Source organism: Convolutriloba macropyga, chromosome 15 (genome assembly GCF_964194025.1).
Source record: "Convolutriloba macropyga chromosome 15, txConMacr16.3, whole genome shotgun sequence".
In the NCBI taxonomy this organism is placed as follows: Eukaryota; Metazoa; Xenacoelomorpha; order Acoela; family Convolutidae; genus Convolutriloba; species Convolutriloba macropyga.
The window spans coordinates 26,390,877-26,451,911 of record NC_134482.1 but is presented as its reverse complement, the minus strand read 5'-3'; the positions used below and the strand labels follow the sequence as shown (position 1 = coordinate 26,451,911).

Below are 61,035 nucleotides of genomic sequence, written 5' to 3'. Positions count from 1 at the left end.
AGCACCCCGGGAAAGTGGCCAAAAAGTAATGCCAAAATCGTGGCACGTTGCGAAATTTTTTTGAATTCGAAAATTTCACTCGAAAATTTTTGAAAAGTTGGTTTTGACTTGGGAATCAACTTCCAAGTGTTATCCAAGTCTTGGTTAAGACTTGCCAGACTTGTAAGACTTGTATTTAGACTTGCCCAGTACTGGAAACCTAAATAAGACTTGGATTTAGACTTGCCTAGTACTGATATAGACTTGGAGTTCGGTCCGGGCATCCTATAGACGGTTATGTGACTAGGTCACCTAATGTGAAATTTAGGATAAATCCCTTCTTCTATCTGTTCTGAAGAATAGGCTGTTTTTTGCGTGGTAGCTCTCATCATGATCAGAGCAAAAATGTCAAACTTGACATCTGTGAAGTGAAAATTAATGTCTTTATGTTTTGACCAATTGAAATTATTAGCTATATAAAAAACACTTGAATTCCAATGTCAGGTATATAAAACTGTTGCAATGGGAGTGCATAAATAGTAGTGAATAGATAAAAAAAAACTGAAGTGAAAAAAAGAACCTCTGATTTAGATCAAGAACACTTAAAGTCTCTCCATGAACACTTAAAGTCTCTCCATGAATTTAGATCAAGAACACTTAAAGTCTCTCCATAACAAGCCTCCATACCTAATTTTGTGAGAATAGTAAAATTTCTTAGTGGAATATGCTGATATTCTTTTCTTTTTAGTACTCAAAAACATTTAATTGACAATAATTAACTTGGTTAACATAACGGTGGTTATTATTACAACAGATCAACAGTTTATGAATCTCATTTCATCAGCGTTTTTTTTCCACATGTAAAATGTTTGTTTTTATTCTCCCCATTTTGGTCAGGTAAGAATAAAACTGATTTTCTTAACATTCTGTTAACATTCTCTAATATTCTTTTCTTAACAGTCTTTCTTTTTGTAAAATTGTTTGGGATTACAAAGTCATACCATGAAATCACTGCACTTGCGAAAAAACAGTTTCTTAAGTAGTGAATTTTAATTGGAGTCCAAAATGAAACTTTCTCGAGCGTTTGTTTTGGTGTTATTTCTGTTATAGTGATTGTATTAATATTTCTATAGAGTGTTTCTTAGGCAATAATGTGTTCACCAAAGGATAATGCTTGGATGACTTCTGCAGGAATTGCAATCTAACTTGTTCGTCATTTTTTTATTATCCAACGAAACCTGCATTCAAAATGCATTATCTAAATTTCACAGTCTGAAATTAAAAATGCGAAAAGACTTTTTTCAAAAGACATGCAATAATTTTGTTGTAACAATTTATATAGGAAGCTTGACCGTTTAGTCCTGAAGTAATAATACTCCTGTTAACACCAATAACACGGCTTGACTATATTCTTTCCTCTCAGACCTCATGTTCAGTGTCAATTGCTATTAAAAACTTTGATACACCGAAAAAATTCCCCCAACCTTTTTTATATCAAAAATTTCAATTGATTTAATTCCGAGTTCCATCAAAAATTGCAAACTGTTATTGAGTCACAACAACTTAGTGCGCGTTAACTGTGAACGTTTTGTTTTTCATTGTGCATTGCATGTTTACGCGTGTTCCTGTTTATCTTTTGTGTGTCTCTATTTCATTCTTGTGTGTTTTCAAACACATGTTGCCATTGTTAAAAGAGTGCAAAAACTTCATTTCCACGTTCATGGCTTCATAGCAAAACTTATATGGTTTATTATAACTAATAGATGCTTATAGTTATAACAGATATGTCCCATATATGGAAAATGACAATAGTAAACCATGGTGTCAAAGTGTTATAATGTTGATTTGAATCATTCATAAATTCCTTCAAATTGGAATTTGAAAAGTTGGATTAAAAAATTGGCTTTCTCTCTACCTCGACCACTAACGACTTAGTTTAAATATAATTATTTTTTGTTAAATATTTACACTTTTCTTTTTCGTAATGTCTGAATATGTTCTTGGCAGCAAGTCAGACTTTTTCTATTGATATCTGAAAACTTAATTTGGTTACCGACGTTTGTAAGATTGGTGGAGAATTTTGAATCCAGCTTCTGGTCGCAAACTATATAAAGTTGGAAAAGGAACACGAAGTGATCAAGATTTACCCAATGGGGTACGATGATAGAGAGGAAGAGTATTACCATAAACAGTATGAAGGGCAGAAGAATGAGTTATTCGAGCACGATGAATCTCAGGGGACCAGCCACCATCAGAAATATAACCCAAATGAAGAAGAACTTTGCTGCGGCTGGGAGAATTTCAAGTAAAGTGTTCAATTTTTTATTTTAGTCAACAAGATTTCATTTTTTAAATTGTGTTTAATTTTTTAATACCCAATTACATGGTTTTCAACAATCCCTTAATTGTCAAGAAATTGACAGGAAAGGTCATTGTGGTCTACCTGGTTGAGATGTTTATTTTTACCCGGTATAGATTTAGGTTTAGATCTTCACAAGACTTTTGTCTCGTTAATCACATCAAATGGTTATTTGCTATTGTAGAAATCAGTTTATCACCCAACTCATGAGACGGCTCAATATTTTGATTGGAAACTCCCACGCCAGTCCTTTTTAACCACAAGGAATTAGCCAAACGTCTGCTTGTGTTTGTTCAATGAAAAATCTGTGTGGATCATATTTTCATCTCCGGTCAAAATTTCAAAGTTCAAATTTCAACCTTGTACTCCAAATATGTACCTGGTGAGTTCACGAGGATAATAAATGTCAAATTTATAAAATATCGTGCAAACGCTCAAAATTGCCTAAATTGTTACTTTACAGGGCCAAGCAAAATTTAACGGGCAATTCAGTACTAAAGGTTCTCAACTTCTTCAAACTTTCAGGCCTCTCAGCAGAGACTAAGCGCTATTTTCAAAATCTAGTCTTAAGTGTGAACTCGACAAGAAAAACTTTCAACAATTGTTAGATCAAAAAATTTACCCTGAAAATGCGAGTTTGCCTTGCGGTTGAGAACTGCAACAGCCAAGAGCTCTTCAATTCTTTGACAAGTTGGTCCAATCCATGAACTTGAGGTTTTGCATAAAAATATCCTTCCTATATATTAAACGTGTGAGCTCTAAAATGGGAAAAAATTACTGCATGTTTAAGGGGCTTCTGGAAGCGCGTGTTTAAGAGCCGCTTTGAGCACCATTGTTAAATGAACATTTTGAGAGAGGTCAGTGACCTAAAAGGCTCAAAGTAGAGGGGCGAGAACCGAGCCTGGGACAAAATACTGTTAGTCCGGTGCAGTTACCACGAGGCTAAGTGGGCTTAAAATTATGCTCGCCCAAAGGGAGGTTTTACTGTCTTGGGTACTATGTGTTACTTAAATGCTCACGAATTAAATTTGAAGTTCTTATTGTTGACGTGTGTTTTTCTGCATACTTTTAGCTCGTCAGATTTTGCGCTATTCTAGAACGCTCTTAGTTTTCAATTGAGTTTTTCACGATTTACTGGTTGATTTTTGTGTGATCTCAAAAGCTCTCAATCTGAAATATTTTTACTGATACAATAAGAGATTTTGAGAAACCGTGGTGTTTAGTCATTATAGCGCAGTTGGTAAGATGGGGAACTGCTGCTCTGAGGGTAGAATGTTCGAACCCGTGTCGGGTACCTTCCTTTTTGTACACATAAAAATTTCTAATCTACACCATGCCACCTGTTGTTCGAGAGCACTTCTTGCAAAGATGGGTCGTTTTATGTTCCTGTGTGTGTGTTTGGTGGATGAAAAAAGTAAATTAGTCCAAATATTGAACACGTGAGCTCTGAAATGGGGCAAAATTTTTGCATGTATAGAGGGCCTCTAAAAACGCGTGTTTAGAAGCCGCATTGAGCTGCATGGTTAAGCAAACACATCGAGAGAGGTCGCTGACCTAAAAGGCTCAAAATAGATGGTTGAGAACAGAGCCTGGGAGAAAATATTGTTAATCAGGTGCAGTTAACACGAGACTGAGTGGGCTTAAAAGTATGCTCGCCCAAAGGGAGGTTTTACTGTCTTGGGTACTACGTGTTACTTAAATGCTCACAAAGTAAGTTTGAACTTCTTATTGTTGATGTGTGCTTTTCTGCAAATTTTTAGCTTGACAGATTTTGCGCTATTCTAGAACACTCTTAGTTTTCAACTAAGTTTTTCACGCTTTACATTTTGATTTTTGAGTGATCTCCAATGCTCTCAATCGAAATTGTTTATTGAAAAAAATAAAAGCGATTGTGAGAAAGGGTTGCTTGTAGTATTTATAGCGCAGTTGAAAAGATGGAGGACTACTATTCTGAGGGTGGAGGGTTCGAACGCGTGCCGGGTACCTTCCCGTTTGTAGACATGAAAATTTCTAATGACCACCATGCAACGCGAGTTGGTTTATTTTCCCGTGTGTGTGTGTGTGTTTGGGGAGTGAAAATGGCATTTGTTTTCTTTGTAGCAATTCTTCTTTCCATTCGCTTGGTGTTTTCTTTATTTTTTTATTTCAAATCTTTGAACCATGGTTTTTCGTAAACCGCTTGGATTTTCAAGTTAGGATTGTTGCACCTAAACGATTTTTAGAGCATTCAATTTTCTTTTCTTTTTTCTTTTTTTCTCTCTCTTTCTTTCTCTCTCTCTCTCTCTCTCTCTCTCTCTCTGTTTCTCTCTCTCGCACTGTGTGTGTTTTTGTTTGTGTGTATGTGTGTGTGATTGTGTGTGTGGTGTGTTTCGTCTTCTTTCTTCTCTTTTTCCCTATTTTGTTCTTCTCAAATTCAACGATCAAGAAAACCAGTTGAGCAAATAGTCACCCCACGAAACGAGAGACAAAAACAGAATACACCAAGAGCTTAAAGCAGACTGAATTGGAAACATAAAACATTTTTTCTGTCCTCCATAGGATAACAACAGGTTGAGTCTTATTTTATAGCTGTTGATTTGCGGTTCTATTACCCCATAAAATCGCTATGAAAATAAGTTTTGAGCAGTTTTAGTCGTATTGTCATCTGCCTTTATTATATTAAACATCAGTCGCAATTGAGCACAATTGTTAACATTGCTCCTATCGTAACATATTTGAGGGGTCCTTAATCAAGCAACCTAGCGCATAATAAATGCGTTTTGAGACGCGCTTTGCCATCATATTTATGCTCCTATTATGCACATTTTTTGCGCTCATTAAGCAAGTGGTATAGCAAAAACAAGCGAGTCAAAAATGCCCTTGAACAGTAATTTGCTGTAGAAAGAGCAAAGGACAAACAGAATCGGTGCGAAACAGAAACCTTAATTTTGTTTTAAATCTCTTATTCGTGTAGATGATTTTCTTGTTATGGTTTTGCGGGCCTGCTAGTTCTAAGATTAAACGTTTGTTTTTCTCGGTTTCCTCACCTTTAAAAATTGTTGCTTTTGAGACTTGAAAAAGATATTCGTGAAAAAAAAGCAATAAAAACATGATATGCAAGAGTTAGTGAGTTCGTAGCATTCTTCTGTCGGTGTTTCCATAATTATACGCTTTTGTTCAAGGACTGCTACCTTTTTACATTCAGCAATGATGAAAAACGAGTTGAAAAAACAAAAATTGAGGAAAGAATTTAGCGATGCAAACAAACTGTTGGAAAAAAGGAGATCAAATTCAAGGACGACGATAAGTTTTGATAAACTCGTTTATTCGCATCACTGTAAAACAAATGTGATTAAAATCTTGAATGAAAGAGAGAAATCAAAAGCGCATAGTAAGCACGTAAAGCGGATCAAGAAAAAAAGAAAACATTATCGGAGCCTAAGCTCAATCTAAGTTATGCCCTTATTCTGTTTTTGCTTCCTGTTTGATTTTTAGGGATATGCAATTACTTTGGGGCTATTGGTGATGATAAAGAGTCTAATATCAGTTCTCCGGTGAGATCTTTCCTATGATGTTAGTTTTTACGCCTCTAAATGGCTGTTCTTTCTTTTTTCAAGGACTCCTTTTATACGAAATCACGAATTTTCTCTAGCTTTAAAGACCTTGTTTTACTACCCCTCCAATTCACAGAAACCAGGGGAGCAACAAAATTCTTGCCTAAAATGAACAAAAAAAGAATATCCTTGCGGCTATTAGGAATACAGCTTACAATTCTTTAATTGACTGGAATGATTCCACGTTCAACATTACTTGAACAAACCCCTCTGATCACGTTTTTAAACAACTGCAGGAATTTTATTTTGAGCTAGTTTAAATCGTAGAACTCATTGTTACACCACAAATTAAAAAACCAAATTTATTCGTTTGAAATTGAGATACAAGAGAGACTTCACAATTTGCAATCCAATTTAATTTGGTCTAATCAAAAAAGCAGAAAACAGAACTCTAATCAAAACAAAACCCCAATTGAGAATTCTCAAATACAAAAAGGTGATTATTATTCAGAATACAAGGGAGAAGACAAACAAGCAACCCCATTTTTGATTCAGATTAGTACAAAAATGAAAATGGACAGATCTGAAGCAAGCAAACAAATCTTTCAGGCTGTTTGTATCTAAAAGACCATCAGTTGAACAAAAGTATTGCAAAACAGTGTGGGCGTATTATCCGCATACTCCCCATGAATACAAACTTATCATAGATAAATTGTTGATCTGTTAAATTGTTAAGCACTTCCAATGCTAAACGGCGATTCCATTTAGACGCATTAGTTTAGCAGAAACATATCGACTCTAATAGTCAGATTGAAACATAGTAATTCCTTAAAGTAGACACTTTTCCGGACAATTGTTTTCCAGTACTGTTAAGAACAGACGGATGGATGGGCGGCGTACTGGATCGCATGGGTTAACTCTGAGTGCAGAGAAGGCAAAGAAATACTAAGTTAGAATACTGTATGACATTCCAACAGATTTCAATTTCGTATCTGATTGCGTTATAATCAATAAAAATGGAATGGACTAAATGTTCTTACGCTGCACAACCTACCAGAAAACTGCAAATCAGGACCATGAAATGATCTTAAGCAAATCAATCATGAATATGATACGTCATCTGGGCATTTTCTTCTCCGCCAAATAATACAAGAGCAATAACAGTTAACGTTGTTGTGAATTTTACATCACACTAATGGAAAATTTGGTGTGCTTTATCCGACTATCAAAATTTTTCAACCAACGATCACATTTGTTTTGAGCATTGAGAACCGCGTTTATTACTACCACGAGGAATAAACGAGGTTGTTACGAGATTTATTCTTTTATGATAAAGTTTACGTTGCTGGAATGATAGACTAATTTCCCAAAATAGAAAATATTTCAAATCAGGAATCTAAGCTGAGTAAAACAGACGAGATTTTATTCAACGTCCTCTTTCGGATACATGCTTCAAAACAAAGTCCAAAAAGTCTGCAGTTGTTTTCATGAAAATTTTGTAAAAGCTTGCAAAATTAATTCTTAAACATCAAAGGACAACTTAGACTCCAAAATTTACAATATCGCCAAGTGTAGAATAGACTTGAGGCAAAAACAAGACTCAACAATATATCGGAGAAACAGGAGAATGAAAAGAAACTGATAAGCTTATACGAAGAACTTAAACAATTTCTGAATGTGGACAAGCAGTCATTTATAGTTATCTCAAATTTTTGATTTTGTAAAGGTGCTTAGAACCTCTTAAAGCTCTATTGAATATGATTTGAGTTTATTGATGACAGTTTGGTGTTGGAATTCTAATTTACACAGTTACTCGAATTCTAAAAGACTTACTTTTTGGCGGAATTCTGTCTTGTTGGTGTTCTATGACAATGGGTATTCTATGACAATGGATGTTCTTTGACGACATTTTTTTACTATTTCGAAAAAAAATCAAATCTGAACTGTGACATTTTTTTTGGAAAATATAGGTATCAGTAGTCACCTAGAGAAGGCCATGACATTTGTTTTTGGTTTCAGACGTTACCGCAGATGATCGCCCTAGATCTCAGACGTTACCTAAGAAGTCCCGTTCCCCATTTAAAAAAACATTGATTCAAAAGCTGGTATTTTTCTTACAATAGCTTGAGCAAAGAAGCAACTGTTAGTTTTCTGAAAGTTCTGGCAATATGTCAAATTTAGGACAAAAAAAATTACTGATTCTTTTGCAACTTTTCGATAAAAAAGAGATGATAACAGTTAAAACTCAGGCGCATCAAAACAAAAATCGAGTGTCGTTTTATCCTGTTAGAAAAAGGACACGCTTGCTAATAAAAAAGCTGCGAAAAAGTTTTGATAGAAAAGTTTTACCTCTTCAGAATCAGATCTTAAAGTTTGTTGGAATCTTTTTCAACTTTTCGCTTTTTCTTTCTAGATGAATAGCTGCACTTTTATTGGAAAGAAAAGCCCTTTGCTAGTTTAAAACAGCAGCAATGAATTCATTAAGAAAAAAAAGTTTTTTGCTGCTTTTGCTAAGTCATTGAGAAGTGAAAGCTACATGAGCCAGAATATTTAAAAGTTGTTCAACAGAAAATATCTCACTACAAACAAGTTTCTTTGCAAGCTACCTAATTTGTGTTCAGCAGCTCGTGTTGCCTGAACGCGTCGCCTTTTTCCTAATTACAATTTACTTGAAGCTTTTTTTCTTTTTTCTTTGCCTCAGACACAATTGGTTAGGGTATCGTCCACTTGAAAAAAAAATATCTGGAATTTAATTGTGAGCAGCTAAAAAAAGCAAAAGTCCTTGGTCTAATGTAACAATTATTTAGTCGTCCTAAATTTTTTGGTCAAAAATTCATAAACAAACTAGCAATTATTTGAGTCTGTTGAGAAAAAAAACGGTCTACGTTCACACGTTCGAGATTTTTCCGTTTTCTCAAACAAAAAATCATAAAGCTAGATTTAGTTTCAATTATAGTGTAACTGTTTTTGGAGGGATTTCATTTGGGTAAAAGTATCAAACAAAAATACATTATTAGGTCTTTTTGTTGAATTGGTGTTGGGCATCTCAACCCCATTTCTTCAAAAAAGTTGCGCCGCGAAGAAATTTTCAAGCCGTTTTTACCTATCTCTAATTAAAAAAGAAATCAAAAAAGAGAAAGAGATCAAAACAACAAGATGACAAAGAAAAACACTCAGAGCTGCCAAATCGCACTGAACATTTTCAAGATGTCAGAATTGAAGCTCAAGAATCAGCTTGACCTTCTGCTAACCGCAATTTCACAGAGAAAAAGTTTTAGAACGCTGACTCTTCTAATCAACAACATCAAAAAAACAAAGGAAGAACTGAGAAAAGCCACTGAAAAAGTTTTCATCGATAAACCTCTGCCAAGCACAGTTTCATCAATAACAGAAAGACAGTCCAACCTTCTCCCGAAATTGCAGATCTTCGAACTTGAAATCAATAGCTTGGATGACGACGGACAACTCAGCCAGTCGTCCACACGATTACGAGATGACATTAGCGTCAGTTCGAAGTGCAGCTAACGCCTGCTTGAGTCCAACAGATCATCGCCAACAAGAGCCGAGAAGTCAACACAGGCGGTTCAGGACAACAATATTGCTCTAATTCAACCTCCATCATTACCTCCCAGGACAAAACCTTCCCTCTTTTTGCCAACAAACAGCAATACACAACCACTGTTATCAAAATTTCTGAGAACTAGTCAAACCGTCTCAGCAAAAACGGCCAGAGCGAACCAACAACTGGATACATCCACAAATCCGCTCGTCTTTGACACAATTCAAGCTGACGGACTGAAAAGTTGACGGACTGAAATCAACGTTGAGCCTAACATAACTCAACAACAGAAAACTCCCGCTGAGGATACGTACCTGCAGACGTATCAATTTGTTAATGAAATTGGTATTCAGAACAAACCTTACAATCAGTTTCCTGTACATAACAATATAGATAACATGTCAACTTTTACAGCTATCTCCCCTAGTGCCATTCAGCAGGTAACAAGCGCCATATGAACAACCGCAGGACCCCTTTTTAGTAATTCAAGCTCAACAAACTGATCAAGTACTTTTGAAAAACCGTGAAACACAGATCGGTTAAGAAAGTTCTACTGCACAGAACCAATCGGAATTGCAAGTTGTTTCTACTACAAGAGATAATATAAGTGGTAAACAAACAGTGCCAGCAGTTGTCAGACCAAAAACGAAAATACATAAACCGCGAGTTAACTCAGTAGAACTTGACATCCATGTACAAAGTCTCAAAGAGCAATTGTGTCAAATTCAAACTCAGAATGTACAGCAAACCGCAATGAGTACCGAAAAGATTCACAATTATAAGTGTCCTCCTGTTATTATGGCAAAAACTACGATTTCTTCAAAAGTAAGGAACAGTCATTCCACATTACCGATGTCCAAATCTCCAATGAATACTCAAATAAACCCTGGTACTTCGCAAAACACAATGACGTCAAATGAAAAGAGGAACAATATATATGATGCAAATGGAGAGCTGTTACACCATCCTTTTAGCATCGTGAACTCAGTCGCAACGAGGAATATTGCGCACAATACAGAAGATCAGATAGCTGGAAGTTCACAGTCATGGCAAAATTTACACCAGCAACAGCTCCTCGGCAACAACTTAGTTCGGAATGAGATTGAGAATAACATCGAGCCAAATCATTTTGTACAACAATACAGGACAAATACAATTAATGTTTGTAATTCTGCATCGGTGAACCAGTTGCTAGGTCTACCAAAATCAGAAAAAAAAGGTACACAGATCATTTACAATTGAACCACAGACCTCCTGCCACAACAATTTATAACAACAGCAACAACTATCAAATTGAATTTTCCCAATTGCTTGGCCCAACGGTTCCAATGTTTTATGATAACAGAAACCCAAATCCTTCTCATTTTCCACAATTACCGCAATATTTGCCACAACCAGTTCCAAAAATTCTAGGCAAACTCTACATTGCCAACAACGTTGTAAGTAACAAGCAAGCCATAAAACTACCACCTCTGTCACTGCCGCTCTTCAATTGCAACCCCACGCGATACCATGAATGGATTAACAATTTCTTTTCTATGGTTCATAATAATACTGGTATAACTGACACACATCGGATCACGTATCCCAAAACTCAGTCTCTGGAAAAGCAAAAGAAATCATTAAGTCGTACTCCTGTAACCCAGCGTATAATGAAACAGCTCTAAATGAACTGATGAACCATTTTGGAGATCCAAGTGTTGTAGTGACCGCCTTTATAAATCAACTCGAGTCATGGCACACCACTGATTCAAATAATAAAAAATCATTTGTCGCATTCTCAAATTTTTTAAAGCGCTTATTCAAACTTTCGAATACCTTGGATTCCAGGCAGACCTTCAGTGTTCCACATTGCTCAAAAAAGCGAAAGAAAAAGTGCCCTACAATATTTTGTTGAAATGGACTCAACATAGGCTAACAACAACAGCTGAACCAGCGTCACTCCGTTCTTTTCAACAATTTTTAGAACTTCATGCTCAAATTACCGATACCATCAATCGCGAGCGAACCTTTACGTCATTTAGACAACAACAAAACAACATAGACTACTTCAAACCTCACTATAAACCGTCATCACAAATAAAAAACCATAACTTATTTGGCAAAGACAATTCTAACGCTGTTTCGCAACCTGCAATTAAACCACAAATAACCACTTCTAATAGGGAGTGGTCATCCTCCGTAACTATCTCAAACAACACAAAAACTAACGGAAAACAGCAAAACAACCAACATTGCCCCAATTGCAATAATAACCGTTTTTTGGCAACTTGTCCCGAGTACCAAAAGCAATCACCACACGATCGATATAAAATCGTTATCAAAAACAAATTGTGCATGAATTGTTTGAACAATAATCACCTCAGACAAAATTGTTCTTCACAAATGAACTGCCAGTCCTGCAACGGCCGACATCATTCTACTCTACACGACCTTCAAAACAAGTGAAACGACAGCCAGCAGCATTCTCCACAGGATCTGCTCCATTTGGTCCTACACAGCACTCATCAAATGAAATGTCACCTAGCCAAAACAAACAACAGCACTGTCGCTATGGACAATCTTTTGGTAAAACGAAAGAGTCAAATACTCAGAGAAGTACCCTCGATTCTTCTTCAAATAATCAAAGCTTCTGCGTAAATGAAAAGCCGTCTCCTCCGAGAGACTGGCTTGAACAACTACAGTTGATGCCGCTGCTTTTTTCAATGGCCACAAAGCCTTTGATACGTATGCACTCATTGATCATGGGACCCAGTTCACATTCTTGCTCGACACCATAATAAACTTCTTAGCACTTCCTTGCGAAGCGCAAAAATCTACACTCTAATACGTGAATACCCAGAACGAAATGCTACTCTCAAAGATAAAAGCGCCAGTCATTATTACTCCATATAAATCATTGAAACAAAGCTTTGAGAAATCTCGTGCTTACAGCACGCCAGCAATGAACGTCACACCAGCCAACATATTTGATTTGAATTAAATATGTGACACATTTAAAAATCTCCGCAACATCCATTTCCATCAGGTTGCTGGTGGCAAAATTGGAGCCCTCTTAGGTGTAAACACTTTCGCTTACACTCATCCAATCGAAGTAATACCCGGAAACATAAATCAACCGTTTGGGGTGTGAGAACAAAACTCGGATGGACATTAGCTGGGGAGTATGAAACTTCTCTCAATCCTTCAGAATCGACATTTAACCATCATTCAACAACAGCCAAACCACTCATTTGTCATTTTTCAAGACAGCAGACGGAAGTACCACATTTAAGCGAATAAGTTGAGCAATTCTGGAAAATTGAAAGTGAAGGAACCCAAGAAAAGAGTTCTGTTCTTTCAGATGAAGACAATGATGCCTTAAAAGTCTTTCAGAAAACTATCCGACATAAATCTAAGAGATATGAAATTGGTTTTCCCTGCAAGAACGCCTTGCCTTTTGGAGAACAATTATTACTCTGCTCTTAATCAGCTGCAGTGCTTGGAGAAAAGACTAGGTAATACTCCAATGCTGAAAGAAAAATACGATCAAACGCTTTCAACAGACTTAATCAAAAATTACATAAAATCAGTTGAAATGACAGAACCTGAACCTTAAAAAATTTGGTACCTGGCTCATCATCCTGTTCAAAATCCAAACAAACCGGGAAATATTCGACGGGTGGCAAATACCGCTTCAAAGTATCGAGGACAGTCGAACAGCAACCTTCTAACAGGACCAGATCTCTTGAAGAGCTTACTTGGCATACTGCTACGTTTTCGTGAGCATCCATTTGCAATACTTGCAGATATTGAAAGTATGTTCATGCAAATTGCTGTCAAACAAGAAGATCAACCAGCACTTCGCTTTCTCTGGTCAAAAAACATTTTTATAATGCAATATCAGTTCAGTGATTTTTGGGGCAACTTGTTTGCCTTCAATGGCCATGTTTGTCCTAAATCAATGTGCTAAAGACAATGCAGAAAAGTTTCCCAAAGCTTTTGCAGCAATAACGAAACAATTTTACATGGACGACTACGTTCATTTGCTGCCCACTATCACTGAATCCAAAGACACTGTAATACAAGTCAAAGAATGCCTCCAACGAGGAGGTTTCAAATTGTCCAAGTTCTTATCTAATTGTCCTGAAGTGCTAGAACGAATTCCATGTGAAGGCTTAGACGATTCAAAATATTTCACTCGCGTATTAGGACAAAAAGGGAATTTCGTTGATGATAAATTTTTTATAAAACCAATGGAAGAATTTCCAAGGAATGCAGCAATGTATACCCAAAGAAAACTTCTGTCTTGTTGCGTCGATTTTCGACCCCATCGGTATTGCGTCATCAGTGACTATACGCTTCAAGGTTGTAAGGCAACAAATTTGGCAACTGGGTTTAAAATGCGACATACCACTACCAGAGAAATTACATAAAACACTGCAAAGAAAACTGAACGGCTATTTCGGATCACCACCCATTGAACACTCGCGAGCACTCAATTTACTTGCAAGTTCACACGAAAATGAGCATCAGTTGCACGTCTTTGTTGATGCGTCTACTTGTGCTATGGCAGCAGTAACTTACCTACGGAGTTATGACAATAACACCAAACAAACAGAAACCAGCTTTATGATCAGTAAATACAACGTAACTCCTTTAAAATTGTTGAGCATTCCAAAACTTGAGCTTGAGGCCGCAAAAATCGGGATGCGACTACTCAAAACAGTTCAAAAAGAGACAACACTCAAGATACACGATACACATTTTTGGACGGACGGTCGAGTTGTTCTTGATTGGATTGTTTCTAAGAAGAAACAGAAACTGTTTTTTGCCAACAGAATCCGAGAAATACACGAATCTTCAAAATCCACTCAATGGCTTTATATACCAACAAATCAAAATCCTGCAGACCATGGAACACGTGGCCTAGAACCAGAAAAATTGTGTTCTGAATGGTTACAGGCTCTTGATTTCCTAAAGAAACATTACTCCGACTTAAACTCCGCACACAAAACTGTTTCTGTTCACACAACGAGTACATCAAAAACGAATGAACCAGTCATTGACCCAACCCGTTTTCGATCTTGTACAAAACTGCTGTTAACACTCGCAACTATTTACAACCTTCTCTTCAGAACTAAAAAAGAACGAAATAATAAAGAGCAGTACACTGCAGACGACATCATCCAAGCACACAGTCACTTAATTCGAATTTCACAGGAAAACCTTTTTCCATTCAGCTATTCACTCGCTAAGAAGAGGACGTAAACTAGACTCTAAATGCAAGATTCGATCCCTAAGTCCGTACGTAGACAAAAACGGAATACTTAGATCACAAGGCCGACTACAATTTGCTCCTGAAGAATCACAATTAGCTAAATTACCAATAATTCTTCATGCCAAAGACTCAATAACACGCCTGTATCTTGTGCATGCGCATCGAAATTGTATACACCAAGGTTACTAAGCCGTCAAAATTTTTGTTCAACAGCGATACGTCGTTATCGGCCTCACGAAAACATTGTTAAGCATCCGAATTCGATGTTTTCTGTGCCGCCGTTTTGATGCCCAAAATATTCAGCCGTTAATGGCTCCACTACCCGTGTGCAGGTTTCCTGATACTCTCTCGCAATTCCCTTTTGTTATTAAAGGAATTAATTTTTTCGGACCATTCTATATTGGAGACACCAAAGACAAAGCTCACCAAGTACTACGGCCTCATTTTCACATGCATGGTCACACGTGCTGCTCATCTTGAGTCATGCCTTGATTTAGACACGGACACTTTTCTCAACGCCCTCCAACGTTTTGCATCACTAAGGTGTCATCCAAAACTTATTCTAAGTGACAACGGCAAGACATTTGTCGGGGCAAACGAAGAATTGAAGCGATGCGTCCGTAGTCTCGACAATCAACGCATTGCCTCTGAACTTCTTATAAAGAACACAGTTTGGAAATTTAACCCACCATACGGGCCACATTTTGGTGGTGCGTGGGAAAGGTTGATCCAAAATGCCAAACGGATCATTTTGATCATTCTAGGGAGCAAGAGGCTTACATCAGATGTCTTCCACTCCATCATGGTTGAGACCGAAAGCATGCTCAACTCTCGACCACTTACACATGTGGCCGACGTACCAGGCAATGAAGAACTCATCACTCCAAATCATTTTCTGGTGCAGAGACCATACAATTCACTGCCACCAGGAGACTTTTCATCAACCATGCCAGTATCCTTCAAGTCGTGGAAAAACGTGCAGCAGCTTTTGAATCACGTCTGGAGACGCCTAGTTAAAGAATACCTTCCCACTTTAACGAAGCGAAGCAAAGGGTCCGAACAGGGTGATTCGTTGAAAGTCAATGATCTGGTGTGGATCCTCAAAGACCTCACTCCCCGTTGGATATGGCCTCTGGGACGAATTGTCGAAACATTGCCTGGAAAAGATGGATCTGTACGCGTTGTCAAGGTTAAAACGGCTTACGGTACGTACGTCCGCCCCGTTGCCGGTCTCGCACGTGTTTTGGCCTTTTAGCCGTTTTTTTGCTCACTTTTTTTCTCGGAACGGATATCTAGGCAACGCGAGCTAACCTCTGGTCTCCTGGTTACATCATTCACCCCTTCTTTGGTTTAATTTATGGGTTTCCTGTCCCCGGAGCCTCTTGATGATGCATCAATTCAAGATGGCAAAAGCCAAGATTAGAAAAGTTGAAACTCTTCCCGCCAAAAAAGTGAACTTGACTGCGTCCAAATAATACGTGTAAAACAGTAACTCTCCGATAAAAGAGACTGAACTTAACATTATCTTACTGATTTTACATTACTAGAAACGTGTTCTCTACACATAGAGTACATAGTTTTTTGGTGATTTTCTGTGCGAATTTTGTTTTTGCAATCCTTCTGATAAACATGTTTTTCTTGCTCGGAAGCCTTCTCAAGAAGCTTGTTCGAAAAGCCTTTTCACTAGTTTAGAAAATTGGTTTAAAGAGGGCAATATTACGTCGATTGCCTTTAAAGATAGTAAAAGAGACACAAATAGGAGGAGAATGTCATAAATCAAAAACTTTTTGTTACGTTCCCATTTTCCTCATGATTTTCTTTTTGAACGAATAAATTGTAGATGAAGTGACAGTAGCAATTATAAAAAAGATTACAAAAATCAAAATTAACTTTCAAAATTTGTTTCATTAGATATTAGGCTGGGTTTTCCGTTTGATCTCTGAAAAGGCCGCATGTTTCAAAAATTACTATAACTCTAAGTTTCAAGATAGACAAAGACGTGGAGAAATGTCATAAAGCTGGAGTTTTGACAAATCGTTTTCGCCAAACAAATCTTGTTTGTGCTTCATATACTTTCAACAAATTCTCAGTAAATGTTCTCATTATTTTTAATCGGAGACCATTTTTTTGAAAGGTTATTTCCTTTGGCACCTCTTTACTAAGAAAAAAGCGCGTGTGTATCTGTTTTTCAATAAAGTTTTTTTGAAGTGTTGTAAGCGAGAAAAACATAACTAACATTAATAAAGCAATAACAACGCTCTAATGGTATTTTTCTCTTTAATATGACTTTGTTGGATCCAAAAATTAGCTCGTAACCTAATTAGACAAACTTACTTTTGAAAAATTGAACCGCCAAAAACATACCGACTCCTCCCATGGGAAATTATCTTTGAGCGACAACAACCTAACTTCGCATGCAGCAAGTGCTAACGGTGCTTCACATTTTGTGACAACTACCGTGACCGAGGAATTTTTACAAGTCTGTCCATTAGCCCTTGTTGATGATGCATCAATTCAAGATGGCAAAAGCCAAGATTAGAAAAGTTGAAACTCTTCCCGCCAAAAAAGTGGGAAATTGACTTCGTCCAAATAACACGTGTAAAACAGTAACTCTCCGATAAAAGAGACTGAACTTAACAATATCTTACTGAATTTACATTACTAGAAACGTGTTCTCTACACATAGAGTACACCCAACAACTGGGAAAATTCATAGGCAACCTGAACATGAAACTTGAAGTAAAATTGACATTGGGAACTGCAGATTATTTGCAATGTTAACAGCAAGCTCAATTTTATTCAAAAGATTAACCAAAAGTTTTACAGAGAAAACTTTGGGAGGAGCAACATTGATTCAAATCAGGGGCGATAACGGTCATTCAATTTTCCTTATATTCTGATAGTCTTCAATGACTGATTGTGTTAAACTCATTACCATTAAGCGTTTTTTTAGATATTGTAAATCTTTGGTAAAACCCATTTCATCCGTAATCTGAAAAAAAAACTAGCCGGTTTACTTTTGATGAAAAAAGTTTGCTTTTCATCGCCTTGTATCTCACAAGATACTAATTACAGTTCAATGCTTGCTTCGATTACAAGTCGTGGCCAAGAGATGTCCTTTTTTGCAGTCTTTACCTTTCCGATATTCTTAAGCGAAATACGCTATTGCCTAATTAATGAATGTTTCAGTCTGCAGACGATACGAAATTTTTGAAGGTCAATAAGTCAGACGAATTCAGGACATCCAGGAGCTTTTTGTAAGAGATGTTTTGACGGCTATGTATGCAGTAACGTAATGAGCAGTCAGAATTGGGAGATAGTGAATATATTGAGGCTTTTAGGTCACCGTTTCGTGCGACTTAGCCATTATTTAGTTTACTGTGACATGACTATGCTTTAAAAAACTATGATAGGATTATATACTGTAGGCAACAGAGATCATTTCACAATACCATGAGAAAAATCTTAATCTATATGAAACGATATTTTGTTTCTAAATGTGAAGGAAAAGCATCGACGGTGGTAGTAAAACAACTTCATTTATCGAGTTCCAATCTAAAACAATTATTTAATACAACCAGAACATAGGCCTGGCTAATCACCGCATACCCACCCCTCATGATCGAAAAAACTCGTTTTTGATCAGATAGAACCAGAGGTTGAGAAAAGTTTCAAGTACAGATGCTATCCCTCAAGAAAGAGTGTTCGAAACGGCTCTTTCAGTTGAACAGTTTTTTTTACCATGGTGGAGGCTATTAAGGTGGTTGGAGCCATTTTGATGTCAGGGTAAGAACACATTACAAAAAATTGAAATGAAACCAACTGGGCGTGCCAAATTCAAATCAAAGTTTTATAGTGGGACGTGTTCTAATAAATTTGAGTAGATGGTTGTGAAAAAATTAAAAATTTAGTGATCTGGGATAAAAATAAAAAGTTTCAATTTTGCCTTCTCCACATACACCTCAACTGTTTTTGTTGACTTAATATCCAGACCTAAATTTAGGATTTTTGATTGCACTGGAACGAAGTTTGAAGCCATTGTTGTAAGTTGTGTGTATTTCTATGCAAAATTCTTGCTTGACCGTTTTTGAGCTTTTGTTCCCGAACATATTTTGATGTCTCAATTGACTTTTTAACGCTTGTGTTCTTCATTTTTGAGTGAGATCAATTTCTCTCACCCCGAAGTGAAGTTTGTCGAAGTGAAGTTACATTAAAGCGATTGTAGCATGGGAAATGACAAGGTTTTGATAGGCAAATAATAAAGGAGTTTGTCGAGGACTCTGTTGTGTTGGAACCCCACCCTGCGGTCGGAGGTTTTTGGACTCGTAAAAAGAATCTAGGCTAGAACCCCCTAAATTATATTTCCCCCCCCTGTTGTTCGCGAGAGTTTTGTCCGACGTTTGTGGGTTTGTTTTTATTTTCTGTGCAGCGTCTATTATTGCGCAAAGGTGAAAACGTAAGCAAAATTTGGACAGTGATTTGACATTCAGCGGAAGTTTTGTCACTTTATTCATATGTATAGCTAGCGATCTGTTCTGGATAATCTAGCATAAGTTTTAATAAACTCTCTTTGCGATAACAACAGTTTATTAACTTACCGATGTTACGACATACTGAAGTGGTCGCAAAACACTGCTTTGGGAGTCAAATATATTTTCCGCCACTCTTTTCTCGCCCCTGTTCTTGCTATATGAAGAGTGGCGGAAAAAACATAGTCTAAACATCTGCAGTGTGGCATAAGTTATGCAACTGTTGTAATTGCAACAAAAGTTGATTAAATAGATTACCACTCGGTTGTTACGCGCCCTCTCAAAGTTAATCACAAAGTCAAAAATTGTTACATTGTTGATGGCGCCCAGGTTGAGGTGCCAGACCGAAAGCCGATATGACCCTCCCAGACGGAAAGTCTCTGTGTCCAGACGGTCATGTGCGTTCATCAGACTTTTCGTGCATTCATGTCCAGACTTTAGCGCGTTGTTCCGTGTTTCAGACTATATAAATTTTAACGCACGACACCCCCGTCGTGCGTTCTTCTGGGTCTGGACATATCGACTTTCCCTCTGGGACCTCAACCTGGGTGATAACATGGATGTAGTTATATTCATGCTTACTACTTCAGACCTTGCTCAGACTGGGTGGATTTGGTGAACCTATTAGCTGTGTTGTGTCTTGGAGTGGGACTGGTGTGTACAGTGACTGCCAGTGCAGTGTCGAGGGAGGAGCCAGACCTGAACAGGTACTCCACTGCCAGGGATGCAGAGAGGGCCAGAAAGGAATACGCTTTACGGGTGGAAAAGTTGGATCTAGGTAATTGTGTTCCCTCAACCAGGTCAAATAAGACCATGTCTGATTGTCACTTTTACACCTTTGCAATTATTCAATTGAGATTTAAATTAAAGGCTTAGTTACGTACGCTAATCAGTCAAAGCATTTAAAGATCTTAGTTATCTAACCAGATCTTTCTATACTATGTCTGTATCGGATAATCATCTCTCGCTCATTGGGTGAGAAAGTTGTTGTTATGAGTACCTGGCTGAACTGTTCTTTTCTTTAATTCCTCTTCTTTAATGAGGTAGAAAATAATTTTTGGTATACGCATGACTCAAAAAGCAATCAATCGACTTTCTATATGAGCTGAATTGAGGTTGAATGGTTGCTTTGTAATAAAACTCTTTGTTAAAACTTGTAACGCTGCCTTGCAATTTGCATAGCCGCTGTGCTCATCATCAGAACCATTAGACATCAATCGAGAGTCAACCAGGCAACTCTCAGGCTGGTCCCTCGAAATAGAATTTCTTCCATCGCTCAACATAGCGAGTCGTTTCAGAGTTATATATGTCAAAGTAAATCTGAAATGGATGTAAAAAACAATATCATTTAAAAAAGCATGCATTAATTTGTTGACGTCAAAGAAATGAGTTACCTTGCAACTGGCCGTAAAAGCCAAAAATATTATGAACAATTTTTCTTTTTGCTGCATCATTTTTCTGCGTCATAGTTCTTGCAGAGGCATGACTAAACATTTTTAGTCTGATTGATTAATTGTTTCGACCCCACTTTTAGTGGGGGGAGGAACTATATACTGAACTGGGTTTTTTTGTTCAGTCAATTTTGGCCGATCGATATATTCATGGTAGAGAGTTGTGAGTGGTATCATTAGAAAGCCCGTACAGCGTAGAATATGGAATTAAAAAGATTTTTTTGAATTTGGTATTTTACAGGGAGTTACAGAAGTTTAAACTTTGAGAAAAGTAGAGTGAATTCCGTTGTTTTTGTTCACATTTTCCAAAATTTTTGACCAAATTTTTGTTAGTTTTGCTAACATATCTTCAAATTGTTCACGGTAGTGGGATTGACCTTATCTTAAAAGATAGATGGGGGTTGCTGAGTTGTTCGATCTGAGCATTTTGGCTAAAATTTATGCAAAATTTTTCAAAACTCAAGACTTTTTTTGTCAAAAATGGGAACAAATATGCATTTTTGGCCCGCTTTCAGTGAGTTTGCTGAAAGTGGACATCTTAAAAGTGTATTTTATTGCTCTGACCAATTGAAAATTTTTCGTAAAACTTAGTGGATTTCTTATGTTTTGCATTCATTTTTATAATACTTTTTGTATTCCAATGACATAGTCACTGCAATCAGTGATTGGAATGGCTTATTAGGAGGTATATTTGAAACAGACAATGCGTTCAGTTGTTACCTAATGTCTCTTATAACTTTGAATTAATTTGTTTTAAGAAAATGTAGGCGAATTTTTGAACTTTGCCACCATTTTCTCTTATTTCTCTCAGCTTCGGCGTAGTCTCACTAAAAACAAGCAAAAACCCATTTACTATTAGTCAATAAATTAATGTCTGTAGCGGTTTTATGATTAACTAATGGATTCTTGGTTTTGACACTACGAGTTTCGATTTTTTTTGGTATCATTACTGATTTTTTGAGTTCATTTTGTTTCGTTGTCGAATTGTTACGTTGTTGACAGATCCAGTTAAAGATATGTACTGTTACGTTGTTGACAGATCCAGTTGAAGATATGTACAGTTGTGATAACGAACGGGGTTAAAAAAGGCGTATCCGAATATGTTATTTTTTTATTGAATAGTTTGCGCTTTTGGGCTGAGACATTATTTTTTGCAAATTTATTGATTTTTTTGCGTAAATTTGTCTTTTTTTGGTTGTTATACGACATATACCTGATAATAATTGCTCTATGTTGCTTCCCCAGGACATATAACAACCTATTTTAACCTTTCAGTTTACAGCTATTTATTTTAGTAACTTTCAAGCTAACTTTTAAAAAAAAAGACATTTGTCAACTGTTTCCTTTCTGCTTTGATTTTTGTCACAATGGACCTCAATATCACTAATAAGAAGTCTCTATTTTTTTGTTGACTCAAACATTATTTCCGTGGTTGGTTATATGTTTTGACTGATTGCTTAGGAAGATTAGTTTCATAAGAAATTTTCGAGATTTCTCTACTGTATATTTTTTGATTTTTTTGTTGTCATTTCTATGTAGTCCTTTTATAGGGAAAACCCCATTGACTTTCAAATGAGATCCAAGTGATGTTTCACAGCTCTTGCATAAAACACCTTATAAAAGTAGCACCTTGAACACTGTGGTTTAAAATTGTTTGTGAAGTTTTGGCTTCTGCTTGTTTATGTTATTTTATCGTCTCGTGACTTAGTCTCATAAATGACAGGACCAATTGGCTTTCTGAGGTGTTGCATCTTAATTGACATCTTTTTGTTGAAATCTTATGTCTGAAAAAAATGTCTTTTATATATTAGAATAAAAATTGCATTTTTAGGCTTCGCTTTTTTTAAACTGTGTTTTGGTCGAGTTGTAGCTGAGCCTTTGTAAAGACAGGTCACAACCCGTATCTAGTGACCTATAATTAAAATAATAATGATTTTAGTGCCAATCAACTGTTTTTCGGATTTGTTACTAATGTTTCTACAAAATTTTATAACAATTGAGAATTTTATATATTTGTACATTTTAAATGACTTTTTCTTTTAAAATTTTTACGCTAATAGTAGGTCCCATTGACTTTGGAATATTGAGAAACTGAACATTTTCATTGTCCTTAGTAACATTTTTTTGGTTTCAACCGTTTTAACGGTTTCACTGCCATTTCGTGCAAAGCTTTGTTTTGACGGTATTTGTCCTTCTTCTTGTAGTTGTATGACGTACACTGGATAATGACAGGTCTCAATTGCTTCATGTGCAGATATAAATAAATTTTTTAGTGATTTCACTTATTGACTAATGATGATAATCATTTTTGAAATCAATTGTTTTCAAAAATATAAACGTATTTTTGAACTTCGCGCCTTTTTGCTCTGTTTGTCGACCTGTTACCCAGTTGCATTGAAAACAGGTCCCATATCTTTTGTATTGAAGTAAAGGTTAAATTTTTTGTTTAGGTTTCATCTGATGGAAGGTTGATTTTGTTATAATTTTTTTAAATGTAGACACCAAGTTTTGGTCAAAATTATTGTTTGCTATTTAATTTTTTTTATAGTCTTTTCCAGTAGTCCTATTGACAACAAGTTTTATCGGCCTTCTAGCGTGGCCTTATTGTATTCCATTATGGCTTATTGAGTGATATGTGTGGTTCTGAAACTTTTCTATCGGTTCATCATTTGGTAGCCAATTAATTCAAGAATGTGGATGTGCGGGGTCGGAACAGTATATGCGTACGCACAGTACCGAGCCTCCTTGTTAAAGGTTCTCTGCAATTGGCTACCCATATCTAACTTCTAAGTAGAATCTTACGCAAAGGAGTTCTGAAATCCAAGAAATTTGTTCCTTAGCTTTTTTTATTTTGAATGCATTTTTCTTCCCCTATTATCTTTGGTTCCTCGATAAATTGCAAGTTTCATGTATGCTTCCACGTATTTGCCTGCCCTTTAAGTTCTTCCTCCAATAACTTCAGTCCGAAGCACAAATGATGATTTTTGGTACATCGCATTTCATCCTCTTTGAGTTTACACGCAAAGACCACCTCCATCAACCTTTCGTTTCAAACTAGAATTCATGGAACAAGAGAACATTAGATAGACTTTTTCTGACGCTTTCGTTGCATATCATTATTTTCACTTTTCACTTTATTTTTCTATTCCATCAAAATTTTTTTATAAACTGATTCAGCTTAAACCACTCGATTTTTTGCCAACGATTTATTTCAGCCGCGAGACATTGTACTAAAGAGCATAGATGCAAATATGCAATAACAAAACAAGTGTCACGCACAAAATTAGATTTGTTGACGCAGCCTGTGCCTGAGTTTGCTGATGATGTTTTGGACAAAAACAATTTTGAATTAGTAATTGTTTTTTTTTTCAACAATAAAACGAAATCGCGCGTGAGGTGGTGAAAATAAGAAACAATTGATGCAGACCAGAATTCGTCATGGTTAGACGATACATACGAAAAATTGTCCATAATTAAAATTATATCGAATTAGCCAGAACTACCACAAAACGATTCGAAAAACGCGTGTTTGTTTCGACCCTAAGAAACTATTCAAAGTTTCTTAACCGTGATCCAAAAGTGCACCGATTCGAAACTGAGCAACAATGATGAGACCATGTGATCCAGACAAAATTTTGCCATGATCAGATAACCCGCATTTTTTCGAAAACGTGCAATTTATGATACGTAATAGACAATGAAAGAATGTGCCACTGTGATTCAACAATCAATACAGCGCGAAACTACTCGGCTATGATGAGACAAAAATTTGGCTGAAAAGACAAGATGCACTATTTCAAAACTTTAACTGATTTTGTTACTCTACTTGAAACAAAACAAGTTTTTTGTCTCTTGCTTAATGTTTTAAGTGTGGTTTGAGCTAATGTACAGCTCTTGCTGATGATGTATCTGAGCTATTTTTCAGTTTATTAAGATTTTTCGATTAAATCGAAACTAATATCGAAACCATTTATTTCCACCTGGAGGTTGGTGGCAGAGTAAATCAGCACTGAATCAGCATAGAGACGTTCTGTTTTTTAGGATGGTCAGTACTCTGTTCATGTCCCAATTTACGTGGGCCAGTCTTGATTTTGGAGTAAAATTTACTTCATGAAAAATAATATGCTCAGCTTAACTCCCGTCAACAAGGTTTGATTTATACGCGATTCGAACTTCGGCGTGGGTACTTGTAGCATTTAATTTGCGTAGCAAGTCGTAACCACTAAGCTAAATGGGCTTTGAGATAATTGCCTACAAGCTAGCTTATATATAGGTTGCGTGTATGCTACTATAGTCATTAATAGTTATGAGCTACAAAAGTATGACATTACTCTGCTCCGACTTATTTTTGGAATATGTGTAATTTTCAGACTGTACAGGATAAGTTTAGCCTGGGCTAACTCCATGGCCCTAATATAATCATAATGAAGAAGATGTGCACATAAAAAAACTTAAAATTTTCTTGAGATGCTGTGTTTCAGTACTGAATTAATTTTTTACACTTGAAATGTGCTGGTTCAGCACTGAAATGCTCTGAGACTCAAGTCCGGGCAACAAATAAAAAATCTTGACGAGAAAAAGGCAAAATTCAGTGATTAGACAGAATTATGCGTGAAAAAAAACCTTCAAGATTTATTGGTTGAGAATCATCCGAATTATTGAAAATCGTATGCGAATCTATAGGGTTCTTTGTAATCATAGCAGGTTATATATACTTTGTAGGACTTTCTGTAATCATACGTGACTCAGTCGTTATCATTCAGAAGAACGAAAGCATGTGTCTTGTTCAATTTGCAAGAGGTATTAGGGGTTGAAATTAGAATTCAGATTTAAACATACCCGGCAGATTGCCGGAAAATAGCCGCCGTTGATTCCAATAGGCATGATTGGGATTGAACGAATAGAATATATTGAAAAAAAAAGATTTTTGTACAAAAATATTTTTTAAGTCCGATTTATTTTGATGGCATTTCGTAGTTGAACATACTTCTGTTTCTTAGAGAGAGGCTACAGGGGCTACTATCAACACCAATAAGCATTAGAGGTGGTAACTAAGACTTATAGGAACGACGTTCAAATAGCGGGCATCTAAAATTGGGCATTATGGGTTTATCCCGTTTCTATTTCTGACTTCATTTTTTTATACCGACTTTGTTCATTTTGAATTGCTTTGCTTACTAACTGATGTTCAAATTCACTTTTAGCAGAATGAGAGAAGAGAGAAACTAGCCTAGAGAAGTCAAAAAGATGTCGAACACAAAATGTCGAAAAAGCGGCAAAATGGTAAAGCGAAAAAAAGTTTGACGAAGTAAAAAAACATAGCAGGACAAGTCCTGACGTACAATTCAAAGAATTTTCATTGAATAAACCGAAAAACTAGGACTAGAATGGACTATGAGTGAATTGAGAAAACTATTTTTAAAAAAATCAGAACAAAAAAATAAGAAAAAAACAGAAAATCAATGTCAAAATGCCGCATGTGAACGAAAAAACAACTAGCGAGAAATGAAAATTTAATTCAAAAAAAAACTAGGCCTAGAATGAGCTGTGAATGGATTGGGAAAACCATTTAGAAAAAATCTGATCCAAAAAATCGAAAAAACAGTAAACATCAAAGTGAAATTGCCGCATGTGAACAAAAAACCACTACTGAGAAACCGAATTTTTGTTCAAAAACCGTTTCCTCACTCTACTTTAAAATTAGAACGAAAAAAATTCACGCCGCAAAACCACTCGCTTTTTCGCTCCATTTCCTGTTTCGGCGTGACCAAAATCACTAAACCAATTTGACTTCAAAAATCATTAAAATGTGTGAACAGATCTTAAAAAAAAGACAGCGCCCCAATACAATTCAAATTCTTTGAATTGTAAAAAAAATACGAGCGCAATAATAGCCGGCTGAGAAGATGAGGGCGGCTATTAATAATGAACTAATACAGAACTCCTGTTCGTGAGTGAGTGCACTCAAGTATGTTATTCCCATGATTGACTTTTAAACTCACAAGAAAGAGAGAAACAAGTGACGTCACGCACGCAGCTTAAGCTGTATAGTGCTGAAATTTGGCAAAAATGGATTATAACTTCTTGGTGCAAGATGAAATGCACTCACCTAAAAAATATCCAGTGAAAAGAATGAAAAATAAATGACTAGCAGACCAATTGATCAGTACAAGACAAAGAAAATCAAAAATTTCAAGATTTTTGGGCATAAACTGGTTCAACATTTCAGAGACAAACAAATGCAACAGCTAAAAATATTTAAAATTTTAAAACAGTCTGCAAAAATTACCGAAATTTATTATAAAATAAATGCATCTAAAACTTAAAAAATATCAAGCAATTAGCAAATTGTACCATAAAGTGTTGTCCCATATAGTATAGGATTAAAATAAAATATGAACGCGCTCCATCAACTAGAACTTTACGAAAATCAAGAAATTTGAGAAAAATGGAAAAATTTCTTAATTACAGGCTCAAGAACTCAATTGACCACTTCGCCTTTTATTCGGGGCAAAAAAGTAAGGAAAAACCTTGCGTGTACAACAGGCAACCAGAGGTAGGCAAAAACGACAGGTCAAATCAAAGAGTTTTAATTTAGCATGAAAGAGCAAAGATTTAAAGATTTGACTGTTCATGTGTTCAGAGCTAACATTAGGCTAATATCCATGCAAACTCAGCAAGTTTTTATGGATCATTTAAACCAAAAGAAAAAACTGAAGGAAAATTTCATCATAAATACAAAAAATTACCAAAAAAACATTTTTAAGAAATTTGAAAAAAGCTGCAAACCTTAATGCTAGTTTGTCTTTTTTTCATATCTATGTCTCCAAATCATTTTTTCTACTGGCAATCTGAAGAACAACTAATTTGAAAGCTAGCAGGTTGGAGATGATGGATACAATACAAATTATTTCAATGGTATAAAAACACTATGAAGTATTAGCCTCGCTGCGGCTTAGCGGCAAAAAAATTATATAATATCGACTGCATGCTACGTTACAAACAGAATAGGCTTGCGTCATTTTACCGCCATAACTTTTGGTCGACATGTAGCTTCATCCAGAAAACGTATGATTCCTATCTTGTTTGTTTTCAGTTCTTCTCTTTGGCATGTTATTCGTGGCTGCAGGGGGTATCCTTACAACCATCCTAATGCTCCACGGCTGGATCAGACAAAAAGATTCTTCCGACAAAAATGAGAACAGCCAGATATCTGGCCAGAAATCATCAGGAATCACTACTTCCAGTCACAAAAAGAGACGAAACCTCTTAAACAGTTTCAGCCCATCGGATCGTGAGGACGATTTGCAAATGTACGAGCCAAAAATATCAGATTTGAGGCAACAGGAAATATCGTCATTTTATCACCAAGATTCCCAATTTACATCGTCAGATCAAACGAAATACTTGAATGGTCATTCGACAGCTCAACAATTTAATTATGGCTCGATAAAATAAAGATTTTTGTATCTCTGTGATTCGATGAATAATTTGCCAAATAGTATTGTAAATAATATTATAGTATTTAAAATTTTTGTTAATTAAATCTGTGATGACTAGTTCAAAGCACGTGCTTATGGAATTGCTAGCCCAGGTTGAGGTGCCAGATCGAAGCCGGATATGTCCAGACAGCCCCGGACGGAAAATGCCTATGTCCAGACTATCGTGCGTTCAAAACTTTTAGTGCGTTCTTGGTGCGTCCGAAGTCAAATATGTCCAAACCATCCCAGACCAAAAGCGTACACGTCCAGATTTTGGTGCGTTCTTGTCCAGACCATCGTGTGCTCCAAAGCAATTCGTGCGTTCCAACACCAAAGTTTTGGTGCGTCTATGTCCAGACCATCGTGCGTTCATGTCCGGACTTCATGCGCTCACCAGAGCCAGAAAAAAATTACATCCTATGGTGAAGTGCTATTACTCCTCGAAGATGGAGGCAGATGGTTTTTTTAAAAATTAATTATTCTCATCGGGTCAACTTGTTCAAGTTGAAACAAATTAAGTCTTAATTTTTTTGATATAGTCTGTCTGAAAAAAATTTAGAAAAATGGGAAATTTGCGCCTGATTCAATAACAGTATTTAACAAATAGGTGTTTACATCGGACCAATACTCAAATTTCCGTTAGTTCGAATAAATATACTTGAAATATGCTATTTCTGATCTGGTCGAGAAAATGTTCAAATCAAACAAAATTCACTATGGAGTATCTCTTATTTACGTTGTCGAACAAAAAAATCGCTATGGCTTGCCTAGAAATAAAAGTTAGTTTTTCATACGTAAATTTCCGATCATTACGAATAAATATTTTTTAAATTAAGTATTTTTCAAGCGGATCAAGGAGTCGTTCAAATTGGCCCAAACTTGATTTTCAGTATGTCCGGTGTATGTAAAGTAGAGAACAAAAATAATTTTTGCTTTAGCTTGCCAGGAAAAAAGTTTTTTTTTATACGTAAATTTACGATTTTTTTCGAATAATTATTTTTTGAATTTTAATATTTTTCAATTGGATCAAAGAATTGTTCGAATCAAAAACACTTTTGCTGTGCAAGTTCTTCCGAGCAAGAAGGTTTTGTATTGAAAAGCATTTTGTATTGAAAATAAATGAATTATCAGGAAAAAACAATCTAGACAAAGAAATTTTGTTGAGTTCGAAAAACGGTTGTAGCTTCTGCAGAGGAAGATCAAGATTACCAACAATAAATTGACTGTATATGGTAACTTTAACCGCAGCGTACCTAAAATGCTATGAAAAGTTAGCAAAATGCTGATTTACTTTTTTGTCCCAAAAGTGTCATTTTTGGTGAAAATGCTTTTTATTGCTAGGTTTTTTATTCGACCAAAGAAGAACTGTTTAAATCAAACCAAAGCTGGTGTTAATTTCGCCTATTATGTATAGTGCAGAACGAAAAGGATTTTTGTTATAGTTTGCCTATGAATAGAATTATTTTTCATACGTATTTCTTATTATATGGAAAAATTATTTTTGAAATAGTTTTTTTCGGATCAAGGAGTCGTCAAAATCAAACTCGGCATGGACTATTTCCAGTGTATGAAGAGTGTAGAACAGAAATAATTTTTGCTACAGCTTAACTAGGAAAAAAGTTAGTTTTTCAGGCGTAAATATCCGATTTTTTCGAATAATTTTTTTTGAAATGTAAAGTTTTTGCTCTAGTCAGGGAGTTTTAAAAATAAACTGAGTATTTAGTATCTCCTGCGTATATAGAGTGTAGATTGAAACGTATTTTTTAGAGCTTGCCCATAAAAAAGTTAGCTCTTCATACGTTAATTTCCAATTCTTTCGAATAAATATTTTTGAAATGTAGTATTTTTGATCGTGTCAAGAAGTTGTCCAAATAAAACCAAACTCGATATGCAGTATCTCCAGTATATGTTGTGTGTAAAACAACACAATCTTTTTCTATAGCTTGCGTAGAGAAAAAATTAGTTTTTCATATGTAAATTTCCGGCTAAATCGAATAATGATTTTTGAAACATAGTACTTTTGATGGCATTAAGGAGTTGTGCAAATAAAACCAAACTGGTTATGGAGTATCTCCTGTGCATGTAGTGTGTAGAACAAAAAGATTTTCTGCTGTTATTAGAAAAAAAAATTTTGCATACGGAAATTTGCTATTTATTCGAACAATTTGCGGTTATTGAGTTTTGAAACGAAGTCTTTTTTTATCGGACCAAAAAGTTGTTCAAATCAAACGAACTTTGATATGGGACATCACCAGTGTGGTTAAGGCCTATGTCAAAATTAGTTTTTGCTAAAGCTGGCCACTGAAAAAAAAATATTTTTTCGTACGGAAATTTGCGATTCCATCGAATAACGAATTTTAAAGATAGGTTTTTTATCTGATAAGAGTTGTTGATATCAGCTAAGAGCCATATTCAGAGGTCCCTTGTGTAGTCGGAGACTAAAATGGCGAGAGTTTTTGGTGTAGCTGGCTTAGAAAAAGAGTTAGGTTTTCATACGGAAATTTGCGATTTCGATTATTGAATTTTAAATATAGCTCTTTTTTAGCAGATCAATGAGTTGTTAAAATCGAACAAAATTGTTATGAAGTATCCTTCGGCTATGTAAATTCTGAGACAAAGAAGTTTTTTCTAAAGCTTACCGAGGAAAAAAGTAAGATTTTCATGCGTAAATGCACGATTACTTAGAATAAATTTCGATTGTTGAATTTTAAAAATTGATTTTTTATCGGACCAAAGAGTTGTTAAAGTTCAGAGACAATGGAATTTCGGCTATAGCCTGCCTTAATAAAGTAAGCAAAAAATGTTTGAAAAGCTATAAAAAACCAAATATATGATAAAAATTTTCAACACAACATACTTTAAAAACAGCACCATTAGCCAAAAATTAGCGTAAAATATTCACTTAAAATCACAGCTCTGAAAAACCAAGAAACTAAATTTGAATTTGGAAAAGCAGTAAAAGAAGGATCAAAAATTGGAAATTTGGAGACCATGAAGAAGTTTCGATAAGACCAGAAACTTTTATAGCGCAAATGAAAAATAAATCTGCAACCACAATACTACAGGAACCAACACAGCCAAATGAGATTTTGCATGTTACCTTCCAAGGTCTGCAACAGTGCGATGCAATCGTTGAAAAAATTACTAAACAAAAGAGAATGCATTGAAACAATCAACTAATAGGACCACAAAGAGTCCAGAAGTAGACACAATAAGACCACAAGCTTTAAACTCAGGAGGTAACCGACAACTTCACTAAATAGCCCGAGCGGCTGATTTTCCTTAAATGGTGAAGATGCTCCTAATGTAAGCAGGAACAACAGTCTAAGCAGATTGAGAAATGCATCTCGGGTCGTGAATACTGTTGTTATAATTATTGAATTTTTATTATGACGATCAAGCTTCTTCCCGAGGTTGATACCAGGATCAATGGCAAGTCAGGAAACCTCAGGACGAGACTATGCGATTCTACACCATGTTGTATGAAAGCACTGAAGCCACCTCTAACAAGTACGACAACCGCCAATATGATTCAACCAAACTGCACCACCACAAACCGACAAAAACCTCTACCACTACTGGAGGAAACGAACATGTCTTCAACTAACAAAATACGGCGGGATTTCCCGTGACATGGAGTTAGATGTGATTTCCAATCAATACACTCTCGAACCCTTCATCTAAGGAGTGCTACGAAGGAGGCATCGATATTGGTGGTGACAATCATCTCCATTAGACTGACCTGATTTTGAAAAACCTATTACAGTTAAAACTCTTCTAGACTAAAAAGCAATGCTGACTCAGTTGCATAACACTAAACTGCGAACTACTGGCCATGGCGTCAGCGTTACCTTTTGAGCGGCTCTCGTTTTGCGGAGAATCCACGGATTCATAACAGAAGAGTGCTGATATAAAGAAAATGTTCCATTCAAAATCTTTTTCTTACACAAGAGAAGCTTAATTAAACGAAGAAATGTGATCTCAAACTAATTTTGACTGGGACAGCATGCAGAAAAGAAGGAAAGGTTTATTTTCAAAACTAGTAAAAGACTAAAATTCCAGGACTCACAATTAATACCAATATCATGTGTCTGGGCTGGAACTGAATTGAACTGTTAAATTATAAACGGTGTTTTTAAAAGCAACACTATTTTTGTTAGTATTTATAAATGCAAAAATTCAAATTGCCATAGTTGCAAAAAAACCTTTTCATTTTGTTAAGTAAGTCATGCACATGACAGTCATGCATTTGAGACGAACTGCAGATCTGAAAAAACTGACCAAAGTAAAGTTTTCCATTTCCCAAGACAGCAAGTCTGACAGTTGTGTATATAGAATTAAAGTTAATTTGTAATCAATAGAAAAAAATCAATTAATTGATTATAAATAAAAAGTTTGTCAGATATTTATCTGCATCTGATCTGAACTTCTTTCCAGGGTTATTTATGGTAGTTTAATGACGTTTTCCTCATTTTATTTTTGTTCCGACCCCACTTGTGGGGGGAGGAACTATATACTCAAATGGGTTTTTTTTGTTCAGTCAATTTTGGCCGATCGATATATTCATCGTAGAGAATTGTGAGTGGTATCATTAAAAAGCTCGTCCAGCTTAGAATTGGAAACTAAAAAGATTTTTTTAATTTCGTTTTTTTCGAGGAGTTATCGGGGGTTGAAGTTTTGTGTGAACAACGGGATATTTGGCATGATTTTGTTCACTTTTAGTACAATTTTTCTTCAAATTAAGACCTTTTAATAAAAATATTAATTCAAAATTCCATTTCACGCAACAAATTCAATCAATTTTCAGTTCCTAATAGACGAACAAAGGTCGATAAAAGACTAGTTCTGGTCTTATAGGAAAATGTACTATCAAAAAAATTCAAATTCTATTTGAGAGCTCTTTTCCTAGAAAATTAATATTTTTCTTTGTTTTCTCAAGTCACCTAGAGACTATTCACTTTTCATATCAAGGTTTCATTATGACAAACCGAATTACAGTTTTATGAAGCATAATTAACAAAAAATTCGCTTTCAAAAAATCAATCGTGTTTTTTTTGGGTTCGACTCTGAGTTTTCGTAATTTTAAATGAATTTTTGATTTTCTATTTGAGGGTTTTACTAAACTTGTGGAGTCTTATGGCTTAACCTCGTTGTAAAAAGGTGCAATAGTTTCCAAAATGAGCACTAATTGAACCTATCTAGAGCTTTGACTGGACAGCTAATGGCTGTTAAGACTTTAAAACTGATTTTTCGCGAATTTTTTTTTAACTTTATCATATCATAAACTTCTTTTCGTGAATTGTAAATCAGTCTCAATAATGAAAGTACCCTCCTCCTTTCCATTGCAACCAAAATTAATCTGGTGGCTAAGGGTTTTATCTTCTAACTATTTGTTATATGACTTCAATGCAACAAAATTTCAAAATTTTTCAAAAAACTTTGGATGTTTTCGTACTAATGGATCTTCTTGAAATCTTATCACATTATCCTGATATGTCCCTTAATGTGATATCTCCCATTGGTTTAGTGGACATTTTAAATGGATCATGGATAAACATTTCAGTGAAAGACTTATGGTTTAATTGGCTTCGACACTTTCTTCTCGCACTTTTCTGCTGAATATTTTGGTTTTTGCCTGTATTATTTGTTGTTTCCATAGACATAAGACTTATTGATACCCTATGTTTGACAAGTATTCTTGTCTTCCAATCAAGTCATAACTGAGCGTATTTATTGACTTCCGTTGAAAGCTATTGAATTTAATGGCTGTTGAGACTTTAAAAATGATTTTTTCGAGAAGTTTATTTAACATCAACCGCATAAGCATATTTTTGCGAACTGTATCTCAGTCTCAGTAATCACCGGATCCCCTTCCATTCTACTTGAACCAAAATTAACTTAGCTAGCCATTTTATATTCCAGCTACTGGTGTTATGACTTCGATGCACGAGTTTTCAAATCTTTTTGAAAAATTTTTATATATTTTTTTTGTAATTTTGGTTCCTTTTAGAGTCCTAACCAATTATCCTAATACTGATAGTTGCATTGATTTAAAGAAGACTTTCAATGGATCATGTATAAAGTTTTCAAAGAAAAGCTTATGGTTTAAATGGCTTCGACACTTTCTTCTCACACTTTTCTACTTAATTTTTGGATTTTTGCCTGTTTTTGTTGTTGTTGTTTTCATAGTCAATGACTTATCCTGAAGTCTTATTGATGACTTGTGAATGACAAACTTCTTTGTCATCTCATCTAGGAGTAACCTGGCGTATCTAGTAGCTTCCTTTGAGAGCTATTGAATTTAATGGCGTTGCGACTACGGGTTTTCTCTAAAATTTAATCGTTTTAATGTATTTGTTCAAGTTTGTTGTTTATTGGAGTCAAATTGTTAATTGAACAATCCCATAGTCGTTGAAAAATTAAATGAAAGTAGAAAAGTTTTTACTGAAATGTTTTTTAATGGCTTCGACATATCTCTCGCTGATTTCAATTTGCTGTTTTTGCCTGTTTTTTATCATTCTTTAGGTAGCCATAAAATGCTGACCGGCCTCATAAGCTTGTAATTGACGATTGAATGAATGATTTTACCCAAAGCAATCTGTTTAGAGCGAATAGTCTTAAAGTTTAGGTTACTAAACATTTTTCAGGATTTCAGATTTCTTCAGATTTCACATTTTTTTTAGATGTTTCAGGATTTTTCATTTTTTTTCAGTCTGATGCTTTTTCGTCAACTTGTAACTCATTCTCATCATTGAGAGGTCCAGTACAATTCCTTGTATTTTAAAATTTAGCAGGTTTACTGATATCATGTCGTTACTTATTTTTTATTTGTTTGACAATATGCGTTTTCATAAAGTTATGTGAGTGGTGTATTTGTGTTTCTTTTTCTCTTCCTTTAGCACAATCGCGTAATAACAAATCCCATTGTTTTTCAAATGTGGCTCGATTGAACTTATTTTTTCATTCAGCATCTTTTTGATTGAATTAGTACATATAGAAAAGACTCAATATTCAGATAATAGCTAATGATTTTAATGGCTTCACTAATTTGTGTTTTCGCAATGTTTGTAGTTTGTTGTTTGTATTTTTTGAGCTTTTCTACATCTTTAGTCAGTTCCTATGGCTTTGTCTAACCAAAGACAGGACTTATTCGTTTCATTCTGACTTTTTAACAAAATTATCAAGAATTATTTTGCTAAAAGCTAGTGATTTTTAATGATTTTGAATACTTTTGAAATTATTTGGTTTAACAAATGTTTATTGATTTTTTAAATTGGCATCAATATTTCTTATTTTTGTTGACTTGTTGCCAGTTCTCATTTTGATAAATCCCATCTGCTGTTTGAGTTAGGAAAAAGAAAATCTGTGTCGCTAGGGTTTTGTCTGATTGTAATATGACGTTGTTACTAAGTGCTTTTTAGATATTGAGTTTTGTTTTTGTTTTTGCTTTGTTGTTGTTGTTTTTTCTCGTAGTCTTTTTAATGACAGATCTCGTTGTAAAGATCTCATCGCTTGATTTTCTCTTTGTCAAAAATGTTGGTCAAAAGACATTTTAGTCAAAAATATAGATGAGCGCGGGTCGGAACATCATGTGCGAACGCACATTAACCAGCCGCCTTGTTCATATCAAAACTACAATCGCTTATTGCAGTTGATCTAAAAATTTAGGTATGGTTTAATCATCTTTTTAGTTGTATTATTTACAATCACATATAAACTCGACACTAAAATGGTTTGAAAGGTACAGTAGTGAACAACATTCAGGACAAAAATTGCAGAAAATTGCAAATTTGGAAAATAAAACCCTAACTGCAAATGTTCATAAGTTCCCTTTTTCTCGATTCGTAAGTTTAGGGTAGTTCTGCTCTAACACTGTTGGTTGAAGTTGTTCATAAACTGGTCATAAGCTGTAATTTCAAAATTAAATCAAAGTTATTCGCAGAAAACATTATCCAGTGTTATTTGCCGCAGATGAATTTCCTCCTGATGAGTTTCCTCCACCCCCGCCTCCGCCTCCGCCTCCGCCTCCACCTCCACCGCCACTTCCACCTGAAAAATTGTTACTTTTTCATTAAAAAATTGTTCCTCATTTTAAGATGACAATGTCAATTTGACATTTTTCGTCTTTTGTGACCATTTGTCTCACGTTAAATCATAACACACCGTAGTTGAAAAGTACCGGGCCGAGGTGTCAACGCTGAAAAACGCAAAATTATGTAAGATTGGCGTTGAATGCGCTGAATTTATGTAAGATCTACGCTTGAGCGTAGATCTTACATAAATTCAACGCATTCAACGCCAATCTTACATAATTTTGCGTTGAATTTTGGCGTAGATCTTACATCTTTAACGTTGAATTTTAGCGTAGATCTTACATATTTAGCGTTGAATTTAGCGTAGATCTTACACATAAATTCAACGCATTCAACGCCAATCTTACATATTTTGCGTTGGAATTTGGCGTAGATCTTACATATTTAGCGTTGAATTTTAGCGTAGATCTTACATATTTAGCGTTGAACTTAGCGTAGATCTTACATAATATCAACGCATTCAACGCCAATCTTACATAATTTTCCGTTGAATTTTGGCGTAGATCTTACTTATTTAGCGTTGAATTTTAGCGTAGATCTTACGTATTTAGCGTTGAATTTAGCGTAGATCTTACATATTTAGCGTTGAATTTAGCGTAGATCTTACATAATTTCAACGCATTCAACGCTAATCTTACATAATATTGCGTTGATTTTTGGCGTAGATCTTACATATTTAGCGTTGAATTTTAGTGTAGATCTTACATATTTAGCGTTGAATTTAGCGTAGATCTTACATAATTTCAACGCATTCAACGCCAATCTTACATATTTTGCGTTGCAGTTTGGCGTAGATCTTACATATTTAGCTTTGAATTTTGGCGTAGATCTTACATATTTAGCGTTGAATTTTAGCGTAGATCTTACATATTTAGCGTTGAATTTAGCGTAGATCTTACATAATTTCAACGCTTTCAACACCAATCTTAAATATTTTGCGTAGAATTTTGGCTTAGATCTTACAAATTTAAGGTTGAAATTTTTGAATTCCATTTCAGACCACTTTATGATTTCAACAGTTTTTCAAGTGTTTTTTCGAAAAATCAATTTCACTCTTTCAACCCCTATGCTGCAAAGGTGAGAAATGTGAAGTCAGAGAAAATTCATTTTTTAGTGCTCTTTTATAGTGCAAAATCCAATTGACACCATTTTACGGTTTCAAATTTTTCAAGTTTTTTTTCAAAAAGTTAGTTTTTTAACTGTTTCAACCCTATACTGCACAGGTGAGAAAACTCACTTTTTAGTGCTGTTTTTTAGTGCAAAATCCGTTTCAGACCATTTTACGATTTCAAAACTTTTTCAAGTTTTTTTTTCGAAAAATTAATTTTTTTACTGTTTCGACCCCTATACTGCACAATTGAGAAAAATGAAGTCAGCAAAAAATAACCATTTGCTCTCTTACGGTGCAAAAACCATTTCGGACCATTTTAGGAATTCAAATTTTTTTCAAAACTTAAAAAAAATTTGAAATTTTTCCTAGTACTTCTCACATGATAAATGCGTTGAATACGTTGAAATTATGTAAGATCTCGGCTAAAATCAACGAAAAATATGTAAAATCTAGAATAAATTCAACGAAATATATGCAGGTTCTACGCTGAATTCAATGCAAAATATGTAAGGTCTACGCTAAAATCAACGCAAAATATGTAAGATCTACGCTAAATTCAACGCAAAATATGTAAGATATACGCTTTATAAGGATTTCGGCTCTTAAGGAAACCAAGGAACGGTGGCGCAATGGTAGAAGAGACGACAAGTAAACAGGAGGTCAGTGGTTCGAATCCTATACCCAGAGTTCTACGCGTTGATTTTTTGTAAGATCAACGCTAAATTCAACGCAAAAATATGTAAGATCTACGCTAAATTCAACGCTAAATATGTAAGATCTACGCTAAATTCAACGCTAAATTTGTAAGATCAGCGGCAACTAGCGTTGACAAGTCGGAAAATTCACCGCCATTTCTTACATATTTTTGCGCTGAATGCGTTGAATTTTTGTCTTTAAATTCAACGCATTCAAAGCAAAATTATGTAAGAAAATTGCGGTGAATTTTCCGACTTGACAACGCTAGTTGCCGCTGATCTTACATAATTTGGGCCAAGTTCCTTGGCCCGGGAAGGCCATATGTGCAGGTAAAATTTACCTGCAGAACCTTCCTCAAATTTGCTCACCTGCATATCGTTTAGGTAAGTTACCTGCATTTTTAATCCCGGGCCGAGGTGTCAACGCTAAAAAACGCAAAATTATGTAAGATTGGCGTTGAATGCGTTGAATTTATGTAAGATCAACGCTAATTTCAACGCTAAATATGTAAGATCTACGCTAAAATTCAACGCTAAACATGTAAGATCTACGCAATATATATCTTACATAATTTTGAGTTGAATTTTGGCGTAGATCTTACATATTTAGCGTTGAATATTACCGTTGATCTTACATAAATTCAACGCATTCAACGCTAATCTTACATAAATTTGCGTTGAATTTTGCGTAGATCTTACAAGTTTAGCGTTGAATTTTAGCGTAGATCTTACATATTTAGCGTTGAAATTAGCGTTGATCTTACATAAATTCAACGCATTCAAAGCTAATCTTACATAATTTTGCGTTGAGTTTTGGCGTAGATCTTACATATTTAGCGTTGAATTTTAGCGTTGATCGTACATAAATTCAACGCATTCAACGCTAATCTTACATAATTTGGCATTGAATTTTGGCGTACATCTTACATATTTAGCGTTGAATTTTAGCGTTGATCTTACATAAATTCAACGCATTCAACGCTAATCTTACATAAAATTGCGTTGAATTTTGGCGTAGATCTTACATATTTAGCGTTGAATTTTAGCGTTGATCGTACATAAATTCAACGCATTCAACGTTAATCTTACATAATTTGGCATTGAATTTTGGCGTAGATCTTACGTATTTAGCGTTGAATTTTAGCGTTGATCGTACATAAATTCAACACATTCAACGCTAATCTTACATAAATTTGCGTTGAATTTTGCTTAGATCTTACATGTTTAGCGTTGAATTTTAGCGTAGATCTTAAATATTTAGCGTTGAATTTAGCTTTGATCTTACATAAATTCAATGCATTCAACGCTAATCTTACATAATCTTGCGTTGAATTTTGGCGTAGATCTTACACATATAGCGTTGAATTTTAGCGTTGATCTTACATAAATTCAACGCATTCAACGCTAATCTTACATAATTTTGCGTTGAATTTTGGCGTAGATCTTACATATTTAGTGTTGAATTTTATCGTTGATCTTACATAAATTCAACGCATTCAACGCTAATCTTACATAATTTTGCATTGAATTTTGGCGTAGATCTTACATATTTAGCGTTGAATTTCAGCGTTGATCTTACATAAATTTAACGCATTCAACGCTAATCTTACATAAAATTGCGTTGAATTTTGGCGTAGATCTTACATATTTAGCGTTGAATTTTAGCGTAGATCTCACATATTTAGCGTTGAATTTAGCGTTGATCTTACATAAATTCAACGCACTCAACGCTAATCTTACATAATTTTGCGTTGAATTTTGGCGTAGATCTTACATATTTAGCGTTGAATATTAGCATTGATCTTACATAAATTCAACGCATTCAACGCTAATCTTATATAAATTTGCGTTGTATTTTGCGTAGATCTTACATGTTTAGCGTTGAATTTTAGCGTAGATCTTACATATTTAGCGTTGAAATTAGCGTTTATCTTACATAAATTCAACGCATTCAAAGCTAATCTTACATAATTTTGCGTTGAGTTTTGACGTAGATCTTACATATTTAGCGTTGAATTTTAGCGTTGATCTTACATAAATTCAACGCATTCAACGCTAATCTTACACAACTTTGCGTTGAATTTTGGCGTAGATCTTACGTATTTAGCGTTGAATTTTAGCGTTGATGGTACATAAATTCAACGCATTCAACGCTAATCTTACATAATTTGGCATTGAATTTTGGCGTAGATCTTACATATTTAGCGTTGAATTTTAGCGTTGATCTTACATAAATTCAACACATTCAACGCTAATTTTACATGAATTTGCGTTGAATTTTGCTTAGATCCTACATGTTTAGCGTTGAATTTTAGCGTAGATCTTAAATATTTAGCGTTGAATTTAGCTTTGATCTTACATAAATTCAACGCATTCAACGCTAATCTTACATTATCTTGCGTTGAATTTTGGCGTAGATCTTACATATATAGCGTTGAATTTTAGCGTTGATCTTACATAAATTCAACGCATTCAACGCTAATCTTACATAATTTTGCGTTGAATTTTGGCGTAGATCTTACATATTTAGTGTTGAATTTTATCGTTGATGGTACATAAATTCAACGCATTCAACGCTAATCTTACATAATTTTGCATTGAATTTTGGCGTAGTTCTTACATATTTAGCGTTGAATTTTAGCGTTGATCTTACATAAATTCAACGCATTCAACGCTAATCTTACATAAAATTGCGTTGAATTTTGGCGTAGATCTTACATATTTAGCGCTGAATTTTAGCGTAGATCTTATATATTTGGCGTTGAATTTAGCGTTAATCTTACATAAGTTCAACGCATTCGACGCTAATCTTACATAATTTTGCGTTGAATTTTGGCGTAGATCTTACATATTTAGCGTTGAATATTAGCATTGATCTTACATAATTTCAACGCATTCAACGCTAATCTTACATAAATTTGCGTTCTATTTTGCGTAGATCTTACATGTTTAGCGTTGAATTTTAGCGTAGATCTTACATATTTAGCGTTGAAATTAGCGTTGACCTTACTTAAGTTCAACGCATTCGACGCTAATCTTACATAAATTTGCGTTCTATTTTGCGTAGATCTTACATTTTTAGCGTTGAATTTTAGCGTTGATCTTACATAAAATCAACGCATTCAACGCTAATCTTACATAACTTTGCGTTGAATTTTGGCGTAGATCTTACGTATTTAGCGTTGAATATTAGCATTGATCTTACATAAATTCAACGCATTCAACGCTAATCTTATATAAATTTGCGTTCTATTTTGCGTAGATCTTACATGTTTTGCGTTGAATTTTAGCGTAGATCTTACATATTTAGCGTTGAAATTAGCGTTGATCTTACATAAGTTCAAGGCATTCGACGCTAATCTTACATAATTTTGCGTTGAATTTTGGCGTAGATCTTACATATTTAGCGTTGAATATTAGCATTGATCTTACATAAATTCAACGCATTCAACGCTAATCTTACATAAATTTGTGTTCTATTTTGCGTAGATCTTATATTTTTAGCGTTGAATTTTAGCGTTGATCTTACATAAAATCAACGCATTCAACGCTAATCTTACATAACTATGCGTTGAATTTTGGCGTAGATCTTACGTATTTAGCGTTGAATTTTAGCGTTGATCGTACACAAATTCAACGCATTCAACGCTAATCTTACATAATTTTGCATTGAATTTTGGCGTAGATCTTACATATTTAGCGTTGAACTTTAGCGTTGATCTTACATAAATTCAACGCATTCAACGCTAATCTTACATAAATTTGCGTTGAATTTTGCTTAGATCTTATATAACATGACGTCAGAAAAAAATCTTTTTTAGTGCTCTTTGATAGTGCAAAATCCAATTCAGACCATTTTACGATTTCAATTTTTTCACGTTTTTTCAAAAAATTATTTTTTTTACTGTTTTGACCCCCTAAACTGCACAGGTGAGAAATATGAAGTCAGCAAAAAATCACTTTTTAGTGTTCTTTTATAGTGCAAAATCAATTTCAGACCATTTTAGGAAGTCAATTTTTTTTCAAGACTTTTTAAAAAATTTAAAGTTTTCCCAGTACGCCTCACATGGTAAGTGCGTTGACTATGCTCAGTTAAATACTACGCAAAATCAACGCAAAATATGTAAGACCTACGCTAACTTCAACGCAAAATATTTAAGATCTACGCTTTATAAGAATTGCGGCTCTTAAGGAAAACAAGGTACTGTGGCACAATGGTAGAAGAGGCGACAAGCAAACAGGAGGTCAGCAGTTCGAGTCCGATACGCAACTGGAGGTAAATAGTTCAAGTTGACGCTTTGTTTTTTTGTAAGATCAACGCTAAATTCAACGCAAAAATATGTAAGATCTACACTAAATTCAACGCTAAATATGTAAGATCTACGCTAAATTCAACGCTAAATATGTAAGATCTACGCTAAATTCAACGCTAAATATGTAAGATCTACGCTAAATTCAACGCTAAATATGTAAGATCAACGCTAATTTCAACGCTAAATATGTAAGATCTACGCTAAATTCAACGCTAAATATGTAAGATCTACGCTAAATTCAACGCTAAATATGTAAGATCAGCGGCAACTAGCGTAGACAAGTCGGAAAATTCACCGCAATTTTCTTACATAATTTTGCGTTGAATGCGTTGAATTTGTGTCTTCAAATTCAACGCATTCAAAGCAAAATTATGTAAGAAAATTAAGTTGAATTTTCCGACTTGTCAACGCTAGTTGCCGCTGATCTTACATAATTTTGGCCAAATTCCTCGGCCCGGGATGGATAAATTTGCAGCAAACATTTCTTGAGAAATTGCAACTTGAAAAAATTATTTGTATTTCATCTTTTTAGACAGGAAAAATGTTCCCATGAAGCTTCTGTATGGTTTTTCTAAGCTAGAAAATAATGAACCATATTAAATTTTGAATTTTGATTATTAAACTCTTTCTTTGACAGATTAGAAAGTTCTAATTGTGCTTTTGTATTGAGCAGGAATCTTTTATTTTTATTTTCAAAATTACTCCTGAAAAGTATGACAAAACTGTTTTTAAATAGTAAACCAAATAGAAAAGTTCTGTGTTCGCACTCTGAAAAAACACCAATACCGAGCAAATCATGAGTGTTAAGCTCACATTGCTCTCTTGAAGATGTTCCGTGGCCAAATAGAAACTTCTAAAGTTTGTAAAACGAAAAATGTTTTGCGTGCGGAATTCGTACCAAAAAATGAACAATTCCTATGATAAGTAATCGACACAAACAAGCACCATATCTGAATGTATCCGGTTCTAGCGCCCCTATCATTAACTTGCGTTTGCGGGCATTGAATCACAGTTTTCTTATAACAGTGTGAATATGGAAAACATGACGCAGGAAAATTTGCCCCAGGATAGATTTGTCCCATCTGTGTATTTGTAAATTATCTTAAAATTTGAAGTAAATTGTTCTGGCAAATTTAGTTGAAATTTGAACTGTTCACTTAAATTTCATATTAGTTGTACTTGAGGCTACATACACATTTCAGTTAAATTTACCTGCAAATGCAGGTAGGTGCTGCAGGTACCGTGCAGTTAGTGTGCATGAACGCTAACCCAGTGTAAATACCCACTCGAATTCTTCCAAAATCTTGGAAAGATCGACAACAAGGCTTCTTAGATCTTGCCAAGATATTGACAAAGTTGTCAACGTTCTTGCAAGAACTTGCAAACGCTTGAGTTGGGATTCCAAAATCTTGTAAAAGAAGTTGTGAGTTTTCAAAAAGAAATTCCACAGCTTTGGGAGACCTACCGGAGGCTTTATAAAGCTCGGAAAAACTAGTACACAAAGAAAATTCTGTAGGATGATACTGACAAGATACCAAGAATTCGTGTGTTTCTTGCAAGTAATCACGTGGGTCAGCAAGTCCTTGTACAAAATGACGTGGAGTTATACTGAAGCAACTACCAAGAAAAATAGGGCAGCTTTGAGGATTTAAAAGTTATATTTTAACAACGTCTTTGTCTATATTAAATTTAGCAAAATAGATTTTTTCTTTAAATTGCTTCTTATTCGGCAACAACACAATTCCCAAACTAGAGCATTGTTGCTTGAACATCAGAAAAACTATCCCTAGATTTCGAGAACTTGGAAAAAAACTGAAAAAAGAATCATACCCAAAGAAAAATTATATCCGAGGACTGTCAATTCAGTGGAACCATGCTTACCCCATCAAAAGCATATGTTAAAACTTGTTGAAAAAATTGCAGTGTATTAGCACATTATTGGATACCATCATTTTTGCAATGGAATAACTTTAAAGTTTTATAATCTAAACAAATAGCGTATAGCAAGACAGCGCATTTTTGTAATAATTATGCAAAAGCGCAAAATTAAGCATTGGAGTTCATCTAGGTTGTGTGAAGTAAAAAAGCAGGCTTCTTATCGTTTGGAAATTGTTCATTACTCAACCCTCAGCTTGTGCTTTTTGTTCTATTGCATTGCAGAAACGCTAAACCGCAAGCTTAAAACAAATTTTGCGAGTTGAAAAATCCTGCAAGATGATGACAAGATCTTTCCAAGATCTTAGAAATAATGTTGTGGTTCTCCGAAGATACTTTTTGATAAGCAGGTTTGCACCAAATTTATTACAAAAATGGTCTTTTTAATCTCTTTTTTGCTTCCTCCGTGTGATAAAACGTAAACGAGAAAAAAAATTATACGTAGAAAATCACGCAAGATTTTGCCAAGATCTCGGCAACCGCGATGTGGTTCTTGGGAAATCCAAGTTCTTGCGTGGAATTGGAAAAGAAGATGTGGAAATCCAAGATCTGGCGTGGACTTGGCGTGGATGTTGTGTACCTGTGCACTGGAAAAATACATGCAGATCTTAGGTAAAATTAACTGCACATTTTTAGAGTGTAGTTTACAGAGTTAGAACAGCTCAAAATTTTTTTTTCAATTTCAAAGCCATTTGTACTTATTAAAACACTGAACTTTTTCCTAAAGAAGCATTAAAATCCATAACCGTTGCTCTCAAATGACTGACAAGCGGTTGATTTTGGTACAAGTATGCTGTGCCGTCAGGATGGCAGCCTTATGGTTCATCGTTGGTTTGGTAGACATTGTCAGTGAATGCGGGTGGACGAGTGGAGAAGGGGATGTGTGGGGAAAGCAGGATTTGACTTAGAGCAGTCTCGCTCAGAACAGTTTAGGTGAATCTCATAATTAGAGACTATTAAGGCGTAGGGTCCTGAGTGATGATCAGCCACTTAATGCCTTCGCGGCTGTACCTGGTTTTGTTGTTTTTAAGAACCAAAAGTTTAAAACGTCAGACAAACTTGGATAGTCGAGAAACTGCGTAAACAGACCAGCAAGACTAATAAAATTGGTTCAAAATTTGGTTGATAACAGTTAAACGTCACTGGGCAAATGTCTCTCTTCTTTGATTTTTCAAATAACGTCACCGTTTTTCTCACTGAGGACGAGTTTTTTTGACATTGCAAAATCATTATTATTTTGATGTACTTTGAAACCATTTGATAAATGAAAAATAAACCAACATCCGTCTTGTAAGAGCACACAATGGGAAATCAAAAAACAAGAGTGATCACGTGAAACGTTTATAGTTTAATAAAAACTACACATATATTAAATCTGGTTTAGTTTTAGCCATAAGTACTTTTTGTGACATTAATCAAATTTGACTTATTGAAAAGCAAACCCCAAAAAGAATTAAAATCAAGTACTAAAAATTACGAATTAAGGGATTATGGAGTACATTATTGAAATAACTTACAATAGCTTGAAATTTTTATGTTTGCGGACTAATCATGGAACAAAATGAGAAATTGTGGAATTAACGTGGATCATAAAATATGGCTTTAGGAGTCTTTATTATTCGAAACAGTTTACGCTATCAGCAAAAAATAACTACCAATAAAAGTATCAGGTTTTCGGGTCTTTTGAAACTGCTTTCTAGTTATAGGCTATGAAAGCTCTTATGCACCTGTTCAGCAACTTAATTCTTTTCAAGCTTTAATTGTTAATTAATTTTTTGTGGACGCGAAGTGAAAAGGACGGACAAAAAAGCTATCAAAATAAATCAAGGATCATACAAAACAACGATCAGAAGAAAAATCAGTAGAATAAAAGAGTTGCTCAGAAAGACCAACAGGACAAATAGAATGGGTACCAACTTTATTTGAGAGAAATTAAAATTTTTTAAGGTGTTGCTAGATCATAACGCAGAGGAGAATAAAAAACGATATTAAAAACCGAACCGGTGTTGGTTATCTGTATTTTGGTACGATACAGACATTTTTGCTCAACAGCAGCGTAATGATTGTATTATAAACGGACCATTTGGAGATGTATACAAATCTGTGGAAATAAATCTCGGTGACGTCTCAACAAAAATAGCAGTACCACAATGAATAATTTTCAGCGAATTTGACTGGTTGCGAAATTTAACTTACTGTAACTTTTTGCGTCAATTAGCCTAAATTGATGACATATTAGATGACCATGCCTCAGAGGCCCGCGGGACTTGATATGAATCAATCACAACCGAACATGAGATCAGTTTCCCTCGAAAAATAGACTTTTCTCATTCAGCTTAACGCGATTGCCTAAAAAATTTACGTTAACACTCATATCTTGGAGTTGTTGAGCAATCAGCCAATTAGAAAACAGTATAAACATTTTCCCAATCCTGATTGTCCAGCAATAAAATTTCGATATTTTTGTACGTCTGCAATTTTCACCAGCGCCTTAATTCACTTTGTTGTATTATGCTCTACGCCCGTTTCGCTTTGCCAGTGTACTGTTAACTACTACTGGAGCCAAAAATTAAATGTTATAGACATTCTGGTAGGCTCGAAAAAACGAACACCAATTAATGTTTTTTTTTTAAATTGTAATATTAAAACACCAAGTTTAGAAGCAAAAAGGAAAAGGATAACTTGTTTTACCACAGCATGCAGAGAGACAGATTTATTGATAGCAATTATTTGTAAATATTTGAATTAACAAATATTTATTATTATGATAGCAATACCTCCTCCGCCCCCAGAAGTGCCGGTGCTATTGTCATCTGAATTCCAGTCCTTGACAATCTCAGCCAGTCCTGCAAACTCCCCTCCTGCCTGGCAGTAGTGAACGACTATCTTACCCCCCGTGGCATTGTCGGTACACGTCACTGGGAAACACGTCACTTCCACATTTGCAAACTCATCTTTCGCCTATTGAAGAAACATTTATTACAAAAAGGGATCTTTTCCGTTTGTACCCCCCCCCCCCACCAGTACGCTATACAACCCCTTTTACAGAGCACGTGTCATTACACAGTTGTCATGAATCTTAGTTAGCATTAAAAGAGATGAGTTAAAGCATTGTCCGGGTCGAGGTGTCACCGCCATTCAACGCCAAATTATGTAAGATAAGCGGTCAATACGGAAAATTTTGTAAGATAAGCGGTGATTTCGGTGAAAGTACAAAAATCAGGCGGTTAATGCGGAGAAAAAACCTTTATCGCCTGGTAGCGGTGCAATTATATAATTTCACCGCTTAACCTAGTGGTGAACTTACATAAATCACCGCTTAGAAAAAAGTGTTGAAATTGTGTGGGAACAGCAGTGAATGCGGTGAAATTACTTAAAATTAAACTCACCGCTTAGAAAACGCTTCGAATTGTCTTTTTTTCAACGAAGTTAAGATACATTTATTAAAGAACGCACGGAAAATTTACCCACGAATTATCATACATCTTTTTGAAACCTTTTTTAAGTCGTGAATTTACGTAATTTCATCACTAGAGTAAGCGGTGAACTTACATAAATTCACCGCATTCATCACATTTCACCGCTGAAAATTTTAATTTCACCGCTTATCTTACAAAAGTTCAACGCGTATGTTTTATAATAAGGAGAGTGAATATGATTTAAATTCAAAACAAATATGCTAGGTTTTGGCGAGAAGTGGCGCAGTGGAAGAAGAAGTGACTGACATGCAGGAGGTGAGAGGTTTGAATCCGTGCAAAGACGGTAACTTGTAGTCAGTGGTGAAATGTGGTTTTTTGTAAGTTCACCGCTTAATCAAGCGGTGAACTTACATAATTTCACCGCATTCACCGCATTTAACCGCAAATTTATGTACGATAGTTGCGTAAAAAAACCTTTTTTCACCGCTGATCTTACATATTTTTCCGATTTTTTCTCGAACCGTGTGAATTACCACTTGTTTTCTAGCGCAATATCTGGCATAGTGCGAGATCTATGTCTAGCATAGTACATTAGACAATACCAGTTCTGAAGGATGAATGATAAATGTCAGCATGTCAGATGTGTCAGTCCCCGTACAGATGAAACAACGTACTTTAATAAATGAAAATTCTCAGTTTCTTTCTATTTCAACCCGCTAGCTCTCTCGCCTCTGATTTAAAGTTGCATGCGGTTAAGATCCTTCTTATTTTCCTCCTCAATATTAACTGGGGTTTGCTGTAGAGGTTCGTCAAATACCACTGTAATGATCTCTGATTGAGTGTCTCCTCCTTCTTCTTTGGGAGCGTTTTAAACTCTTTTTCAAATGGTTTGGTCCCTTTTCTGAGTTTCCGTTAACTGAGTGAGCGTCATAAACTTTTGAGCCTGGGGTCTTGCCTATATGGCTGGTTCATTGACGCGAGAAATGACTGCATCCACTAGCTCTTGAAACTTGGAAATTAAACGTAATGTACTTAATAAGACATCCCCCATTTTTATTGTTGGGTTAGCTTGTCTTAATCTATTTGACCGTTTAATTTCCTTTCCGTTATCTAGACTCTTTGTTACGCTTTCCATTAAATTTTCCGTTACTTTTTGTGTAACTTTTCTTGTTATTTTTTCCGCTATAATTTTGTTTCCGCTATTACGATTTATTTTGTTTATACACTGCTTGTTTTCTGTGCTTTCGTCTGTTTTGCTTAACTGGGGTTGATAGAGCAACAGAACTTGTTGGTCTTTGCAAGTCTTCAGTCTATTTTGCTGTGATTTCTTGCACGTCTTCAATCAATGTTTTTGTTTCAGCATCAAAGTCTGCTATCAGTATGAGTAAAGATACGGGTTGTCATCTTGGGATTCTGAAGAATCATCTGACTGGTCGTTTTGGTTGGTGGCATAGGCGGTTGCGTTTGCTGTTCGCTCTGAAGTGGCTTAGTTGCACGTTCAGGTCACTATTCTTTGTCTTCTTTCTCGCCTTTTGTCAAATTCCCAGTTTCTTGTATGTCATCAGTTGACTTTTTTTGCTTTAAATCTCTTTTTGCTGTTGTAGTAAGCCATTTGGAGTCCTTTCGGAATCTCAACCTCCTCGTTTAGGTTGTAGTAGATACCTTTCGAATTCATAATGGGCGATTCGGACTGCTGTTGTTCTTGTGCTATGCCAGCTTGTTTTATAAGTCTGAGGCTACGTTTTCTCTCCAGTTCTTTTGTTCCCAATTTTGCTGTTGTTTGTCGTTCGTCTTTTTTGTACCCCATTTTTGATGAAGTTGGTCTGCCTTCATTCTGGATTTTTTTAGCATTTCAAACTGTTTAACGGATAACATAACGTTAATACTTCGCTTTTGTGGTCGGCTTTCCCCTTAGATGTGACAGTATGATCTGTTTCGGTTTCAGTTATGTAAATTTTTGTTTTAATTTTGGTTTCTAATGCTTTTGTTTTATGATTTTTCTGTTGAAAATAACTAAAGTTAACCTTTGTGGTTTTCTTCCTTGGTGTTCCGTTAACTTCTTCGGCCTTCCTGATGTTTTTCAGTCCACTGTAAATTGGAAGTTGGACTGCAGCATGGGAGGGTGCACTTTTGTCCTATTATTTTTCCTGTTTTTGTTCCGTACGAGATGCATCACTACTAATTCTTTGTTTGCTAAAATTTTATTTATTGGATTAAAAACTGACGTGTCAAAATTTTTGAATTCGCAATATTTTTCACAAATGATGTTGTTTGAATAGAGCGAAGGTAAATCTTAAAATGTAAAAAATGTTGTCAAACTTTCATTTAGGTTTAACGCTTTTGCTTAAAAAACATTAAGGTACATTTCGATTGTTCCGACTGTTCTCTCGACCGCACGGTTACGTAAGGGTGTGTACGTAAGGTGTTACATATTCCAGTTTGATGATAGTTTCTTACATCAATTGTTGTGTGTTTTTCTTTTGAAGCAACCACCGTGGTTTGACCTAATTTCTCTCCGGGTATCACGTGTTTATTCGAACGTCCTTAATAAATTTGATAGCTGTGAGTTTCCCTGTGCTATTAACAATTTTGTCATGTGTCCATTTCCAGTAGCAGTCCACTGCCACTATGATAAAATTTTAGTTTTCCATTTTCTGTTACTAGCCCCTAATGATCTATCTGATTTTTTTGGTTCGGTTTATAAAGGGGTCTTATTTTCCCTAGGTCTGCTTTATTTGTACTACATTTGAAATGTTTACATGTTTGTAGGCATTTTATGCAGTTGCGGTCTTTGTGATGTATGTCTGCATCAATATTCGGCCAACAGGCTACCCTAGACTCCTCTTTCTTCTTGCCAATAGCGTTTATGGAGAGCTTTATGAAACTATCTACGGAGGGTAAAGGGTAAGACAATTTTTTTCAGCAGAGTACCAGTCCCAGTGCTGTGCCTAGTTAGTTCTGAATATCCTGGTCTTCTAAAGGGATTAGCTCAGGTCTCCAATCGATAATTGCTTGTAGTATCGCCGAAAATACGCTTTCACTGTTTGTCTCTGCTGCCACTTCCTTGAAAATTATATCGGACTCTAGGTAGATGGCGTTAATGCGGTTATGGATCGATGTAAACTCCGTATATTCTTACCGTGTCGTCGACTTGGGTGGAGGGTCTATTTAATGCCAAATTACTCCATTCTGCAAGTTAATGCATTGGCATAACCTCCTCTAGTACATTTGTGTATTTGCCCCTTGTAAGGTAGTTAGTAATGGTCTTTATTTCTTGCTGAGTGTCCCTTATCTTCCTCATCTGTTGCTCCGTCATCATAGAATGAAAAACATGATTTACCCCAGCTATCCTCAATATGGGTGGTCGTTTGGACCATATGAAGTTTTTCATAGGGGGCTTTCAGATACTGCCTAGGTCTTAACTTGCACGATAACGAGACGTTTGAACCCTCTTTGTCCATTTTAGAGTTTACGGTTTCTGAAATTCTGTTGATTCGATCGTTGAAATTTGAACAAAATTTTTCACTACTCTGTGCGACTGAACGATAGCTAGAATTAAGGCAAAACGTGCTTAGCAAATTGATTATTTTAATACCAGGTTTAGTCTGTTCATTTGAAATTCTTTTTGTTTTTCGACTTATTGCTTTAGGCAGTGAAATTGCCATTACGTCATGTGATTTGTTAGTTTGCTTTTTGTGAGTCAATTTGTTTCATTGAAGTGCTTCGTTTGTAACTCTCATTGCCTGGATTTGTTTAGAGGCTGTATCAGTTAGCATATCGTTTTCTAAGGAATATATGTGTGTTAAAAGTTAATGATAAAAATCTGTGAATATTTGTCCACTGGTAACTAGTCTTGTTGGGGGTTTCTAGATAGTAGATCTGTTACCCCATCCGTTGGCTTTACAGTATTCAATTTCAAAATCATAGATGGTTAACCGTTCTTTCCATCTAGTCAAACGGCTGCTGTATGTTTTTGTTAAAATTTTTCTAGAGAGGACACCTATTAAAGTTCTTGGTGCACTTCTACTGTGAATTTGCGGCCTAAGAGCTAATGTCTAGAGTATTCGATTCCATGTACTATCGCTACAACCTGTAGTTTGTTGATTGCGCACTTTGTTTCTGCTCTTTTTAGTAATTGCATCTACCGAGTTACGTTTTAAAGTTTGTGTCTTATTGGGCTAGTTAATCAATTTTCTTTATTTGGTTTTTGATTTGGTCGAATGCCGTTTGTTCCTTCTCCGTTCATGTCCACTTTGTGTTTGCCTTTTCCGAGAAGTTTTGGTTCTGTTTTCTCCGTTAGGTTTGGGATAAATTTTCCTAAAAATTGTGCGGATCCTAGGAACGATCCGATTTCTTTTAATTTCCTCGGTTTTTCAAATACAAAGATAGCTTCAGTTTTCGCATTTTTGGGTATTATTCCTTTTTCTGAAACTTTGTAACTCAGCCAGTCCATTTGTTTTTGGAAGAACTTTGACTTTTCCAACGATGCTCTACAGCCTGCGTTTTTTAAAGGTTCTAAAATGTGATCACGTTTGTTACCTTTGGTTCCTACTATTATGAAATCTTGCCGAGCGGGTGTTTCAAGTTTCAGTTTACGATCGGTCTTTTCTTGGAATATAACGGGCATGTCCGCTAGTCCGTAGAAACCGTTTGTGTAACGATAACGTCACGTTATTCTTGTCTCCGATCATTGTGAAAACGCGATGTTTTGATGTGTCTTCATCTAAATCGATTTCACCAAATGCACTTTTAAGATCTATCGTGCAAGAAAGAAGTTGTTCGGTTTTGGCTTGTCGTTTTTTTTGCGGAAATTAATGCTTGATGTTTTTTTAATGCAACGATGTCTTCTATTTTTGGGCGTTTGTGCTTCCTTTTCAACTACCGCTATTTTCACAGTTCCATCGTTCTTATTTGTGATAACATCCTGGCTGTTAAATTGGTCCTCTATCACTTCTTTTTTCCGCACAACTTGGCCGTTACTTTTAACTTTGCCTATTCCTGCCTTGACTTTATTTTGAGGGTGTATTGAGACAATGCTTCCTTTCTGTTGTAACGGGTAAAAATTCTCTTTAGATTTTGCGTGTTTTAAAAAAATTGCGGACCTATGTGTTTTGGTTAAAAAATTTGAAGTGACTATTCACAAGTTTTGTACATAGTTCTTCCATGTTCCAGTTTTCCGTATTCACATTATTGATGAGTCAAGGTTTTCTGTGTAATACTTGTTTATTCAACTTGTCCATGTTGTCAATCCCTATTTTTGGTGTGACTTTGTGTTATGAAATCCACCTTTTTAGTATTTGGTAAGTAATTTAGTACTTGGTTTCTAGTTTAGCCGTGGGTTTGATTTTTACTGGTTTTATGTTGAAGTCCACGAATTGTCTTCGGTTATCAATTTTCCATAATATGTAGTCCGTATCTGCCAGTGTTTCTAGTATGTGTTCTGGAATTTTTAAAATTGGGCTAACTGTGTTTAAGATTACCGCTATTTTTTCCCCATATCGTTAGGTCCAGTTACATGTTTCTGCTTTTCACCAAAGCCTTTATTTAGCTCTCTATATTGGTTCGTTTGATTTTGGCTCTTTAAGCCGTTATAAAAAGTAGCAATCGTGAGTGTCTGTTCTATTAATTTGCCTTGTGCAACTTTTTTTGTTAAATGTAAGCCAGAATTCAGTGTCTGATTGATTTTCAGTCATTAATGTTAAGTTTGCTCAAATTTCGCACTTTTCCCAATTCAATTTTCCAGATCTCTCTCCATTTCTTGAGGATCTCATGAAATGTTTGGTCCTTCAATTTCATTCCTGCGAATTTGTTTTCCAGTGCTTTAGTCGCTCATTTTCCTATATTCCAGATGAATGTGTTTTTGCAGGTTAGTAGGTTTTTCTCTATCTTATCTCTCAACTTTGTATCCGTTATTGAACTATCGTTGTCCATTTCAATTGTCCTGTCTGGATCTAGTTGATAAGATAATATCATAAATTTTGTGAGTGTATCCCAGTCTTCCAATGCGGATAAAGTTGGCTCTAGACCGCAAGATTTTAAAATTGTTGGCATTTGCAACGTTGTTGAATGGTGTTTGAACATGTTGTTCATTTTAATCGCAGCGGCATGTTTTGAATCTTAGTTAGCATTAAAAAAAATGAGTTAAATTATTGAAGTACCGCTTGTCTTCTAGCGCATTGTCTAGCGTAGTGAGAGATCTATGTCTAGCTTAGTACATTAGACAATACCAGTTCTCAATGATGAATGCAAAAGGTCAGCATGTCAGATGTGTCAACAGCAAATCATTATGTAAAATTATGGGCGCAAATCACGTGCGTCTGGGTATGCAAATAATTTGCACCGACTAAAGTGGGGGGGGGGGGGCACAAACGGAAAAAGTCCACAAAAAGTTGTGTTTAGGGGTTATAAAAAGAAACCTTCTCAGTTCGGAAAAATTGCTCTCAGACGATTGGTTGGATTGTTGACTAAAAAGTTAAGGTAAATATGCTTGAATTCTGTTCAAGTATTTGCTCGTTCAGGTGAACTTCAACTGTACAGATACCTGAAAGGCACCTGAGCTGTATGGAAGCTAGTTAACTCTTAGGATGGCTAGCCTCATAGGGGGGGGGGTTGGCTTGCTCACCTTTGCACCTTTGCTTTATACAACCTCTATAGTGTTGATGCATCGAGTACTTCTCATACTATTGATCCCGGGTCGAAATGTTGACGCATTATGTTGTACGAAATGGGCTGGATGCGCCGAAATACGTTAAAACTTTGAGAAAGCACAAAATACTTCATAATAGTACGTTGAAATTCGCTGAAAAATTGCACGAATTACTCCCAATATTCAGCGCATTTCAATATAATTTAAGCACTTCTGAGCATTATTTCCTGGACTTCTTACAAATTTTATTAACAAATCATTGCATATTTTACGAGCAGCTGCACAAATTACGAGCAGCTGCGTATGTTTGAAACGGTAAAAGATTTTGGGAATCAACAATGTGATTTTTGTTATTTAATGATTTCTGTTATTGCGGTTGAAATATGGCTCTCTTTGTTAAGATATGAGGCTCGCTAAAGTTTAGCTTCAACCGTCACCAATCATTTAATCTTTTTGCGGTTTTCTCCAAAAGCACTGATTCTAACATGTTTTCTTTGAGAAAATTTGCAGATTTTTGTCTTCATTAAACCATAATTCCTACTTCATTAGAACAAGAAACCGGACGATTTTTGCAACAGTCTTTCAACAACGCTTTAGAAATGCTGAAAGTTTTTCTCAATCAAGATGCCATTTTCAAATGAACAAGCCATCATTTTCTTCTGCATTTTCTTGCAATTGAAATTCGGAAGTTCTGCTTTAGTTTATTGCAGCAGATAATATTTTCGCTGCCCCTTTTTGAGACCCGAAGTCAGAATTTGTTAACTTTGAAAGCATGAAACCCTGCGTTGTTTCTTTAGTATAATTGTTGTGTTTGGATTTCAAACGTTCATACGTATCTGTGTTTTTAAACTAAACGTAAACGCAGATTGCCAGAAAATAACCGCAATAGCTTGTAGATTTGCAGTCTAAAAAAGATGGGAAACAGACCAGAAAATATATTTTATAAAATGCTGAGCTGTTGTATTTTAAAAATGTGTTGAACTTATTGCTGATTCTCTTAGTTGACCTTAAATACGGTTCAGTTAGAGTGACACACAAACACAATTGATCTTATCTCTTTGAATCAAAGTAAAGAAAAATCAATTTCAGAGTGAGGAAGTCGTTTTTGAGAGGGAGGTAAGTCAAGTGGGACCAAAAATTTAATCACGGGTATGAACAAAAAAACACTCTCATCTATAAGTAAAAATTGACCTCACGCACGCAACTCAGGTAAAACTGCAAAACCGAATGAACAAAAATCAGAATTGAAGTGGTGATAGTGACGTTATATGGTCTAAACAAAAATCCTGTTGATGAAATTAAAACAAACATGGCCAGACAAATCCTAGAATTTTCAATAAATAAACAAAAAACTAAACCTAGAATGAACTATGAATGGTTTGCCAAAACCATTTAGAGAAGAAATCCGACCCAAAAACTCGAAAACAATAAAAATCAAAGTGAAACTGCCGCATGTGAACAAAAAATCAATTGCAAGAAAGCGAATTTTTGTTCAAACACCGTCTTCTTACTACATTTTTCAATTAGGGTTACAAATTTTCATTGAGCTCAAATCAATACATTTAACACCAAAAGCAGGGACGATAAAAATATAGACCTTAGGAGAGGATGGAAAGATACTTGATACAGTGTGGAGAACACCGACATTGTACAAACGATAAGAAAATTCGTTTGCAACATTCGAAAAATAAAAAAAAATGCAAAATCTAACTAAAATTAAATTGAAAACCTTTATGCAAAAAATGGGGAATTTTCATTAATAAGCAATCGAGGCTAAAAAAATGCATTACCATTTTCCTGTCTTAGTAAGAAAGAAAAAAACGTTTAAGCTCGAGAAACAAACATTTTGAAAAAAAATTGTTGAAAACAAGGTTCAAATTTTTTACTTAATTTGAAAAACTGATTGCCGAAAACTACTTAGATTAATATTAAAAGGAAACAAAAAGTTCTTAACAGTGCAGATGAGGAAATTTTTAAAAGAGTTTTAATAGTAAATAATCACAAAATACAAAAAAATCATGGGAAACTTGCACAAAATCACCTCAGAAAGAAGCATTTAATTAATAAACTATCAAAAGAACGTTGCCGTATTTAATATGCGGGTAGGACCAAGGGCGCTCAGAGCTTCAAAAATGAAGAAGTTGATTGCAAAAAAGTCAAAAATTGACTAAAAATTTTGGTGTCAATTTTAGAGGGTTACATATTCACGCAGCAACGACGAAAAACTTATTTCTGAAAAAAAACAATCTCCAGCAAAAATGTGACAAATCGACAAAAACAAGGTCAAAAACTGTCATCTATATGCGCCACTCTTAAAAACATTTTTCAAAGTCGAAAAGTCTTTCACTCAACGCAGCGCATGATCAAATTACTTCTATCGCTCAGAAATATTAGTTCACACGGCAATTTTACTCATTTTCGCTTTTAGGTTAAAGCGCCTTTTGAACAAATAGTACTTTCTATAAAAAAACATAGCCGGAAGAATTCCGGAAGCCACTCGTAGCGTCAAAACTTCACAAAAAACCGTAACTACAGCTGGAGCCAATATCTTTTGTATTAAACCATTAACTCATTTAGAGAAGAAATCCGACCCAAAAACTCGAAAACAATAAAAATCAAATTGAAATTGCCGCATGTGATGAAAAAATCAATAGCAAGAAAGCGAATTTTTGTTCAAACACTGTTTTCTTACTACATTTTTCAATAAGGGTTACAAAATTTCATGCCGCAAAACCACTCGCTTTTTCGCTTCCTATCCTGTTTGGGCGTGACCAAAATCACTACTCCAATTTGACTTCAAAACTCATGAAAGTGTACGAACAGATCTTGTAAAAACACAGCCGGAAGAACTCAAGAAACGACTCAAAGGTCCACCTCTCTATGTAAATACTTTTTAAATTTCCCGATACTAAAAACCAAAACCAAAACTAAAAAAATTAGGTCAAATTTTGACAAACAGCCCATAAAACTAACCAAAAAAGTTGAAAACTTTTATTACACTTGTATATACTACAAGCAAAATATACTAAAAAGTTTGTTTACGGAACTGAAAACAACAAACTGCTCAATTGGCAAGATGAAATCTAGGTTAAGCTGTCAAACTTTTTCTGTTTTCGAAGAAATAATTAAAAACTGCAAGAAAAATTGATACAAAATTAAGCAAATTCCATAAGTTTTCGCATTAAAAACAGTAATTTATACAATAAAACCTGTAATCATTATAAAACTAAATAAAACATAAGCAGCAGCTGTCGTTTTAAATCCCAATTAACGGGATGATAAAACTAGACAATGGCTAATAAATTAATCAAGTCAGAAATGAATCATGAAAGAGACTTATATGAAAAGGTGACAAACACACTTTCGCTAAAGATTCACATCAATTCGTTTAACTTTAAATTACACAAGCAACGTTGCAATATTAAGGCTTCTGAGCGTAACAACATCAAGGCGAGGGCCTCTAAATGGCCCTGCAAATCTATCTGTGTCTGCTAGCAGGTACTTTGTCTGTGCCGATTTTTGGCTCAGATTGGTCACCGATACGTTTTCGTAACATAAAATTATCAAGCCTAAAAGGAGGAGCGCAATCGATTTAGTATATTAGCAGGCTCAACGAAAATTATTCGAACCCTTTCCGACGAATATACGAACCTTTTTCGAGCTTTCTATGCCAAATAGAAGAGATTTTATGTGCATTCAATCTTTTCGTTGGGCTTACACATTAAGAAATTACGTAATCTTTCTTTTCTCGCTGCTTAAATGGCGCTGCAAAAGGATGTTCATTTCCCGCTCTAAAGAGCATTGCTCATTTAGTTTACTCGGTAACATCCTCCGGCCCGGAAGAAAATGCTGGGAGGATCGGTGCAAGCTTAACGAGTGGGCGTACAAGCGATCCAGAAGACGTGGGTACGACGGCGGAGCGGGCGACGCTGTCGGAGCCGTAACGGAGTTCTTCAATCCGAGCAGTTGGATAGCAGCCCCTAAGGTTGCTTTCTTCAACGATCCAAACTAAATCACCAGCCTTTAGGTGATGCTCGGCAGGCGTTTGCCACTTAGCTCTACGGTTCAGCGCAGGTACATACTCCTTAATCCAACGTGCCCAAATTGCATTGGCGTAGGACTGTGCACGGGCGTACCGCTTACGATGATCGAACTCGTTGACGCCAACGATGGTCGGAATTCCGGTTGCTTGGTTACCGAGCACAAAATGATTAGGTGTTATTGCGCCTAGGTCGGACGGATCGGCGCTTACGGGCGTTAAGGGACGTGAGTTTAGTGCGTATTCGACCAGACAAAAAGTAGTGTTCAACACCTCATCTGTGAGGCGACGCGTACCGAGGATAGTGTACAGTACTCTTTTTAAACTACGAACTGACCTCTCCCAGATGCCACCTTGGTGTGGCGCACTGGGTGGATTGAACCTCCACTCAATGCCCTTATGTGCAAGTTCGGTGGCAATTCACGGAGCTCTTGCTCTGCTCCAATGAAGTTCGTACCATTATCCGACCAAATCATAGCAGGAGTACCCCGACGGGAGACGAACCGCTCCACTCCCATTACACACGAACTAGTGTCCATGGACGGGACGACTTCAAGATGGACAGCACGAGTAGTGAGACAAATGAAGAGAAATCCCCACCTCTTCTCGGTAGTCCGACGAACTGTGACGTAGAATGGGCCGAAGTAATCAACCCCGGTGTTGGTAAATGGAGGAGACTGGTATGCGAGTCTCTCCTTTATGAGGTCTGCCATGATAGGTTGAATGGTTGCTGCACGGAACTTTCTACAAGAAACGCAGTTTGATTTGATTGAACGCAGTGTGGTACGTAGTTTGAGGTTGGCATAACGATCCTGTACCTTTGACCTTAAGTAATCGATGCCCTGATGATGGTTCTTCAAATGAGTATGCCGCAGAAAAAGTTTAGCAAAAGTATGACGCGCATCCAGCACGATAGGATGCTTAGTGTCAAACTCAATTTCCACTAGCCGTCGGAGTCGACCAGAAGAACGGATGAGACCACAAAGCCCAATAAACGGAGTAAACTGAGCAATGCGGCTGTTCCTCTTAACGGATTTGTTGTCAAGAAGATCCTTTCTTTCAGTATTAAAGGACTCTCCCTGAAACAAGTACTGGAGATGACGTTCGGCGTCCTCAAGCTCAACAGGGTCGGCTATGTTGCCGTCTAGGTTACGATAACTTTTATGAGATGGTAAAAGACGGAGCACATATGCGGTGGCACGAAGTAATTTTTGATAAGAACTGAACTTATCAAACGGGATTAGATTAATGCTTTGTTCCTTGGGGTGCTTGGTTACGGAAGCGGCTAGAGATGAGACGGAGTCATCATCTTGTTCCTTAGTTACAACGCTGAGCTTGATGTTATCAACGACGTCAGTATTTGGTACAAAAGGGAATTGTTAGTTCTCAAGAAGTCAGGACCCCTCACCCAGATACTTGATTGCAAAACTTCAGCGGACATACCATGCGTGCCAGCATCTGCCGGATTATCACAAGTGGCGACGTGGTTCCATTGGTCAACGCTGGTGTTCTCCAGGATTTCACTAACACGATTTGCAAAGAAGATGGGGTGTTTGTTTGTTGAGTTTACCCACTGCAAGACGATAGTACTATCTGTCTACATAAAGACTTTGTCCACAGTAACTGTTAATGCTCGACAGATTTCCCTTTTTAAACGGGCAGTGAGGAGAGCGGCTTGTAATTCCAACTTAGGAATTTTCATTACCTTCATAGGTGCAACAAGGGCCTTGCCCAAGACAAACGCCAGCTCTGTTAAAATCTCCCCGGAGTTGCAAGTTACTGGAGCCCTAAGAAAACCTACTGTACTGAATACGTCTTGCAAGCTATCACCAAACATGTGGAGTTCAAGATATTGGAATGGTCCTGAAAAGTAACTTCTCGGTATAGTGATCTCAGCTAACCGCGGCAATTCAATACACCAGGCAAGGAATTTGTCAACTGTGTCTTTAGGTAACTCGTCATCCCAACTTTATCCATTGACTAGCCAAATGTCTTTCAAGATTAACCGAGCACCAATAGTGAACGGTGCGACAAGACCAATTGGGTCGTAGACCTTTGACACAAGACTTAAGAGCAAGCGCTGTGTTAAACTTTTTGTGATGGTGCTGTTAGTACCCCTACTCACAACCAGAGTATCGTTGTTGTGATCCCACTTAAGCCCAAGCACGTGCATTGATTCCTCCTTTGATGAAACGATGACCTTCGGTTCAGTGGATTGAGCAGACCCATCAATTCGGTCAGCCAGATCTGGTACATTGCTTAAAAACTTAGTAAGCTTGAACCCACCTAGATGGAGAAGATGTACCAATTCCTTCGACCTAATCAGGGCCCTCTCGGGGGATTCCACTGAGTCCAAGTAATCGTCCATGTAGAAGTTCTCAAGGACGGCTTTCGCAGCTTCTGGGTACTCCTTAGCCTTATCGCGTGCCGTGCGCTGAAGTGCGTAGTTGGCGCAGGTGGGCGAATCTTTTGCCCCAAAGATGTGGCGCGTATACTGGTTTACCACAACATTTGATGTGGGGTCCTCCCGCCACAAAAAGCGTAATGATGGCTGATCACATGGTAATACTCCAACCTGGAGGAACATTCCCTCGATGTCGGCGGATACGGCAAATGGATGTTGTCTGAACCGT

General features: G+C 35.9%; 2 protein-coding genes across 2 annotated transcripts in view; one reads left to right on the top strand and one right to left on the bottom strand.

The window, feature by feature from the left end:
• Positions 1-1,625: 1,625 nt before the first annotated feature.
• On the top strand, positions 1,626-28,229 carry LOC142354062 (uncharacterized). The gene is made up of 3 exons (XM_075406336.1): positions 1,626-2,284; positions 19,810-19,997; positions 27,767-28,229. Exons 1-3 carry the CDS (start codon positions 2,130-2,132, stop codon positions 28,126-28,128), a joined length of 705 nt encoding a protein of 234 aa, XP_075262451.1. The 5' UTR covers positions 1,626-2,129; the 3' UTR covers positions 28,129-28,229.
• A 7,870-nt stretch (positions 28,230-36,099) lies between these two features.
• The window catches only part of LOC142354131 (uncharacterized), an 82,495-nt gene continuing 57,559 nt past the window's right edge, over positions 36,100-61,035 (bottom strand). Inside the window, exons 7-8 of the mRNA XM_075406399.1 lie at positions 47,076-47,259; positions 36,100-36,200 (exon numbers count right to left, since the gene is read on the bottom strand). Of these exons, the coding sequence (XP_075262514.1) occupies positions 36,100-36,200; positions 47,076-47,259 (285 nt within the window). The remainder of the gene's footprint in view (positions 36,201-47,075; positions 47,260-61,035) is intronic.

Excerpts from the sequence above, each read along its gene's own strand:
- LOC142354062 (XM_075406336.1), top strand. The coding sequence starts at position 2,130 with ATGGGGTACGATGATAGAGAGGAAGAGTATTACCATAAACAGTATGAA. Across the intron at positions 2,285-19,809 it reads TGCGGCTGGGAGAATTTCAA|ACCTTGCTCAGACTGGGTGG; the intron begins GTAAAGTGTTCA and ends TTACTACTTCAG. Across the intron at positions 19,998-27,766 it reads GGTGGAAAAGTTGGATCTAG|TTCTTCTCTTTGGCATGTTA; the intron begins GTAATTGTGTTC and ends GTTTGTTTTCAG.